At 44.6% G+C, this 72,089-nt stretch overlaps 1 protein-coding gene across 1 annotated transcript; it reads left to right on the top strand.

Moving 5' to 3' along the window:
• Window positions 1-55,146: 55,146 nt before the first annotated feature.
• On the top strand, window positions 55,147-69,372 carry UBL7 (ubiquitin like 7). The gene is made up of 11 exons (XM_021693762.1): window positions 55,147-55,210; window positions 56,725-56,937; window positions 57,665-57,784; window positions 61,441-61,523; window positions 62,320-62,404; window positions 62,927-62,984; window positions 63,681-63,814; window positions 64,075-64,124; window positions 64,352-64,519; window positions 65,084-65,206; window positions 67,739-69,372. The coding sequence occupies exons 2-11, from the start codon at window positions 56,754-56,756 to the stop codon at window positions 67,874-67,876; spliced, it is 1,143 nt and encodes a 380-aa protein (XP_021549437.1). The 5' UTR covers window positions 55,147-55,210; window positions 56,725-56,753; the 3' UTR covers window positions 67,877-69,372.
• Window positions 69,373-72,089: the final 2,717 nt, after the last annotated feature.

The raw sequence follows: 72,089 nt of genomic DNA, 5'->3' as shown, positions 1-72,089 counted from the left end.
TTGATCTCAGCTCAGGTCTTGATCTCAGGGTCATGAGTTCAGGTCCAGCACTGGGCTCCAGTCTGGGCATGGAACCTACTTAAATTAAAAAAAAAAAATGTCCATCTCTTTATTTTCCTTTAAATGAATAATCTACAGTCTTTTTGTTTTATGACTTTGACATTTTTTTTTTTAAAGATTTTATTTATTTATTTGACAGAGACAGAGACAGCGAGAGCAGGAACACAAGCAGCGGGAGAGGGAGAGGGAGAAGCAGGCTTCCCGCTGAGCCGGGAGCCCGATGTGGGGCTCGATCCCAGGACCCTGGGATCATGACCTGAGCCGAAGGCAGTCGCTTAACCAACTGAGCCACCCAGGCGCCCCGACTTTGACATTTTTAAAAAAGATTTTTATTTATTTGAGAGAGAGCGCGCGTGCATAATGAGTGTGACGGCAGGGGGCAGAGGGAGAGAGAATTCCAAGTGGACTCTGCCTTGAGCACGGAGCCTGACATGGGGGCTCGATCTCATGACCCTGAGATCATGACTTGAGCTGAAATCAAGAGTCAGGTCGCTCAACTGACTGAGCCACCCAGGCACCCCTGGCTTTGACTTTTTGAAGAGTACAGGCCCTTTATTTTGTACAGTGTCCTCAGTTCGTCGGGTTTGCCTGATTAGATTTGAAGATATGCATTTCTGGAAGGAACACTGCAGAAGTGGTATCGTTTATTTTCAGTGCATCATATCAGGAGGCATATGGTATAGTGATGTTAACTTTGATCACTTGGTTAAGGTGGTTTTCTGCCAGTTCTCTGCACTGTGAAGTTATTCTTTTTCCCCTCTATGATTAGTGAGTATTTTATATGGACCCAGGTTCCTTCTGCCTATCATCCTTGATGTCCTTGTCACCAACTGTATCCAGTTAGTGGAAGAGGAAAGAGAAGAGTTTCATGGTGGAGGCGGGCAGTGGGGAGCAGTTGTTACTAGGCCAGTCCTGGAAGTGGCACCCATCACATTAACCCTAACCCGGCTCACATTCCATTGGAGAGAACTGAGTCTAAAGATTCTATCTAATTGCAAGGGACACTGGGAAATATTGCCTGGCTTTGTGCCTGAAGGAGGGAATGTGCATGAGTAGGGAGCTAGCGGTCTCCATTGCAGGGTGCAACTCTTCCACTGGCCCTTTAATTTATTCTCTGGGGCTCTAGTTTTCCCTTGTCCCCTTAGATGAAATCTTGGCCAGGTCCCTCAACTTTGCTGATCACTCTTATGTGTCGTAAGTCCTCCTGTCACGCTAGTCTCCCAAACAGCATCAGTTAAGCAACAAAAATGCCCAGCCCCCTGTAATAGTCATCACTCTGAAACTGATTGAAAACTGAGACTTCTCCCTTCTAGCTTGGGCCTCTGTGAGGTGGGTCGCCTCCCATGGAAAAGGACCGTGTGATCAGTTTCACTCCTTCCTCATTCAATACTTCTGTTCCTTTCTTCCTCTTGCTAGCTATTGCTGAGCCCTCCGTGCTGGGTGGCTGCTAGTCTATGCACATGCCTCGGTGTAGGTCAGAAAGAGGTTCCCCTTGTGGATGGATGCCACCCCATGGGGAGAGAACTGTGCCTCTGTGTGAAGTAGAAAAAGGCAGTTCTTCCTCCGAGAAGACACAACCCCCTGCCAGGGCATATGGTTTGGAGCACAGAAAGCAGGCTGGATTGCAGCCCCCATTTACACCTACAGCCAGGAACGCTTTTCAGTGAACGACTTGCACAACCATAAGGCCTGTTAAAGTTGAAGTGCATGGAGGAAGTAATAGGCCAGACGGTCAAGTTTGTCCTTAACCAGTGCTGTCCTGAGTGGCATCTGCATTCTCTGGGGTTTGCAGAGATTTAAGGCTACTCTTTTTGGGGAAGGGACTGGATTCCTTAGTTCTATAAAGCTCCCTCATTCTATCGATGGGGATCACATCTTTGTGGTTTCTTTCTTGTAGATGAATGCATTGCTTTTACAGTTGTTTGTTCATAATTCGTTCTCAAGACTCTGGGAATCTGGGGATGCACCTCCACCCTCCTCCCACTGAAATGCAGTCCCTCTGGCAGCTTTCTGGAACAGGATCCGAGACCGAGCTTCTCCAGAGCCCCTGCAAGTATGTACCACAGCAAAACATGTTCAGTTGAGCCACCATTGGGAGTGCTGCCACATCCCAAATCATAGACTCATCTCTACCCCATGGGATGCCTAAGTCAGCCCTTCACCTTTGACATATTCCAGCCATAACTCAGAAATTGGCCACTGTGTCTCCCAAAATGGAAGGAACACATATTATGTACTGCTGGGTGATCCCAGTAAAACTCCTTCCATCAGTGTGAGGTGCTGGGCACATACTCCTCACCATGAGGTTAGGGGTGTGGCAATGACTCAGGACACCAGTAGCTTTCTCTAAAAACCTTGAATCTCCTCTCTTTTTCAACCTCTCCAACATCTTTTATAGTCTGGAGGTGGGTGGTGAACTGAGAATGAAAAACTGGTTTTCTACAATCTTCCACTGTAAATCCTGTGGTGGTGGACTTGCATCTAACTTTGAATGTGACTTCATTGTTTTGGGATCTGAGACAAACCTGAGACTAAGTGAGGTTCACTTCAACATCCATATCTCTGGAAGTATACATACAGAACAGGAAATATTGGTTACCTTTGGTGGGAAATGTGTTCACTCAGGGAAGCCATGGGAGGGAGAATTTTTCACACATACTCTTTGAAATGTTTTTAAATTATATGTATGTAGTACCTATTTAAGAAATTTAAATGAAAGAAAGGTACCTTCCAAATACACTAAAGTACATTCGCATAATAGAGCTCTGAAGAAGAAGGAGCCATATATTCTGATGGAGAACAATCTCAAAGATGTTGTTAGGTAAGAAAAGGAAGATCAGACTATCTCATAATATATTTACATACAGTAAAATTATGCATAAGTACATATTTTTAATACATGAGGGACATTTTCAGGACATTTTTATTAGGATAAACTAAATCATGTTGTAGTGACAATATTAAACTTGAAATATCAGTTACTCACCACAGCAAAGGCTTATATTTCTTGAGCATCCAATGCGAATTGGGCAATTCTGGATGGCAGCTCTTCTCCACGTGGTGACTCAGGGATCCAGGCTGTTTCCATCTGGTAACTCCATCATCTAAATCCATGGCTTCCACAGCTGCTGCACCAAGGGAAGGGACAGCTGGGGAATCGTACACTGGAACTAAAGGTTCTGGCCCAGAAGTGCACATATCAATTCTCTGCATTGTCCTTGAGCTAGAACTGGCCTCCTGGGCAAGGCTCGCTGCAAGGCAGGGTAGAAAGTGTTGTCCTCTTGCAGGCCTAGAAAGAAGAAAATGAGATGGGTTTCAGTATCCTGTAACATTGTTTCTGCCACACGGACACAGAAAAAACAAATAGCAGGAGGAGGGAGTCAGGATCTGATATCAGAAGACTTACTTTTCACTGTACTCTTTACTATATTCATTACGCTGTTTGGATTTTTTGAACCATTAAGTCGTGTACCTTTTCAGTTAAAAGAGTTAGTGACTTGGGACACCTGGCTGGCTCAGTGGGTGGAGCATGTGACTCTTAGTCTTGGGGTTGTGGGTTTGAGTCCCACGTTGTGTGTGGAGATTACTTAAAGATAAAACCTAAAAAAAAAAAAAAGATTTAGTAACTTTAGCCTCAATGGATACTAAAATTAGTGGGTGAAAGTTTTACGAGGAATAGGATATGGTATACAAATACCTCCCGCCACGGCACTTATTAATTAGAAACGGACAAAGAAAAACCTGACCAACCCCACCTTAACCTAGGAATCAAAGTCAATTAACATCACCAGTAGTGAGACAAATAGACATCATATGGCTCCTGATTTAATGAACCGAGATGAACACAGCATCATTTTTTGTGATATTCCTGCCCAAAATGCATAGCCTGAACTTAATCATGAGGAAAATACCCATATAAACCTAAATGGAATGATTTTGTACACAACATTGGGCCTGTACCCTTCAAGTGACAAGGTAATGGCAGGCCAAGAGAGACTGAGGAATTATTCTAGATTGAGGGAAAATAGAAAAACTTCTTGATGAAATACAACATGTGATCCTGCATTGCATCCTGACCAGAAAAATACTTTTTTCCTCTATGCTATAAAGGACGTTATTGAGACAATTGATGATATTTGAATAAGGTTTGTAGGTTATAGAATATTAGTGTATCAATGTTATTTTTCAAATTTTATAATTTTGCTATTATTATGTAAAGAATGCCCCTATTTCAGGAAATCAAGTATTTAGGGGTAAAAAGTCATCATATCTGCAATTTACTCTCAAATGGTTGAGGAAATGTATATATAATAAAAATAATACATTTTTATATATAAATATATAATATATAACTTTGTATATTATATATTTAAATATATAAGTATATATGATTATTTCCTGAGCCAGTTGACCATTTGAGAATAAATTACCGATATGCCTTTTTGCCTCTAAATGAACATATATGTGTGTATATATGTGTATATATGCGTGTGTGTATTTATATATATATATGGGGTGAAGGATGATAAAGCAAATGTGATAAAATGTTAACATTTTAGGAATCTGAATAAAGGTATATGGTAGGTCTTTGTATTCTTCATACAACCATTCTATAAATCCGAAATTCTCTCAAAATAAAAAGTTGTTAAAAGTGACGAGTAACGGGCACCTGGGTGGCTCAGTTGGTTAAGCGACTGCCTTCGGCTCAGGTCATGATCCTGGAGTCCCTGGATTGAGTCCCGCATCGGGCTCCCTGCTCGGCGGGGAGTCTGCTTCTCCCTCTGACCCTCCCGACCCTCCCCCCTCTCATGCTCTCTCTCTCTCAGTCTCTCTCTCAAATAAATAAATAAAATCTTTAAAAAAAAAAAAGTGACGAGTAACTATACTTATTAAGTTTGTGGACTTTTGTACTACACATAATGCTGATCAGCCAATTCTATTTGTAACAGAATAAAGGTACAGGGTACTTTAAAAAATTATATCTCACAGAATTATTATTATATTTTTTAAGATTTTATTTATTTATTTGACAGAGAACAGCAAGAGAGGGAATACAAGCAGGGGGAGTGGGGGAGGGAGAAGCAGGCTTCCCGCGGAGCGGGGAGCCCGATGCGGGACTCAATCCCAGGACCATGGGATCATGACCTGAGCTGAAGGCAGACGCTTAACGACTGAGCCACCCAGGCGCCTCTATCTCACAGAATTATTGCAAGGATTTGTTGTAATATGTGTTAGTCTGTAAACCACTATTCACATGCATTGTTTTCACTGTTACTATTGTTTTCATTTTTTTTTAAGTTTTATTTATTTTTTAGTAATCTCTATACCTAACGTGGGGCTCGAGATTAAGAGTCACATGCTATTCTGACTGAGCCCGCCAGGAGCCTCTGTTGTTTTCATTTTGACTGAAGGAGGTGATTCCCATTGGAAAGCAGTGGAGGTTGGGTTAAAGGAGTGACATGAACAACTTATTGAATAACAAGATGAGTACTAGGCCAGGGGGCTTGGATTTTGCCTGTAGGGGTCCCTTTTGGGTAGTGAAAAGTTGTTACTTACCAAAATGGGTTAGGGGAAAGCTGAATTCTTAACAGTCCTGGAAAGTATCCAGAAAGATGAGCTCAGCCTCCTCATTTTACAGTTAAGCTGGTGGGTTTTACAGATGAAGCATCTGGACTAGGTCTTAAAGATGAAGCTATGAAGATTCAAAGCTTGAGAAGGCAGATGAAGAAAAACAAGGAGATAAGAAATGTCATGCCGCTAAGACCAGCTACGCAATTTGGGGGGGGCCAGTGCAAAATGAAAATGCAGGGCCCCTTGATCATAAGTTATTAAGAATTTTGAGGGGCGTTTGTGTGGTTCAGTCGGTTAAGCATCTGCCTTTGGCTTAGGTCATGATCCCAGGGTCCTGGGATCAAGCTCTTGTCCTGGGATCAAGCAGGGAGCCTGCTTCTCCCTCTCCTCCCTGCTCCTGCTCTCTTTTGCTATCTCTGTCGCTATCTCTGTCTCTCTCTCTCAAATAAATAAATAAAATCTTTAAAAAAAAAAGAATTTTGAAACAGTAACAACATAACAGTAAACCAAGCTGGGGGCAGTGGGGCCTCACGTGACAGCAAGGTCACACACCAGTGAAGCTGGCCCTGCACATCACAATCCACCAAGGATGTCCACATCCAGTCATTCGCCCAAGGTCACTAGGTGCTTTCAGATGAAAGGGACTGAAACTGATGCAAAATGGGCTTAAATCAGAAGGAAATGCAGACTGGCAGAAGGTTGCTCTTCAGACACAGGACGATCGCTGGTGCCTGACATCATCAAAGGCCCAGGTTCTTTCAAGCAAATCTCTGTGCTCAGTGTATAGAATTTGCTCCGAGACCCTATAACTTCCAAAGTAAGAAATGGGGCCCCTCTTCCTGTTCTCTTGGGCAGGAGCAAAGATGACTTTCCCAGGAGCTGCACACATTTCCTTAGCCAGAACTGGGTCCCATCACAGGAAGACTGTGGAGCCATGATTGGATTAGGCAATTAGGATGCCCCTCCTGTAGCTCAGAGTGGGGCCATCTTCCCCTGATGCACAGAGCCATGTGGAGGAGGGTGGATGCCTGAACAAAATCAGGGCCTTGGGGGAGCCTGGCTGGCTCAGTCAGTGGAGCATGCGACTCTTGATCTTGGGGCTGTGAGGTCGAGCCCCACATTGGGTGTAGAGATTACTTTAAAAAATGATAAATAAATAAAAAATCAGGGCCCTGGTGGGAAAGAGGAGAAGTGTTTGCTATAGGTTCCTGACACAGTTTCCAGAATTGCTGATATGAGCGCGGGGTGGTTGGTTAAGCAAATAGCTGAAGGGGGAAGTGCAGAGAGGGGAGCAGTGAGAGGAGCCTGGGGAGCTTGGTGGGGGTGTGATCATGTGATTCATGTTAGCCAGTCTGCGTTTCATCCAGTGGGCCATTGAGGACCACACAACGTAACCTTAGGCAGGCCACAAAAGAATATTATTTCCATAGATACGTGTTTATTCTTATGCATATTTTAAAAGTAATTAGTAAGCAGAAAAAAAAAGTGCTGACCATAAAAAGAAGATTGATAATTTGAACTTATTAAGATGAAGAACATGCATACAACATACAACATGCATCCATACATCCAACAAGAGACACTTATCAAGAATACACATGCACAAAGTCGGGGGGATGGGAGAAGATGGTGTGCATAATTTGTGACAAGCCCCAGAGAGATCCCTGGGTTCTGGAGCAAGACCATGCCATCCGCAGTGGAGAATTAAACACTCTTTGGAAAATACATACGAATACTACAAAACTAAAAATCATTAAGAAAAAAGATAACCCAAATAAGAAAAGGGTAAAAGACATAAACAGGCACTTCACAAAAGAGGATATGCAATTGACTGATAAACATAAAAAGTTTTTCAACCTCATTAGTCATCAGGGAAAGACAAATTAAAACCACAATGAGATAGCCTTTATACTAGTGAGAATGGCTAAAATTACAATGACTGATGATATGAAGTGCTGCTGAGGGTATGAAACAACTAGAACTCTCATTCAGTGCTCCTTCGAGGAGAAATTGGTACAGCTCATTGAACAACTGTGAGGCAGAATGTAGTAACACTGAACATATATAACCTATGATGCAGCAATTTAACTCCTAGGTATATACCCTCAGAAATGTGTACCTGCGTATACTAGAAGACATGAACAAGAATATTCATAGCAGTACTATTCATAAATAAATGTTAAAACCTGGGAACAACCTAAATGTCCATCAGTGGTAGAATGGATGAGCAACTTAGGGTGTGATCACACAATGGACTACTTACTATATATCAATGAGAAAGAATAAACTATTGTTATATGCAATAAGATGGATAAATTTCACACACATGGTGTTGAAGGAAAGAAACTAACCACAAAAGAATACACATGGTATAATTCATTCCGTTTGTATAAAGTTCAAAAGCAGGTAAAGGAGTACACTCATTTATAGCAGCCTTATACACAATAGCCAAAAGGTGGAAGCAACCTAAGTGTCTGTTCACAGATGAATGGATAAACAAAGTAAGGTATACCCATACAATGGAATATCAGTCAGCCCTAAAAAGGATGGAAATTTTGACACATGCTACAACATGGAACCTTGAGGACATTATGCTAAGTAAAATAAGCCAGCCACAAAAAGACAAATACTGTACGATCGCAATTATATGAGGTACCTAGAGTAGTCAAAATCACAGAGACAGAAGGTAGAATGGTGGTTGCGAGCGGGTGAGGAAAGGGGAGATTGGGAAGTTATTTAATGGGTATATATGCATATAGAGAGAGGGTCAGTTTTGCAAGAAGAAAAGAGTTCTGGAGATGAGTTGCACACCAATGTGAATGTATTTAACACTACTGAACTGTACCCTTAAAATAGTTAAGATGATAAATTTTAGGGGCGCCTGGGTGGCTCAGTCGGTTAAGCATCTGCCTTTGGCTCAGGTCATGATCCCAGGGTCCTGGGATTGAGCCCTGCATTTGGCTCCCTGCTCAGCCAGGAGCCTGCTTCTCCCTCTGCCTGCTGCTCCCCCTGCTTGTGTGCATGCTCTCTCTCTCTGACAAATAAATAATAAAATCTTTTTTTTAAAGAAAGATAAATTTTATGTGATGTGTATTTGATCACAGTTAAAGAAAAAAAAGCAGGTAAATAAGTCTACAGTGATAGAAGAAGGATAGTTACCTTGAAGGAGAAACACTAAGAGGGATATATGGGGCTTTTGTGATTTCTTGAGCTGGGTGATGGTTACCTGGGTGAGTTCACCAAGCTGTACGCTCAGGATTTACGCACTTTCATGTTACTGTGGGACACATGGCAATGTGTTGTCCAGGTCCCCTTTCAAGGAAGGACCTGCTGCCCAGCTGCAGGGGGAGTAATCAGCAGGCAGTCTCCAGTGTCAGTTCCTTCAGAGCCTGCAAGGGCTGCCCTGCCTGAGGTCATGCCGTTCCTGGGGCAGGCTGCATCAGGAGACTTAACAAAGTAGGGGTGTAAAGGTTTAGCCATCTAGACTTGATGCTTGACAACCTGATGGGACCTCTCCCTCCAAGGTGAACTGCTGATTGGCTGAGACTTTGGTGACCCGGCAGCACAGACTTCCTTCAGCCCAGTCCTGCTTTTGCTCCCTTCCTTTCATAGGTATGGATCTCTAACAAGCATTTTACATCCCAAACTCCATCTCAGCATCAACTCTTGAGAACGTGACCTTCTGACAGTTGGTACGAGAGGTGGATGAGAAAGCTGGTGATAAGATGGGGTTTTGGAACTGGATCACCACCCATCTTACCACGAGGACCCCATCACTGGAGGTAGGTGGAACACACCCAGTGGTGAATTGGGAGAGTGAACCAATAGAATGGAATGCTCTAGAGGGCACAATGTACCAGATGCTTGAGATGTACATAGGAAATAGTAGCTATAAGGATGATGGAACTAGAGCTATTGCTAAGCTCCGTGGATGTGCTACAGGGTAATGCTGGGTATAAAAACCAGAGGGCCTCTTTGGTTCATAGAGAGAAGCCCACATCTCCTGCAGTGGAAGGCCAGAGAAGCTGAGGACTCAGCTCAGGATTTAGTGGTCTGAGTGACTGACTTCAAAGACAGTTAAGGGGGCGCCTGGGTGGCTCAGTCGTTAAGCGTCTGCCTTCGGCTCAGGTCATGATCCCAGAGTCCTGGGATCGAGCCCCGCATCGGGTTCCCTGCTCGGCGGGAAGCCTGCTTCTCCCTCTTCCATTCCCCCCTGCTTGTGTTCCCTCTCCCGCTGTCTCTCTCTCTGTGTCAAAATAAATAAATAAAATCTTTAAAAAAAAAAAAAAAAAGACAGTTAAGTTCCCAAATAAGGCAGATCTCTTAGGCTAAAGTCAGGGTCCTGGCTGGAAAAACCCGAGATTCTGACACTTGGAATGGTGATATCTGGGTGGATGCTCCTGAAGATTTTAGCTCCACAAATTCCTCTGAATCTTCTGAGCCTCCAGAAGTAGCCCACTCCTTGCTAGTGAGAGCAAGTGTTCCTTCTCTGCTGGAAGACAGGGCAGATGGCTCGCCCTCACAAAGCAACAGGTGTCCCTTCAGGATCTGCCCCTACTTCTCCTCCTAGCCACTAGGCCTATACTAGGTTAGTTGCAGCATAACCCAGCATGGAAGTGCTGGGCCTGATAAGGGAGGAAAGGGACTCTGCCCCATAGAAGCGGCAAGGCCTAGCCACTACGAATTTGAGAAGCCAGAGGGAATACATGTGCAACAGGATTCAGAGGGTGCTTGTTGGAGGGGGAAGGAACATAAAATCAGGAAAAGAAGGGCTTATTGATCCCCTCCACTTTCTTTTACATGTACCTAATTTTGGATTAACTACTTACTTTTTTTAAAAAAATTATTATTTAAGGAGATGGGGTAGGGGGAGGGAGAGGGACAGGGAATCCCAAACAGACTCCACGCTGAGAACCCCATGTGGGGCTGCATCTCACGACCCTGAGATCATGACCTGAGCTGAAACCAAGAGTTGGATGCTTAACCAACCCCAGGCGCCCCCTTAAAGTTTTTATTTAAATTCCAGTTAGTTAACATACAGTGTAATTTTAGTTTCAGGTGTACAATATAGCGATCCAACACTTCGATACATCACCTGGTGCTCATCACAGCACACGCGCTCCTTAATCCCCATCACCTATTTAAGTCATTCTCCACCCACCTCCTCGCTGGTGACCTTCAGTTTGTTCTCAGTTTGTTAAGAATCTGTTTCTTGGTTTCTCTCTCTCTCATTCCCTTTGCTCATTTGTTTCTCAAATTTGTTTCTGTTTCTTAAATTCCACATATGAGTGAAATCATACGGTCTTTCTCTGACTTATTTTGCTTAGCATAATACTCTCTAGTTCTATCCACATCATTGCGAATGACAAGATTTCCTTCCTTTTTATGGTTGAGTAATATCTTATTGTATATATATATACCACATCTTCTTTATCCATTCATCTGTTGATGGACACTTGGGCTGTTTTCATAATTTGGCTGTCATAGATAATGCTGCTATAAACATTGGAGTGCATGTATCCCTTCAAATTAGTATTTTTGTATTCATTGGGTTAATACCTAATAGTGTGATCGCTGGATAGTAGAGAAGTTCTATTTTTAACTTTCTGAGGAAACTCCATACTGTTTTCAGAGTGGCTGCACCAGTTTGCATTCCCACCAACAGTGCGAGAGGGAGGGTTCCTTTTTCTCTACATTCTTGCCAACATCTGTTGTTTCTTGTGTTGTTGATTTTAGCCATTCTGAAGGGTGTGAGGAGATATGTTATTGTAGTTTTGATTTGCATTTCCCTGATGATAAGTGATGTTGAGCATCTTTTCATGTGTCTGTTGGTCATCTGTATGTCTTCTTTGGAAAATGTCTATTCATGTCTTCTGCCCATTTTTAAATTGGATTATTCATTTTTTGGGTGTTGAGTTTCATAAGTTCTTTATATGTTTCAGATACTAACCCTTTATCAGATACGTCATTTGCAAATCTCTTCTCCCACTCTGTAGGTTGCCTTTTAATTTTGTTGATTGTTTCCTTCACTGTGCAGAAGCTTTTTATTTTGATGATCCCAAAAGTTTATTTTTGCTTTTGTTTCCCTTGTCTCTGGAGATAAATCTAGAAAGAAGTTGCTATAGCTGATGTCAAATTACTGCGTGTGTTCTCTTAGGATTTTTATGGTTTCAGGTCTCACATTTAGGTCTTTAATCCATTTTGAGTTTATTTTTGTGCTTGGTGTAAGAAAGTGGTCTAATTTCATTTTTTTGCATGTAGCTGTCCAGTTTTCCCAACACCATTTCTTGAAGAGACTGTCTCTTTCCCATTGGATATTGTTGCCTCTTTTGTTGAAGATTAATTGAACATATAGTTGTGGGCTCATTTCTGGGTTTTCTTTTTTTTTTATTTTTTTAAAGATTTTATTTATTTATTTCAGAGAGAGAGAATGAGAGAGAGCACATGAGAGGGGGGAGGGGCAGAGGGAGAAGCAGACTCCCTGCCGAGCAGGGAGCCTGATGTGGGACTCGATCCTGGGACTCCAGGATCATGACCTGAGCCGAAGGCAGTCGCTTAACCAACTGAGCCACCCAGGCGCCCTCATTTCTGGGTTTTCTATTCTGATTGCTCTATGTGTCTGTTTTTGCGCCAGTACCATATTGTCTTTTTTTTAGAGGGGGGAGGGGCAGAGGGAGAGAAAGAATCTTACGCAGACTCTACGCCCAGCATGGAACCTGAGGCAGGGCTTGAGATCACAACCCTGAGATCATGACCTGAGCCAAAATCAAGAGTTGGACACTTAACTGACTGAGCCACCCAGGCGCCTCCATACTGTTTTGATCACTACAGCTTTGTAATATAACCTAAAGTCCAGAATTGTGATGCCTCCAGTTTTGCTTTTCTTTTTCAAGATTGCTTTGGCTATTCAGGGTCTTTTGTGGTTCCATACAAATATTAGGATTGTTTGTTCTAGCTGTGAAAATTGCTGTTGGTATTTTGATAGGGATTACATTAATCTGTAGAATGTTTTGGGTAGTATATACATTTTAACAACATTTGTCCTTCCAGTCCATGAGCACGGAATGTCTTTCCATTTCTTTGTGTCATCTTCAATTTCTCTCATCAGTGTTTTATAGTTTTCAGAGTACAAGTCTTTCACCTCTTTGGTTAGGTTTATTCCTAGATATCTTATAGTTTTTGGTGCAATTGTAAATGAGATTGATTCCTTAATTTCTCTTTCTACTGCTTCATTATTGGTGTAGAGAAATGCAACAGATTTTTCCGTATGTTGATTTTGTATCCTGCAACTTTACTAAGAATTCATTTATCAGTTCTAGCAGGTTTTTTGGGTGGAGTTTTTCAGATTTTCTATATACAATGTCATGTCATCTGCAAATAGTAAAAGTTTTACTTCTTCCTTGCCAATTTGAATGTCTTTTATTTCTTTTCATTGTCTGATTGCTGATACTAGGACTTCCAGTACTATGCTGAATAAAATTGGTAGGAGTGGACATCTCTGTTTTATTCCTGACCATAGAGGAAAGACTGTCAGATTTTCCCCATTGAGGATGATGTTAGCTGTGGGTTTTTCATATATGCCTTTATTATGTTGAGGTATGTTCCCTCTAAACCTACTTTGTTGAGGGTTTTTTTTTTTTTTATCATGAATGGATGTTGTACTTTGTTGAATTTTTTTTTTTTTTGCATCTACTGAAATGATCATCTGGTTTTTCTCCTTTCTTTTATTAATGCGATGTACCACGTTGATTGATTTGTAAATGCTGAACCACCCTTGCAACCAAGGAATAAATTTGGGACCCCTCTCTTGAGTTACAGGATTCAGTATCCTGGCAAGGACCAGGAGATATTGCAAAGTCACCACTAGGATGGATCCTGCAAGCATGGAAAAAGTGATGATGACCCATGCTAAAGAAAGCTTAAGTTAGAATTTCTAAGGAAGATGATGCAGGTGGGGTTACAAGACTCAGGTATGCCAGAATGGACCATAGATAACCAGAAGATCTGCCGGATAATTATGTTCCATGGAAAGAACTAAAAGACACACTATTTACCAAGGCCATGAGAATCTGCTGGTGAGAGGCCCACCAGAATCTCTAAAAATGTTAAGTGGTGGCTCTCCTCCATAGACCAGGGCTGACGATGGAAGATACCGTTACAGAACTTGGCTCACTGATAGCAATGGGGACAATTGGACCCTAAAACAACAAAGGCCAAGTGGCGGTGTTTAACTTCCAGAAGTGAGGGAATGGCAATTCTCATAATGGCTGGTAAGGCTGGAGTGGCAGCCAGGAGGACCTGGCCCATAGGGAGTTATGGAGATGGTTAATCCAGCAAAGCATCCTTAGAGGCAAAATAGATGGACAACTGTCGAGAGTACTACTTAGCTTGTACCAGCAGAAAAAAAAAAATTTTTTTTAAGATTTTATTTATTTATTTGACAGAGAGAGAGAGATAGCAAGAGCAGGAACACAAGCAGGGGGAGTGGGAGAGGGAGAAGCAGGCTTCCTGCCGAGCAGGGAGCCCAATGAGGGGCTCGATCCCAGGACCCTGGGATCATGACCTGAGCCGAAGGCAGACGCTTAACGACTGAGCCACCCAGGTGCCCACCAGCAGAAAATATTAAGGATAGGTGACTGGAAGGCTGGAGAGACACTAGCTCCCCGAAAAGGTCTCAATCCCTTCCCAGAGTCCAGACTTGAGGCAATTTTCAGACCATGACTGAAGAACTGGCCAGGTCCGTAGGAGGAAGGATCCTCAACACTACAGCAAGAATATATGCTAATGATTCCCCCAGTCCTTTCCCAAAGAGATCTATGGCCATTTACTTGGGTAACTTCACTGGGAAAGGGAGAATACCCAGACATATCAAGGTCTGTGGGATACAGGGTCTGTGTTGACACTGATACTAGATGCCTGAAGTATCATCTGCATGCTCCCAGTTAGAGCGGGGGAGGCACATGGGGCCAGGTACTAAGCAGAATCCTGTCTTAGGTTTGGCTTACAATGTGTCCACTGGGTTCTAGGACCCACTCAATGGTCTTTTCTCAGTCCCTGAGTATATAATAGGGCTTGGTTTGTTCCTGGGGGTCCACAAAGAAAAGTGCTGAGAGTAAAGATAACAGAGATTATTAGTTCCATCCTTAAGGATATAAAGGATGCAGGGAAGCTGGTTTCCATCACCTATCTGTTTAATTCAAGATTCTCACCCCTGCAGAACCCATTATCCTGGGAGGTGACTATAGACTACCAGGAGCTCAACCAGGTCCCTTAGCCCTGACTACAGCTGCTGTGCCTATTTGCTAGAGCAGGTTTCTCCGGCCTCAGGTGCACGCTGTGCAACCACTGATTTGGCAAATGTGTTCTTTTCTATCCCAATCAGATAGACAGGGACAGAAAAAAATTAGCATTTACGTTGAATGGACAGCAATATACACTTAGAGTTTCCCCCCAGGGTTATGTTTCCTATGCTATGTCATAATACAGTCTGAAGAGATCTGGATATCTGGACATACTGCAGAGTATCATATTGATCCACCACTTTGGTGGCATTATGTTAATGGGCCAGATGAACAAGAGTAAACAGAAAACTGGTGGCTTTGGTAAGGCACACACACTCCAGAGGGAGCTCCGTGAAGATTCAGGACCTTCTACATGCAAAAAATTTGGAGGAGTCCAGGCATTGGGGCAGGACGACTCCCCTCCAAAGTAAAAGATAAACTATCGCCGTCTTACATCTACCACAAAGAAAGAAGCCCACCACCGTGGGGGATTCCGCAGGTTCTGAGCCTATCATACACCTGGGGATACCACTGCAGTCTACAGCAGGAGAGGCTGACAGCTCTGAGTGTGGCCTGAAGCAGGCCCAGAGCACACGGGATCCGTTCCATCCCAGAAGTGCCAATGGTTCATTCTCAAAGGAACAGACGTATTCCAGGTGTGGATTTGCCTTTCCTCCCCATGAGGTCTTGGTCAGCACCGCTCACCGAGGGCTTATGGAATATTTGATCCACTATCATAGAATTCCACAGAAATATATCAGGTCAGGGGCCAACCTAAAAGCGAAAGTGTCATGGGAATAGGCCCAGGGCCATGGTATTAAGGGTCATGTCCCGTGCTGTACCTGATACATGAAATGCTTGCCCCATAGAGTGTTGGGGCAGTCTGCTGAAGGCACAGCTGAAGCTGAGGTGATGCTCTGCAAAGATAGGGTGCCATTCTCCAGGACATAGAACATTCATTGAATCAATATAACGGCAGTGGGGCACCACGGGTATTTGGAATTATGCTAGGATGGATAATATAGATTACTAGTATGGGTGACTATCTTGAAATAATTTCAAACTTAAGAGGAATTGCAAGACTAGTGCAAAGAACTTTTTTGCCCTGAGCTATTTAAGAGTATGTTGCCCTGGCACCCATGAGAATACCTTACTGTGTGTATTTCCTACAATCAACAACATCCTCTTACATAAGTACGACACAACCATCAAAACCAGGATGCTGACAATGATGCGTTACTACAGTTGAACCCCCAGAGACCATCCAAGTTTCACCAATGATCCCAAAAATGTCCTTGCAAAAGAAGCCAACCCAGGACCACCCTGTTTTCGGTTTTCATCCCTCTTTGGTTTTCTTTAGTCTGGAACATTCCCTCAGTCTTTCCTTGACCGGTACAACCACTTTTGATGGTGATAGGCCAGGTGTTTTGTAGACTGTCCCTTGATCTGAGTTTGTCTGATGTATTGTTGTGTCTAGATTCAAGTTATGCACTCTGGCAGGGATATCTTCCTGTTGCATCTTATCAGGTGATGCACAATTTCAATTTGGTGCATTACTTGTGATGTTAACTTTGATTACTTGGTTTACTTGATGAAGATGGTCTCTTCCAGGCTTCTCAGCACTCAGAATCTAAGATCTCAGTGCCAAGTAGACTTCTTGCTTCTGCATTGTTGTTCCCAGTCTTTCTTCTTTCTCAGTGGACAGATCAAGGGAATATATGTTTTAGATATACATACATATACATACATTATTACCTATTTATTATATTAAATGAAAACCATTCCAATTCCAATCCAACACCACAGGGTTTTTCTGGTTTCTCCATTACTTACTTGTCCTTTCGTTTTTGATAGTGAGAAAATTGGTTCCTATTATTCCATCATCCTTGACATATTTACTTATTTGATCAATCCCTTTGTATCTTCTTCTTCTTCTTTTTTTTTTTTTTTTTTAAGATTTTATTTATTTGTCAGAGAGAGAGAGCACAACAGGGGGAGCAGCAGAGGCAGAGGGAGAAGCAGACTCCTTGCTGAGCAAGGAGCCCGATGTGGGACTCAATCCCAGGACACTGGGGTCATGACCTGAGCCGAAGGCAGACGCTTAACTGACTGAGCCACCCAGGCGTCCCCACTTTGTATCTTCTGTGTCACCACTGTCCTGCCCCTCCCTGAACTCTCTCCTTACCTGGCTTAGACTCTGATATCCCAGCTGGGTGGCGACTGCCACGTCCCCATCCCACTATAGAAACCTTCCTTGTTCTTGGGCTCAACACCTCACTCTTGACCATCACCAATCCACCTCTCCTCACCAGACTTCCTCCTCATTCTGCTTGGGCTTCAATACTCTGAGCTGAGTCATGGAATGGGATTTTTAAAGCCAAGGGATTAAGAATGTGCACTATAAGTTCTGACTGTGATGAAATCAGCCATATGTCTTTGTTTGGCATGAGGACAAAATTAACAATATTCTGTATTTATGTTAGAGTTCTTAAAGTACCAACTACATTTCAGCATTTAATCTACTTGGCGCTTGTTTTTGTAAATGGTATAAATTGGGGTCTAGTTTCTTCCCTGGTAGATAACATCAGCACCATTTATTATATATTCATCCTTTTATCACTGAATTTCACTTTTCATATGTTCTATCCTTTAAACACATTTCTATTCCTGGATTTTCTAGTCAGTTACACTGGCTCATTTGTCTATTCCTATGCCAATTTCATATGGGTTTTATCATGGTAGCTTTACAGCATCTTCCAATATTTGGTAAGCTGAGTGTACCTTTAATGTACTTCTTCCTACATTATTGGCTATTCACAGGTACTTTATTCTTTCCAAATGAATTTTAAGATAATCTAATCCAATTAAAAAGAAACAGGGTGGAGAATTAATTGAAATTAATTTTATATAAATTTATGGAGTTGACCTTTTTATGACATTAAGTCTTCATATTCTAGGATAAAACAATGAGCCCATACAATGCTTATTCATTGTTCAGATCTTGTTTCATTTATTTTTTAAAAGATTTTATTTATTTATTTGACAGAGAGAGAGAGAGAGAACAAGTAGGCAGAGAGGCAGGCAGAGGGAGAGGGAGAAGCAGACTCCCTGCTGAGCAGGGAGCCCGATGCGGGGCTCGATCCCAGGATCCCAGGATCATGACCTGAGCCGAAGGCAGCCGCTTAACCAACTGAGCCACCCAGGCGCCCCTTGTTTCATTTATTTATCCAACAAATATTTTTGAGCACCTACTACTGGCTAAGCCCTATTCTAAATGTTGGGGATACAACAGTGAACAAAACAGACAAGTTTCCTGCCTTTTTTAAGTATACATTCCAGCAGGGCAGACAGGTAATAAACAAATACGTAATATACATAACAAGTAAATATGCAATGTGTCACACGGTGTTACATGCTACGGCAAAAAAAAAAAATCCAACTGAGGGGGCGATATAGAATGATGGATGTCTATTTTTTTAAATTTAGGGCAATAAAGTGATATGGTGACGTTTGTGCATAGCCATGAAAGAGTAACCCACGCGGTGCAGGTAGAAGAGGTAGCTCCTGCCAGGGCGCACGCATGCGTGGTGTGTTACACTGGCAGAGGAAGGGCAAGCAGCCCAGCATGGCTAGCATGGAGTAAGGGGTAGATGGGTAGGAGGGGAAATGAAGACATTGGCTTTAACTCTGACTGAGAAAGAAAGCTGCTCCTGAGTTTTGAGCAGAAGAGTAACACGATCTGATGAAGGTTTTAAAAGATCATTCTGGGGGCGGCTGGGTGGCTCAGTGGGTTGAGCCTCGGACTCATGATCTCAGGGTCTCCAGATGGAGGCCCCGGTGAGGCTCCACACTCAGGAATCTGCTTCTCTCCTCCCTCTGCCCCTCCCCACGCTCGTGCGTGCAGGCATGCACGGTCTCTCTCAAATAAATAAATCTTTAAAAAAAAAAAAAAGATCATTCTGGTGGACAGGAGGGGAAGGAGGGAGACCCATCAGAAATCTCTTAGGATAATGCTTGCCTGAGGCGATGGCTTGGACACGGTGGAAGTGGGAAGAAGTGGGGGATTGAGTGGCCTGACTGAAGTGCCACCGTAGTCCACCAGGGGGCAGTACACACGTGTCTTGAAGGGACCAAGCCGCGACAGCCGGTCCTTCTCCCTCCCATAGTGATAGTTTGTGATGATCTTCCTATATAACAGCCAACCCTTCCCCTTTGCTGCTAGAACTTACATTTTATTTGGGACTGTGGTATGCCCAGCCTTAAGGGATGAATCATGACGGTATAAGCACCATTTCCATCTCCATGATGGCAGTCACCTAATGTCATAACCATCAACCCCACCTTCTATACGTGTACAAGCATCAGCTAGTGTATTCCTGTAGTCTGGGAAAGCAGGTTTGCTGAGTGTGACTAGGAGCTCCTTTCTTTGCCATTATTTCTTATGGGAACATTGTCTTTTTAAATCTGTAATGCTGAAAAGAAAAAAAACATTTTTAAAAAATTTAATTCACGGACACGTGAAGAAAATTTGAGATGTACAAGAGCTTACAGCAGCACTGTCCAATAAGACTATGTAGTTTTAGAGCCACATATAGAGCCACATAGGTAATTTGAAATTTTCATTTACACACATAACCAAATTTTTTAAAGTAAAAGGAAACAGGTTGAAATTAAGTTTAATAATGTATTGTATTTAATCACATATATAAAACCATTATCATTTCAAAATATAATCGATATAAAACATACTTAATGAGATATTTTACATTCCTTTTTTTCATACAAAGTCCGAAATCTAGTGGCTAATTTGCGACTATAGCACATCTCAACTTGGACTGGCCACATCTCAAGCGCTCAATATCCACCTGTGGCTAGTGTCTGCTGTACTGGACAATGCAGGTTTACAGAGTATACAGGAACATCTTATCGTCCCCCCAGCGCTCATTCTTCTCTCTCTCTTTTTAAAGATTTTATTTATTTGACAGAGAGAGAGACAGCGAGAGAGGGAACACAAGCAGGGGGAGTGGGAGAGGGAGAAGCAGGCTTCCCGCCGGGCAGGGAGCCCGAGGTGGGGCTCGATCCCAGGACCCTGGGATCATGACCTGAGCTGAAGGCAGACGCTTAACGACTGAGCCACCCAGGCGCCCCTATCCTTTGTACATTTATTGGCGGGTGTTCTTCTATATAAGAGAGCTTTGCCTCATCATCTGGAATTGAACAAGAGTTCCTTCTAACGAGGCAACATAAATGCTTAATGACCAGTTTTCAAAGAGAGGAGTGGGTGTAATAGTCACATCAAATAATTTAAATTAGAGCCCTCCTTTTGGCCCTCCTCGATTCATGGACTTCTGTTTATTCACTTTTTAAAAAAAAAAGATTTTATTTATTTATTTTGACAGAGAGCAAAAGCAGGGAGAGCAGGAGAGGGAGAAGCAGACTCCCTGCCGAGCAGGGAGCCCGATGTGGGGCTCCATCCCAGGACCCTGGGACCATGATCTGAGCCGAAGGCAGCCGCTTAACGACTGAGCCACGCAGGTGCCCCCCTCTCTTTGTTTTATTATAGATGCATCCCACCCTCAAGTTTAACAATGCATATGAATGCCCAGCTGGACACACCATCTCCCAGCCTCCCTAAAAGTTGCGTGTGGCCATGAGGCTTCATTTTCTATTACAGTGTAAAAAGCTACTACAAACTTAGCAGCTTATAATAACACCACTTATTGTCCCAGAGTAGGTCAGAATTCTGAGCTTGGTTGTTTTCTGTTCCGGGTCCCAGAAGGCCAAAATCAAGGTGTCAGCTGGGCAGGGCTCTTGTCTGGAGGCTCCCTTGTCTGCAGGCTCTGGGTAAGAACCTCCTTCTAAACTCATGCAGGCTGTTGGTAGAAGCCAGATCCTTGTGGCCATGGATCTGAGGTCCCGTTCCCTGCTCTCTGTTCCCTGAGGCTGCTTGGACCCCTCCTCTTGTGGCCCTCTCCATCTTTAAAACAGCATCAGTACAGCAAGTCCTCAGGCTTTGAACCCTTGACTTCCCCTTCTGCTCACCAGAAGGAAAAAGCAGTACATTTAAAGGGCCTGTGATTAAAGTAGGCCCACCTGGGTAGCCTTCTTTTTGCTATATAATACAACACGACCACAGGATGAGATTGATGTGGGAGATAAAAGCAGAAGAAAAATTATTAAATTTCCTTACTACCTACAGCCCATTGACAAGTCCTTGAAACAGGCAGAGTGACATTCCTCTAGGGACTCAACTGCCTCAATGTTAATACTTTGTTAAGGGCAAAAGGCAATCCTAGCCTGACCAGAACCGCAGGATCCTATGAGTCTACTTTAGTGAATAAGAATTCCTTTGGAAACTTCCTTTATCTCTAAACCCTCCAAGGTATGTGTTGGCAATCATGCCCCAAGCATATGGCCCACCGATATACGTCTGAAGGGTCTCACGACTAAGGTTTTAGTAGACAGTAATAAATGACCCTTTTCCAACAATAGCTAGCCCCCTCAAGGTCCTGGAAACCTTGCTTCCCAAATTCCTTAGAGACTTAAGCTGTCTCTAATCCCCTCCCAACTTGGAAGTATATAATGGGCCACTCCTCATGACCCTAGTGCGGCTCTTTCTGCCCATGGGTCCTGTCCCCGCGCTTTAATCAAATCACCTTTTTGCACCAAAGACGTCTCAAGAATTCTTTCTTGGCCATTGGCTTCAAACCCTAATAACGTCTTTCCCACATCAAGATCATACCCACACTCGAAGGGGAGGGATTTCACGGGACATTGAGGGCATTCTTAGAATCCGGCCTCTTATAGCATGTGACTAAATGCCAGGCAATAGGAAGTTAATGGCAATTCTACCCTTCCAGCTGCTCAGGGCAATGTTTTGGGTGTCATCCTTGTCCTCTTGCTTTTCCTTACACCTCACTGGTGTTAAAAAACAAAATTTAACCAAGTAATTTAAAGATCTTATTGGCTTTATTCAGCAATTCATAAATCAGGCAGCATCCCATCTAGCAGGGAGAAAGGAGCTCCAAGTTGCTATACAAAGTGAAAGACTTATAGGCAGAAGGGAGTGGGAACAAGGAAGCTATACCAGCAAAAGGGGGATTGTGGTGGTGAGGTCACTTTCCTTTAAGGGATGGCCGGGGTCTATCAGGCAGATTACCTCACTAGTGCAGACTGGGTGATTCCTGATCAATTGATTTAAGATTCTACTTCTGGAAGAGGCCAAAACTATAATTCAGTTAAGTCTCGGTTTGGTGACGTGAGGCTTAGCATAAGTGACTCCATGTGGGGTCTGTTGCCTTGTTTTTAACACTGGTCAGTCATCAAATTCTGTCAGCTCAACTTTCAAAATACACTTAGAATACAACCACTTCTCATCACCTTCCCGGTGCCCTAGTTCGGGCCAGCCATCATTACCTTTCATGTGGATTACTGCAGTAACCTCCTAACTGGCCCGGCCTCAGCCATCTGTTCTCAGTAACCCATGTGGTCCTGGTACGACCTATGCCAGACCATGTAGTTCCTCTGTTCAGCACCCTTCATTGGGGGCCCATCTTGGAATAAAAGCCAAAATCCCTAATATGGACTAGTCCAGGCTGTAGTCCTTGTGAGGCTCTACTTTGGTCTCCTCATTAGCTCCCGTGACCTCAAATCCTACCATTCTTCCCTCTGTCTCTTCACTGCAGCTTCACCGGCCTTCTTGTCAAAAAGTCCTCTAAGGCTTTTGCATCTGATACTCTCTGTGGCTAGAACGTTCTTCCCCAAGATACCTGCATAGCTAGCTACACACACACACACATACACACACACAAGCACACACACACACACACACACACACGGGAGACTTCATATTCCCCTGCCTTGCTTAATTTTTGCTCTGTAGTACTTTTCATTATGTAACATATTACATATTTTAAATTTGTATCTTGTTCGTCTCTCCCACTAAAATGCAAATCCTTTAGAACAGGGATTCTACCCTCCCCCCACTTTTGTTCATTATTGTATCAAGCTGGCACATGGTAAGCACTCCAAATTGTTTGGTAAGAATAGCAACATCAGAGGGAGATGACAGGAGTCAAAGCATCCTAAGGTCCTTAGGTCCTTTGGAAGGAAGGCAGTGATGTTAACTTTAGACTTTGCTAAGCTAAATCTGCGTGCTACACTGTTCGCGGTTACCACTCAAGAGAACAGAAATAGAACTGTGACTTCAACGTTCAGCAAAAGGAATGGGCAAAAGAGAATATTTGAGTAAACCAAAGGAAGGCAGGACTGAAAAAGAAACAGCAAAGTGGATATGATAAAAGGAAAGCACAGAGCTCCCTGATTCCTGTAGAATAATGGCAGATGCCTAAATCCCTTCACAATCCTCCCGAAACCACACAGATCAACAATGACAGCAAATGAAATCACCCCAGCCCTCACCTACAGCATCCTAGGAGACAGAGAATACCTCACACTTCAATTTACATGTAAATGGACAGATAAATATCTGGAAGTCAGCTCCAGAGCTCACAGCAGAACTGGGGTGTGGCGGGGGTGGGGGGGTTGGGGGGGGGGGGGTTTAGGGATGGTGTGTGGAAGAGAGAAGTACAGCTGGTCCTAGAGGAGGCCTATACCAACACCATCAGCTCCAACTAGCCTCAGAAGGAGAGGGTTCGATCCCATGAGGGGAGATACCAAGGACAGTCTGAGACCTGGTGGATCAGAACACTGGCTACTGGGTAATCGAAAGGAACATTCATGAAAATGGATGATTCATTAGGTCACAAAAGAAAATCTCAGTAACTTTATTTTTTAAAAAAAGATTTTATTTATTTATTTGAAAGATAGAGAGCGAATGAGAGAGAGAGAGCACAAATGGGGGAAGAGGCAGAGGGAGAGGGACAAGCAGACTCCCCACCGAACAGCAAGCCTGATGTGGGCTCAATCCCAGGATTCTGGGATCATGACCTGAGCCAAAGGCAGCCGCTTAACCAACTGAGTCACCCAGGCACCCCATCAGTAACTTTAAGAATAACAATAATGTAAGCAACATTCTCAGATCATAAGTCAAAAAAATTATAATAACAAAATTAAGAGCAAAAAGATCCCTCCATGGGCACCTGGGTGGCTCAGTCGGTTAAGCCTCTGCCTTCAGCTCAGGTCATGATCTCAGGGTCCTGGAATCGAGTCCCGCATCGGGTTCCCTGCTCAGCCAGGAGCCTGCTTCTCCCTCTACCCCTCCCCCTTGCTCATGATCTCTGTCTCTCTCTCTCAAATAAATAAATAAAATCTTAAAAAAAAATAACCAATAAAAAAAGATCCCTCCATCAATTAAAAAAACTGTATTAAGCACATAGGCCAATAAGGCAATACAAACCAAAATCACAGAATTTTATGAAATAGCAGTTATGAAAACAGCTTATCTGAAGCTATAACATACTGCAAAAGCAGTTGTTAGAAGAAAATATATTACATGAGTTACCTGTATCGGTAAAATTAAACATCAGTTAAAAAGCTTAAAGAGGGATGCCTGGGTGGCTCAGTTGGTTAAGCGTCTGCCTTCGGCTCAGGTCATGATCTCAGGGTCCTGGGATCGAGTCCTGCGTCGGGCTCCTTGCTCAGTGGGGAGCCTGCTTCTCCTGCTCTCCCTGCTTGTACTCTCTCGCTGTCAAATAAATAAATAAAATCTTAAAAAAAAAAAAAAGCTTAAAAAAATAAGTAAACCAAAAGAAAGCAGAATGAAAGGACTATTAAAGATAAAAGCAGAGGGGCACCTGGGTGGCTCAGTCATTAAGCGTCTGCCTTCAGCTCAGGTCATGATCCCAGGATCCTGGGATCAAGTTCCGCATCGGGCTCCTTGCTCAGTGGGGAGCCTACTTCTCCCTCTGCCTGCCACTCCCCCTGCTTGTGTTCCCTTTCTGGCTATGTCTCTCCCTGTCAAATAAATAAATAAAATCTTTAAAAAAAAGATAAAAGCAGAAATTAATGAGTTAGCAGAAAAAAAATCTAAAGAGAATAAATCCATCCAATTGCTGGTTCTTAAAAAAATCAAATCAATCCAGTTCAATCCAATCCAATCAATCAAACAAACCATCAGCTAATCTAATTAGGAACAAAAAAGAAAAGGCATAAATATGGAAGATAAGAAATGACAGGGAGGAAATAGCCATTGAAACAGAAGAAAAAATAAAAACCTTAAGATACTACTTTTCCCAAGTCTAGACCAACACATTAAAAAACCAATGATGATTTCCTAGGAGGATATCATTCGCTGAAATTGACCCCAGTAAACATAAAAAATTTAAACACACGTAAGAGTTACTCCTCAAAAAGACACGGGACCCAGATGGATTCATAACAGAATCTCCTAAACCTTCCAAGCTACTTAAAATATTCCAGAGCATAGAAAAGGGAAACTCCCACATTATTTTTAACTAGTCACATGCATGTACTAAAACCAAGAAGAATAAGTAGTCTTTGACATTTATCCACATATTTACCACTTCCAATGCTCCTCATTCCTTCCTGAAGATTCAAATTTCCATCTGGTTCCAGGCAAGAAAAGAAGAAGCAAAAAGGAGAGAAGGAATGATACCTACAGCCAGAAAGCAAAGCTTTTCCAGATACCCTTGGCAGAATTTTGCTGTCTCATTGGCCAGAAAACCTTGGTGTAGTTTTTAGCTGGGCATATTGCTTTTCCAAACAAATTCAAGGTTCCACTAATAAAGAATACAAGGAGAATCGTTCTTGGGTAGGAAAAAGCAGTGACTGCCACAGTCCACCCTTTTAGCTATCCGTCATGCACCCTCCCTCATGGAGATAGGGCTGAGTTCTCGGCCAGACAGTGCATCCATCTCAAAAGCCCGGATCCCTAGCCAGTAAGCAGTTTTCTCCACGTAACCCCGATGGGAAACCTTGGAGTCCAATAACCTGCAAACTAAGAGGCAAGTTATTTCCCCCCAACATATTCCATGTATAAGAGGAGAAGGAAATACAACTCCCACATAGAAGGGGAAGAATGGGAAATACATCCCCAGCAAACACCAGATGCTGCTAGACGGGAGTGACCAGGACTCCCTCCCTGATAGTAATTTCCTTACTCAGCCAATCTACTCTCTGGGAGGACATCCCTCTTAGATGGAGGCCTGCGGTCCAAGTTCCATCTTCTTTGGAGAGGACTTCTTGTCCATTGTTCTCTTCAGTCATATTGGGAGTGAACTCTGGGGAGGAGGCCCATTCTGCTGTGTGTGTTCAGGGGTCTGGGGTGAAAAATGATAAGGTGTTGCTAGCCAGATTCTTAAATTCTCATTTTTGGTGATATGATTCCCTCAAAAATGTAGGCTTTCAGTCTATTTGCCTCTCATTCAGTCCTATGTGTGAGTAGCCACAGCCAAAGCTCCTATATGGCCATGATCTTTTTTTTTTTTTAAGAGAGAGAGAGAGAGAGAGCACAAGTGGGGAGGGGCAGAGGGAGAGGGAGAGAGAGAATCTCAAGCAGGCTCCATGCCCCAGCATGAAGCCAGACATGGGGCTCAATCTCATGATCCTGAGATCATGACCTGAGCCAAAATCAAGAGTTGGACACTTAATCAACGGAGCCACCCAGGCGCCCTATAGCCCTGGTCTTTGAACCTGAAAGTCCTCCTCTATAATCTTCTGGCCTCTCTGTTCTGCCTATGCCTCAAGCCTTCAACTTAATGTTTACTGACTTGAGACAACTGGAAACAAAAAACTAAAAAAAGAGTGGGAAGAGAATGCTTTGCAGACCTCACTTCCTCTGTTGAGTGGTGGCTCTTAAAGGAAGGTGCTTAGGAAAGTTCCAGGACACCAGTCTTACCCTCTTCTAAGCTACTGCTTGGCAGCTACCACTCCTATTTAGAAAAGAGAAAGAACAATCCTTTTTCAGCTCTGTAAATCTCTAAATTATGAGAGGCTCCTTCAAAGATTTGCAGGCCCTAGGCAGAGTGTTTTTCCTTGGTGAAGGACCTCAGTAAACAGGTACTTCCTTCCCTTTTTCCTTCAGCTTGGATAACTCTAGTACACTGGTCTCTCTCAGGACTTTGTGGAAAGTGGAGCAAAGTGATCTGCACGTGCTAATATTCTGAATTATTCCAGCTATTTCCCCAATACAACAGACTTGGTTGGCATGTAGGGTATCTCGCATCGAAGAGCAAATAGACCCAATGTTTCACCACTGCATAAGGAGGTTGTGGGCATTCCCGTCTGCAATGTCCGCACCCTCACAGCCCAAGGCCCCATCTCTACCAGTCAGTAGAGTCCATGTTTCATGGGGTGAATTCTCTAAGTGATTGCATTTGGCTGCATTTCACAAAAACCTAACAGAGTGGCTAACCCAATAATGGGTTTACTTTTTTTCATGTTACGATGAGTCTGGCATATGCAGTCGGGGCTGGAGCAGCTGTTCATGGAATTAGGCTCCTTCTATCTTCTTTGGCCATCCGTAGTGTGTTTTGGCTTTATAATCACAAGTTCACTGTCACTCTTCTGGATGTTGTATCTGCTTTGCAGGCTGGAAGAAGGGGGTAGAGGAAGGCAGAATGCATGCACCAGTGAATCTGCCCTCTTTTTTTTTTTTTTTAGTCAGGAAGTCAATCACTTTTACAAAATCAATTTTCCTAGTGAGTTTCACTTGGATCTTATTGGCCGCATTGCCACCCTTAGCTCCAGGGGAGCTGAATTTTTTTTTTTTTTAAGATTTTATTTATTTGTCAGAGAGAGAGCATACATGCAGAGGGAGGCAGGCAGAGGGAGAAGCAGGCTCCACCCTGAGTAGGGAGTCTGATGCAGGACTCCATCCCAGGACTCTAGCATCATGCCCTAAGCCAAAGGCAGTAGCTTAACTGACTGAGCCACCCAGGCGTCCCAGGAGCTGAATATTTTTATTCATAGGAGGTTCTGGAGGTTCTGTAAATAAGGAAGAAGAGGAGAATAGATATTGGGTAGTCAACTGGGTCTGCCAGACCAATGCAAACTATTTACGCAAGAAAAGGAATATCTTGGCTCAAGTAACTGAAAAGTCCAGTTTCTCTTCAGCTCTCCACTCTACCTTCTTCTGTGTCAGAATAATCTGAGGCTGACTCCCCTTTTGGTGCTCAGATGGCTCCCAGGGCTACAAGCTTTGTCATTCATGCCCAATAGCAAATAGAGGGTTATCAAGCTCCCAGCATTTGCAGCTGACATGCTCCACCCAAGACGGGGCTCAGAGGATGGGATGTGCTCATTGCTCAGCCTAGGTAGCAAGCTCCAAATCTAGATTTGTGGTGGAATCATCCCAGGAATTACATGGATCAGATCCCCAAATGGAAACTATAGTCTGCTAAAAAGGGGTCAGGGACCTCTGGAGAGTAAGGTAGGGAAATGGTTGATAGGAACACGATCAACAATTGTCCTCCAGGACAGCTAAAGAAAGAAGGAATCAATCGAAAGTGGATTAGTTAGCACTGGAAACAGCAAGAAAAAGGAGAGTCTCTAAAGTAACATTGACAGCATTCATCAATCCAAGCACTGGTGGGGAAGAGGAAGGCCTGGCCCAAGGTCATATCTTGTCCAGTTCCAATGGCAGATCCATTTTTACTGTGAAGGTCTTAGAAGCACACTCCTGTTACTCCCAGCCCCCATCTCTCATTCTGTGCTCTGATTCCAGCTCATCATGCAGGCTTCTGATTGTATTTGACCTCCCAAGTTATTTTCTTATAGGGAGAGAGTACTCTAATCAGAGAACAAAATGCTTGGCAATACTGGTTCACAGTATAAACCAATACATCAGCCTCCTGGTTTTTTTTTTTTTTTTTTTAAAGATTTATTTATTTATTTGAGAGAGCGAGAATGAGAGAGAGTACATGAGAGGGGGGAGGGTCAGAGGGAGAAGCAGGCTCCCCGCTGAGCAGGGAGCCCGATGTGGGACTCGATCCCGGGACTCCAGGATCATGACCTGAGCCGAAGGCAGTTGCTTAACCAACTGAGCCACCCAGGCGCCCAGCCTTCTCGTTTTTATATTAATTTCTGACTCACTGTGTCTACAAAAGTTCCTTTCTGAGCCTGTGTGGCTATGAATCAGACCCTGAAGTCCTGGTGTTCCCAAGATATCTGAAAACTTGTGAGTCTATCAGCAACCAGTCAGTGGGTTTCCTCTGAAGACTCCCACATCATCATGTGTCCAACCCATCACCCCCTTCTCGGGTACTGATTTGAGGTTCCATAGCATTCAGTGTCTTACACTGGAATCCCACTGTTTTATTCCTAATGTAGATAAGGCTGGGTTTGAGCTGATGCCAAGTTCTTTTTTATCTTCAGGATCTCTTGCTGGAAGCCTCATGACCTGCCTAGCTGTCCTTCTGATCCTGTAGCAGAAGTCTACGAGGCACTAAGTTGAATCTTACGTGAACAGACCCTTCAGAAAAGAGGATACTCAAATGCTCATAGGAAAATGTATTCATGTTCACTAGTCATAAGGCATATGTGGATTAAAGCCAAAATGAGAAACTACTACATACCCACTGGAATGATTAAAATTAAAAGAGCTGACAATACCAAGCGTTTACAAGAAAGTAGAGAAAGTGGGACTCATATATTTCTGCTGGGAGTGTAAATTGGTACAACTACTTGGGACTTCTGTTTGGCAACATATATGAAGCTGAACACTTATCCTGTATCTCGGCAATTCTACTCCTAATATGTAAGAGAAATGCATGCATATGCTCACCAAAAGACATGCATAAGAATATCCACTGCAGCACCATTCCTAATAGCTCTGACTGGGAAACACCCCAAAGAGTAGAGTTAATAAACACATTGTATTACAGCCAAACCATCTATACTACAAAGCAATGCAGATGACGGACTTACCACTGTTTACAACAACCGGGGAAAATCTCATTAACATAATGTTGAATGAAAGAAGCCAGACACAAAAGACTATTTTCAGTATGATTCCACTTAGAAGAAGTTCAAGACAGGCAAAACCTAATTTTTGGTGTTAGAAGTCAAGATAATGGTTATTTTGGGAGAAAGAGGTGGGCAATGACTGGAAAGGAACATGTGAGGTGCTCCCAAGTGTGGTGAATGTTCAGGTTTTTGATCTGGGTGGTGATTATACAGATATGTGCAACTTAGTGAAAATTCATCAAGTTGTACAATTATAATTTGTATACTTTTCTTGGCTAGGCTCACCGACATGTCTAGAGGTTCATCTGACACTGAGCCACCTGGGCTGGCCTCTGCTAGGGCAATTCAGGAGAATCATCAGCTCTGCAATGTGTGCCTGTCGTCCACCATGGGCCAGCCAGGCATGGTCTCATGGTGATGGCAGAGAGGCACAAAGGGTAGTTCCCGATGTTCAAGTCCTCATCAAGCCATCATAGCTGCTAATATTCCACTGGCCAAAGCAAGTCAAATGGTGGAAACTAGAATCAAGGGGCCGGCAGGTTACTCTTCTCATGGTAGGCAGGCACTGATTGCACAGTTATGTGGTAAAGGGCATGACTACAGAGAGGGTGATGACCACAATCTCCTGCAGTGTGGGAATAAGAAACCTGAAGCTAATGACAAAACAGTGAAATGCATACATAATTCAGAAGTGCAGGGTGCTTTAAGGGCACAGAAAAGGGAACATTTCATGTTTTATCTCGTACTCAAATTATTCATGAAAAAATTTATGCATGGACATATCCCTTCCAGACTATGAACTTTTTGTATGTGCTTCATATTCACATTTTCCCCCAGCTGCTGGCATAATGTCTTGCATAAAATAGGCACTTGAACATTTGAGAAATTAATGTTCAGCCATAAAGGTAGTCCTATTTATTTCAGGCTCCAGAGGAAGGAAGAGACCCACATACATAGCAATACCTATCTTTATATTTTATAGTCATTTCAGTGAGCTCATAATCTCTATTCATAGAATAGTTTCCTGTCAAGTGAAGGGTTGGAGGAGTTCCAGCCCAGTGATTGATGGGTGGGATCATTCAAATTTTGATGTGTTCCCTTTTTTGGATGGGTGTGTGGTGATGGGGATCTTCACCATTTTTAAAAATTGTGATAAAATAGGGGCACCTGGGTAGCACAGTTGGTTAAGTGTCTGACTCTTGGTTTTGGCTCAGGTCGTGATCTCAGGGTTGTGGGATCAGCCCCACTTTGGACTCTGCACTCAGCAAAGAGTCTGCTTGGGATTCTCTCTCCCTTTCCCTCTGCCCCTCCCCACCAAGCATGCACACCCTCCCCCTCTCTCCCTCTCAAATAAATAAATAAATCTTTTTAAAAATTGTGGTAAAATATATATAACATGAAATTTACCATCTTAACTTTTTTAAAAGATTTTATTTATTCATTTTAGAGAGAGAGTATGTGTGCACGTGGAGGGGGAAGAAGGGGCAGAGGGAGACAGAGAAAGAGTCTCAAGCAGACTCCATGCTGAGTGTGGAACCTGGAACCCGAGATTATAACCTGAGCCAGAATCAAGAGTTGGACACCTAACCGACTGCACCACCCAGGAGCCCCATCTTAACTTTTTTTAAGGGTACAGTTCAGTGGCATTAAGTACATTCATATTATTGTGCAACCACCACCACCATCCATCTCTAGACTGTTACCTTCCCAAACTGAAACTCTATACCCATTAAATAATAACTCTCCATTCTCCCTGCCCCCCAGCCCCTGGCAACCACCATTTTACTTTTTCTCTATATGAATGTGACTGTTTTAGGTACCTCATGTAAGTGGAATCATACAGTCTTTTTGTGACTGGATTATTTCACTGGCATAACGTCCTCAAGATTCATCCATGTTATGGTATATGTCAGAATTTCCTTCCTTTTATTTGAGAAACAAGGCAGAGGATCATAGGGGAAGGGAGGGGAAAATGAAGCAAGACGAAACCAGAGAGGGAGATAAACCATAAGAGACTCTTAATCTCAGGAAACAAACTGAGGGTTGCTGGAGTGGAGGGGGGTGGGAGGGATAGGGTGGCTGGGTGATGGACATTGGGGAGGGTATGTGCTATGGTGAGTGCTGTGAACTGTGTAAGACTGATGAATCACAGACCTGTACAAATAATACATTATTGTTAATAAAAAAAAAAAAGAAAATACAAAAAAAAAAAAGAATTTTCTTCCTTTTTAAGGCTGAATAGTATTCCACTGTATGTATATACCACATTTTGTTTAGCTATTCATCTATTGATGGACCCTTGGGTTGCTTTCCCTTTAGCTATTGTGAAGTGATGTGCTCCTTTTACATGCAAAACAAATTCCACCTAGGTATGGGAACTAGGAAGTATGAATACCCTCCACCTAGCTTGCTAACAGCATGCCCTGCTCCCATGTTCTCCTGTGGACCTGCCCCATCCAACATGCCCTGGGCAAGAATTTTCCAAAGCAGCTACAGGTCCCTTCCCACAGCAAACCAGTGCAGACCTCATTAACACCAGGTGCCCCACACCCACATTCTCTTGCAGACCTACCTGATCCAACATGTCCTCAGCAGGAGTCCATCCAAAGCAGAACCACAAGCTGGGCACTATGCAAGCAGCCTCAGTGGGTCAGCACCACACCAGAGGGACTCCTGCCCAGGGGAAGGGGGAAGATAACCATACACCAGTTCAGCTGTAGCCCTAGCAGTGGGCTGGGGGCAGACATCTGGTCTGACTGCAGGCCCCACCCACCAGTGAAAGATTTTCAGGGGGACAACATAGGGAAAGTGCCCTGAAGTTTGGTGCTACTGCATCTCTGGCCAACACTTGGTCTGACTCACATTTTCTTTCTTTTTTTTTTTTTTTAAGATTTTATTTATTTGACAGAGAGAGAGACAGTGAGAGAGGGAATACAAGCAGGGGGAGTGGGAGAGGGAGAAGCAGGCTTCCCGCCGAGCAGGGGCCCGATGTGGGACTCGATCCCAGGACCCCGGGATCATGACCTGAGCTGAAGGTGGACGCTTAATGACTGAGCCACCCAGGCGCCCCTGACTCACATTTTCAAGCCCAAGGTGTCCCCAGACTGGCCCACTAACAACACGGGGACCAAACCCTGCCCACAGCAGGCAAAGAGAACCATTGCAGACACCTGGACTGAAGACAAAGGTGGCTCAACCACAAGAGTAGGGCACACACAACACATGTAGGAGACACCCCAGAAGGGCCAGGTTCTGGTAAACAGGGGATATTGCACTATGGGGTACCACAGAACCTCTTCTTCATAAGGCCACTACTTGCAAGAGGAGACATAGCTGACTTTCCTAACGCTTAGAAACAGACACAGAGAGTTAGAGAGAATGAGGAGACAGAGGAATATGTCTCAAATGAAAGAACAGGATAAAAATCGCAGTAAGAGAGCAAAACAGAGATAAGTAATATGCCTTACAGGGAATTTAAAGTAATGGTCATAAAGATACTCAGTGGACTTGAGAAAAGATTGGAGGACCTCAGTGAGACCCTCAATAAAGAGACAGAAAAAATGAAAAGAACCAGTCAGAGATGGAGAACTCAATAACTGAAATTTAAAATACACGAGAGGGAATAGCTAGTAGACTAGAGGAAGCAGAACAGATCAGCAACCTGGAGGTAATGGAAAGCAATCAAGCCGAATGGGAGAGAGAAAAAAGAATAATAAAAAATTAAAACAGATTAAGGGAATTCAGCGACACAATCACGCATAATAACATTTGCTTTATAGGGATCCCAGAAGGAGAAGAGAGAGAAAAGCAGGCAGAAAATGTATCTGAAGAAATTATAGCTGAAAACTTCCTGAATCAGGGCAAGGAAACAGACATCTAGATCCATCTAGAGGCACAGAGAGCCCCCAACAAATTAACCCAAGGAGGTCCGCACCAAGACACATAGTAATTAAAATGGTAAAAAGTAGTGATAAATAGAGAATTTTATTTTATTTTATTTTATTTTTTATTTATTTATTTTTTAAAGATTTTATTTATTTATTTGAGAGAGAGAGAATGAGAGAGAGAGAACACATGAGAGGGGATAAGGTCAGAGGACGAAGCAGACTCCCCACCGAGCAGGGAGCCCGATGCGGGACTCGATCCCGGGACTCCGGGATCATGACCTGAGCCGAAGGCAGTCGCTTAACCAACTGAGCCACCCAGGCGCCCGTAAATAGAGAATTTTAAAAAACAGCAAGAAAACAGTTATGTAGAAGGGAAACCTCTGATAACCCAGGTTATCAGCTGATTTTTCAACAGAAACTTTGCAGGCCAGAAGGGAGTGGAATGTTATATTCAGAGTGCTGAAAGACAAAAACCTGCAACCAAGAATCTCTATACAGCAAGGCTATCATTCAGAATAGAAGGAGATAAAGAGCTTCCCAGACAAACAAAAGTTAAAGGAATTCATTAACACTAAACCAACCTTACAAGAAATGTTAAAGGGGATTCTTTGAGTGGAAAAGAGAGATGATAAGCAGGGGGAAGAAAAGCAGTAAAATTAAGTATATCTATAAAAATCAGTCAAGAAATTAATAAAATAAAAGAACGTAAATTATGGCACCATATACCCAAAAAGTGGTGGGGACAGGAGTAAAAGTTTAGTGCTTTTAGAATGGGTTGAAACTTAAGCAACCATCAACTTAATATAGACTGCTATATGCATAAGATGCTATACTTAAATCTAATGGTAACCACAAATTAAAAACTGGCAAGAGATATGCAAAAAATAAAGAGAAAGGAATCCAAGTATATCACTAAAGAAATTCAGCAAACTGAGAGAAGAGAGTAAGAGAAGAAAGGAACAGAGAAGAACTACAAAAACAACCACAAAACAAGTACTAAAATAGCAGCAGTAAGTACATACCTACCAATAATTACTTAGAATGTAAATGGACTCAATGCTCACTGAAAGATATAGGGTGGGGCACCTGGGTGGCTCAGTCAGTTAAGCGTCTGCCTTCCGCTCAGGTCATGATCCCAGGGTCCTGGGATAGAGCCCCACATCAGGCTCCCTACTCAATGGGGAGCCTGCTTCTCCCTCTCCCTCTGCCCCTCCCCCCACTGGTGCACACGCTCTCTCTCTCTCTCACTCTCTTGCTCCGCTCTCTCTCTCAAATAAATAAAAAAAATTTTTTTTAGAAAAAGAAAGGTATAGGGTGATGGAATGGATAAAAAAGCAAGACCCATCTATATGCTGCCTACAAGAGACTCATTTCAGACCTAAAGACACCTGCAGATTGAAAGTGAAGGGATGGAAAAGCACTTAACATGCAAACAAAAGTGAAAAGAAAGCAAGGTAGCAATACTTACATCAGACAAAATAGACTTTAAAAGGACTGTAATGAGACAAAGAAGGACACTATGTAATCATAAAGGGAACAATCCAACAAGAGGACAACCATTTTTTTTTTAAAGATTTTTTTATTTATTTGACAGAGAGAGAGAGACAGTGAGAGAGGGAACACAAGCAGGGGGAGTGGGAGAGGGAGAAGCAGGCTCTCCGCTGAGCAGGGAGCCCGATGTGGGGACCCTGGGATCATGACCTGAGCTGAAGGCAGCCGCTTAACGACTGAGCCACCCAGGTGCCCCAAGAAGACAACCATTAAAAGGGGAGGAGTTAAGATGGCGGAGGAGTAGGGGACCCAAATTTTGTCTGGTCCCTGGAATTCAGCTAGAGAGTTAGTTATCAAATCATTCTGAACACCTGTGAAATTAACAAGGTATCTGCGAAAAGAATTGTTGCAATTCTACAAATAGAAAAGCAACCCATTTTTGCAAGGTAGGAGGTGCACAGAAGTGAATCTGAAACAATATATCAGAAGATAAACTATGGGGGGAGGAAGCCTCCATGACCTGGGTACCAGAAAGTGTTTTAAGCAACAGAGCCCAAGATCCTAACTTTTAGAAGTCTGCCTGAAAGCTGCTCAGGGGGAGAAGTGGGGTGGAATCCCAGGTGGGACAGCGTGGTCTCAGGATCCCTGGGATCACAAAAAGAATGGGGGTGCCTGAGTGTAGCAGAGTTCCCAAGCATCAGAGTGGGGAAGCCAGCTGCAAACAGCAAGTCCAGGCACCAACTTTCTGCTTGGTGTTGCCATAAACCAAGAACTGCTGCAGGGTGGGGCTACTGCTCTCTGAGCAGGGGCCCAGCAAGAGGCAGAACTGCAGAGAAACACCCCCTCCCTCCTTTGGGAGGAACAGCACAGGTGGGCACTGCAGGGGTCTGCAGGGTTTGGAGACTCCAAGCTGGGTCGTGTGACTAAGATAGGTCACAGGCTGGGTAAGCAGAGAGTGCTGATGGAGACCAGGGAGGCAAGAGCAATTGATTGCTTTTCAGTGAGGGCTCACTGAAGAGTGGGGGGGGGGGGCAGGCACAAACTTTTAGCTCTGGGGCTAGAGGTCAGGGAGCCACCATTTTCATCCTCCCCCCCACCCCCTTGGTGCTGAAAGCCTTCAGAGAGCAAAACAGTCACATAGTGCAATCTGGAGGGAGCCGCTTACACTGAGCCTGGCCCCCGGCAAAGAGGGTGCAATTCCACCTGGGGAAAGACACCTGAGAATCAGCATAACAGGCCTTCCCCCCAGAAGACTAGCAGAAACATCTGGCTAATACCAAGTTTACTGATCATAGAGAGCTGCAAAACTCCAGCTCTTGGGGAATACGGTATTCCTGGGTTTTTTCCTTATTATTCTTTACTCTTTCAAGTTTTATATTTTTTCTTTTACAGCTATTTTCTTATTTTATCAATTCTTTTTTTAAGTCTTTTTTAATTTTCATTTTTACATTTACATTTTATATATATATTTTTCATTTTTGGCTTCCTTTCATTGTATTCAGTTTTATTTTTGTGTAAGTTTTTCTTGCTCTCCTATTTTGAGATCTAGTTTCTTCTAACAAACAGACCAAAATACACCCAGAATCTAGTTTATTGTTCTGTTCTGTTCTACTTCTTGTTTGATTTCTCTCTCTCTCCTTTTTTTTTGGTTTCTGTTCTCTTCTGATTTGTTTAGTGTATATTTTTCTGGTGTCTTGTTGCTATTTTTTGTATTTTCTCTCTCTTTCATCTATTATTTTCCGGACATAATGATGAGATGGAAAAACTCACCCCAAAAGAGAGAACAGGAGGCAGTACTCACTGCCAGGGATTTAATCAATATGGATACAAGTAAGATGTGGAAATTTGAATTCAAAACAACGATTATAAAGATACTGGCTGGGCTTGAAAAAAGATTAGAAGATACTACAGAATCCCTTACTGGAGATATAAGAGAACTAAAATCTAATCAGGTTAAAATAAAAAAGGCTTGGGGCGCCTGGGTGGCTCAGTCGTTAAGCGTCTGCCTTCAGCTCAGGTCATGATCCCAGGGTCCGGGGATCGAGCCCCGCATCGGGCTCTCTGCTCCGTGGGAAGCCTGCTTCTCCCTCTCCCACTCCCCTTGCTTGTGTTCCCTATCTTGCTGTGTCTCTCTCTGTCAAATAAATAAATAAAAATCTTTAAAAAAAATAAAATAAAATAAAAAAGGCTATTACTGAGATGCAATCAAAAATGGAGGCTCTAACTGCTAGGATAAATGAGGCAGAAAAGAGAATCAGTGATATAGAAGACAAAATGATGGAGAACAAGGAAGTGGAGAAAAAGAGAGATAAACAACTACTAGATCACAAAGGGAGGATTCGAGAGATCAGCGACACCATAATGTCAAACAATATTAGAATAATTTGGGTGCCAGAGGAAAAGGAAAGAGAGAGAAGGTTTATTTGAACAAATTATAGCTGAGAACTTCCCTAATCCAGGGAAGGAAACAGGCATTCAAGTCCAGGAGTCACAGGGAACCCTCCTCAAAATCAATAAAAATAGGTTAACACCTTGACATATAATAGTGAAGCTTGCAAATTTCAGAGATAAAGAGAAAATCCTGAAGGCAGCTCGGGAAAAGAGGTCCTTAACCTATAAGGGTAGAAACATAAGGCTGGCAGCAGACCTGTCCACAGAGACCTGGCAGGCCAGAAATGACTGGCATGATATATGCAAGGTGCTAAATGAGAAAAATATGCAGCCAGAATACTTTATCCAGCAAGGCTGCCATTTAGAAGGGAAGGAGAGATAAAGAGCTTCCAGGACAAACAGAAACCAAAAGAATTTGTGATCACTAAACCAGCCATGCAAGAAATATTAAAGTGGGGGGGGGGCGTCTGAGTGGCTCAGTCTGGCCAAGTGTCTGCCTTTGGCTCAGGTCATGATCCCAGCGTCCTGGGATCAAGCCCACATGGGGCTCCCTACTCAGTGGGGAGCCTGCTTCTCCCTCTCCTTTCGCCCCTCCCCCCACTCATGCTTTCTCTCGTGTGCTCTCTCTCTCAAATAAATAAATAAAATCTTTACAAAAAAAAAAAAAAAGAAATATTAAAGGGGACTCTTTGAGGGAAGAGAGAGCCCCCAAGTAACAAAGACCAGAAAGGAACAGAGATAATACACAGACACAGTAACTTTTCAGGTAATACAATGGCACTAAATTCATATCTTTCAGTAATTACTCTGAATGTAAATGGACTAAGCACTCCAACCAAAAGACACAGGGTATCAGATTGGATAAAAAAACAAGACCCATTGATATGCTGTCTACAAGAGACTAATTTTAGACCAAAAGACACCTCCAGATTGAAAGTGAGGGGGTGGAGAACCACTTATCATGCTAATGGACATCAAAAGAAAGCTGGGGTGGCAATCCTTACATCAGACAAATTAGATTTTAAACCAAAGACTGTAATAAGAGATGAAGAAGGACACTATATCATAATAAAAGGGTCTATCCAATAAGAAGATCTAACAATTGTAAATATTTATGCCCCTAATTTGGGAGCAGCCAATTATATAAACCAATTAATAACAAAATTAAGGAAACACATTGATAATAATACAATAATAGCAGGGGACTTTAACACCCCACTCACAGCAATGGACAGATCACCTAAGCAGAAGATCAACAAGGAAACAAGGGCTTTGAATGACACACTGGACCAGATCGACTTCACAGATATATTCAGAGCATTTCATCCTGAAGCAATAGAATGCACATTCTTCTCTAGTGTACATGGAACATTCTCCAGAATAGATCACATACTGGGTCACAAATCAGGTCTCAACTGGTACCAAAAGATTGGGATTATTTCTGCATATTTTCAGACCACAATGCTTTAAAACTGGAACTCAATCACAAGAGAAAATTTGGAAGGAATATAAATACATGGAGGCTAAAGAGCATCCTACTAAAGAATGAATGTGTCAACCAGGAAATTAAAGAAGAATTTTAAAAATTCATGGAAACAAATGAAAATAAAACACAACTCCTCAGAACCTTTGGGATGCAGCAAAGGCAGTCCTAAGAGGGAAGTATATAGCAATAAAAACCTTACTCAAGAAACAAGAAAAGTCTCAAATACACAACCTAACCTTACACCGAAAGGAGCTGGAGAAAGAACAGCAAATGAAGCCCAAATCCAGCAGGAGAAGAGAAATAATAAAGATTAGAGCAGAAATCAATGAACGAGAAACCAAAAGAACAGTAGAACAGATCAATGAAACTAAGAGCTGGTTCTTTGAAAGAATTAATAAGATCAATAAACCCCCGGCCAGACTTATCAAAAAGAAAAGAGAAAGGACCCAAATAAACAAAATCATAAATGAAAGAGGAGCGATCGCAACCAACACTGAAGAAATACAAACAATTGTAAGAACATATTATGAGCAACTATATTGCCAACAAATTAGGCAATATGGAGGAAATGGATGCATTCCTAGGAACATATAAACTACCAAAACTGAAATAGGAAGAAATAGAAAACCTGAACAGACCCATAACCAGCAAAGAACTTGAAGCAGTAATTAAAAATCTCCCAACAAACAAGCATCCAGGACCAGATGGCCTCCCAGGGGAATTCTACCAACTATATAAAGAAGAATTAATAACTATTCTTCTGAAGCTGTTCCAAAAAATAGAAATGGAAGGAAAACTTCCAAACTCATTTTATGAGGCTAGCATTACCTTGATCCCCAAACCAAAGACCCCACCAAGAAGGAGAATTACAGACCAACATCCATGCTGAACATGGATACAAAAATTCTCACCAAGATACTAGAGGGAACATACCTCAATATCATAAAACATGATATATCACATCAGCAAGAGAAAGGATAAAAACCAGATGATCATTTCAATAGATGCAGAAAAAGCATTTAACAAAGTACAACATCCATTCATGATAAAAACCCTCAACAAAGCAGGTTTAGAGGGAACATACCTCAACATAATAAAGGCATATATGAAAAACCCACAGCTAATATCCCATCCTCAATGAGGGAAAATCTGACAGCTTTTCCTCTACGGTCAGGAGCAAGACAGGGATGTCCACTTTCATCACTTTTATTCTGCATAGTACTGGAAGTCCTAGCTTCAGCAGTCAGACAATGAAAAGAAATAAAACGCATCCAAATTGGCAAGGAAGAAGTAAAACTTCTACTATTTGCAGATGACATGGTACTATATATATAGAAAACCTGAAAGACTCCACCAAAAACTGCTAGAACTGATAAATGAGTTCGATAAAGTTGCAGGCTACAAAATCAATATACAGAGAAGTCCACTGTATTTCTATACAATAATAATGAAGTAGCAGAAAGAGAAATTAAGAAAACAACCCTATTTACAACTGCACCCAAAATAATAAAATATCTAGGAGTGAACTTAACCAAGGAGGTGAAAGACCTATACTCTGAAAACTATAAAACACTGATGAAAGAAATTGAAGATGACACAAACAAATGGAAAGATATGCCATACTCATGAGTTAGAAGAACAAATGTTGATAAAATGTCCATACTACCCAAAGCAATCTACAGATTGAATGCAATCCCTCTCAAAATACCAACAGCATTTTCCACCAAACTAGAACAAACAATCCTAAAATTTGTATGGAACCACAAAAGACCCTGAATGGACAAAGTGATCTTGAAAAAGAAGAACAAAACTGGAGGTATCACAATCCCAGATTTCAAGATCCACTACAAAACTACAGTAATCAAAACAGTATGGTACTGGCACAAAAATAGACACACATATCAATGGAACAGGATAGAGAGCCCAGAAACAAACCCATGATTTACTTATATGGTCAATTAATATTCTATAAAGGAGGCAAGAATATGCAATGGGAGAAAGATAGTCTCTTCAACAAATGGTGCTGGGAAAACTGGACAGCTACATGGAAAAGAATGAAACTGGACCACTTTCTTAGACCACACACAAAAATAAATTCAAAATGGATTAAAGACCTAACTGTGAGACCTCAAACCACGAAAATCCCAGAAGAGAGCATAGGCAGTAATGTCCCTAACATCGGCTGTCACATTTTTCTAGATATGTCTCCTGAGGCAAGAGAAACAAAAGCAAAAATAAACTACTGGAACTACACGAAAATAAAAAGCTTCTGCACAGCAAAGGAAACAATCAACAAAACTAAAAGACAATCTACTTAATGGAAGAAGATATTTGCAAATGACATATCCAGAAAGGGGCCAGTATCCAAAATATATAAAGAACAATTCAACACCAAAACTCACAAATAATTCAATTAAAAATGGGTAAAAGACATACGGATGGCCAAAAGACACAGGAAAAGATGCTCAACATCACTAATCACAGGGAAATGTAAATCAAAAGCACAAGGAGATATCCCCTCACACCTGTCAGAATGGCTAAAATCAACAACACAAGAAACAAAAGGTGTTGGCAAGAACGTGGAGAAAAAGGAACCCTCGTGCACTGTTGGTGGGAATGCAAACTGGTGCAGCCACTGTGGAAAACAGTATGGAGGTTCCTCAAAAGATTAAAAATAGAACTATCCTGTGATTCAGTAATTCCACTACCGGGTGTGTACCCAAAGAATACAGAAACACTAATTCGAAAAGATATATGCACCCCTATGTTTACAGTTGCATTATTTACAATAGTCAAATTATGGAAGTAGCCCAAGTGTCTAATAACGGATGAATGGATAAAGAAGATGTGGTATATATATACAATGGATATTACTCAGCCATAAAAAAGAATGAAATCTTGCCATGTGCAACAACATGGATGGAGCTAGAGACTATTACCCTGAGTGAAATACGTCAGTCAGAGAAAGGCAAATACTATATGATTTCACTCACATGTGGAACTGAAGAAACAAAACAAATGAACAACAAAAAAGAGACAAACCCAAAAACAAACTCTTAACTATAGAGAACAAGTGATGGTTACCAGAGGGGAGATGGGTGGGTGGGAGGGAGATGGATGAAACAGGTGATGGGGATTAGAGGACACTTACCATGATGAGCACTGAGTAATGTATAGAATTGTTGAATCGCTCTATTGTACACCTGAAAACTCTATTCCAGTATGTTAACCATACTGGAATTAAAATTTAAAAATTAATTAATTAACTTTTTAAAAATAACTACTTTTCTGAGGGGATAAATCTGCCCAGGAACTTAGGAACAGGATAAGACATTAAGTCAAACCTCATTATTAACCCCAGGAACAATACCCAGAGTGTGGCAAGCACCATGATTTCAAAACTAGGCTTGTGGGTGGAAGGTCACAGTAGACTGATATATTTCTAAGGTTGGTTCTTGCCTCCCTTCATGTTTATGTCCACTTTCATTGATTCTGGGAGCTTCACAGCACCGTTCCAATATATTCCTTTTCTGCTAAGGTTAACCAGAGTTAGTGTCTGTTGTTTGTAACCAAGAACACTGACTGACTGGTGTACTACAGTGACATCTTTTTGTTTGTCATTATATTAAGACAAATTAAAACTTTATTGTAGTTCATTTTTTAAGTCTATCCAATTGGCATGGACTAAAGAAAGATAATACTCATTGTTGAAAAGGATGTGAAGAGTAGGTTCTGATGGGTTTTAACCTAGAACACTGTTTAAAGATTGGAAGTTTGGAGAGAAGGATTCTGGAAGATGATGTTGGTGACATGGCCTTTCCCCCCCTGTTTTTTCTTAAAAAAAAATTTTTTTTTAAAGATTTTATTTTTTTTAAGTAATCTCTACACCCAATGTGGGGCTGGAATCACAACCCTGAGATCAAGAGTCGCATGCTCCACTGACTGAGCCAGCCAAGTGTCCCTCATTTATTAAATTGTTATAAAAAGCACATCAAATTCTAAGCATTTTAAGTTTGCAGTATTAAGTACAGTCACATTACGGTGCACCATCGTCCATCTCCAGAATTCTTTTCATCCTGCAAAACTGAACCTCTATGCCCACCAGACAATAACTCCCCATTCTCCCCTCCCCCAAACCCTAGCAGCCACCTTTATACTTTCTGTCTCTATGATATTAACTACTCTGGGTACTTAATATAAGTGAAATCATATATTTGTCTTTTTTTCTGACTGGTTTATTTCACCTAACATAATGGGGGACAGGCTTTTTAATCTCTCTGGATCCCCCATTAAAAACAGAGCAACTGGGGTCAAACCCCCCAAAAACACAAGGACAATATTTATAACAATACTAGGTGCTATGAACACCAAATTTATACGTTGAACCCTAAACTTCAATATGACATTATCTGGAGATAGAGCTTTTAGGAAGTGAATAAGGTTCAGTGAAGTCATGAGTCCCTAATACCATAGGATGGGTGGCTTTATAAGAGGGAGCGAGCTCTCTCTTTCTCTCTCCATGAACACACACCAATGAAAGGCTATCTACAAACCAGAAAACGAGTCCTCGCTAGAAACCAAATCCTGTTCAACTTTGATCTTGGACTTTCCAGACTCCAGAACTGTGAGAGATACCTTTCTATTGTCTGTGGTATTTTTTCATGGCAGCATTACCAGAATTATATACGAGGTGATGGTATTTCCATGAACTCCAAAACACAAGTTGGTGAGGACAAAATATAGGTAACCACAGACTTGCAGGGTATTAGCATCGTTGCAGAAAGAAGCAGAAAGAAGTAAGGAGGCATCTCACAGATTTGAGAAAAGGAATTCATATAAATAGTCAACAGATATTCACTGAAAAGCCTAACCATTTTGAACAGCAGCTGAAACAGGGAGGGTTTCTTGCCCATTCCAACAGTGGCTAAAGGCAAGGGGTCCCCTTTTGGTCTGAAGAGACTGGAGCAGTCTAGTCAGTACGGACCCTACAACTGACCTGTCAGGGCTTCCTTCCAAGTAGGCCCTCACACCTGGGAAAGAGAAGGCAGTGGGGATGACACGCAAATTCAGAGAGGCGGGCACACAAGGGTGAGGCGTGGAGGGCTTTTCAAAAACCACACAAACCAACTCCGCCTCATTTATAGGCCAGGTGGAGCCGGTGAAAGCCCCTGAGCTGGACAGCAGAGGGAAGGGGCATCTAGCTGCGGAAGATGAAGGAACGGAAAAGACAAGCTGTCCACGGGTCCTGCTCCTGTTCCCCTCACTGTCCACCAGGGCCACGTGGTTTAGAGAAAAACCACAGAAGCTTGAGCCCTGTCTTTCCCCCTGGATGGCTTCATGGCCCTGGACAAGTCCCAGAAATGACACTCGTCTCCCAGGCTCACTGTGAGGAGCAAAGCAAACAGTGCCGCAGACAGCTCGTGCACGGAGACGTGCAAGCAAACTCCCCTCGGCCGAGAGAGGGGCCCTCTCCCTCCCCTGCGCCCCGGCGCTGCGGTTCCCGGCTGGGGGCGGACTTGGAGCGACTTAGCCGGGGCTCCGGCCCCCGCCGCTCGCTCACCGCGGCGTTACAGCCCGCTCCGGCGTGCCAGCGCGCACACTCACACGCTCACCCAGAGCCACACGCTCCCCGCGGGGACAGCCCGGGACCCGCAGAGGCGCGCACGCACTCCCTCCGGGGCCCGCACACTCCGCACCAGCGCGGCGCGGCGTCCGATCCCGCGCCGCACCCGCCGCGCGGCGCCGCCTACCTTTCCAGACGGCGGAGATGCGGGGTCCGTTCTTGGGGTGGCCTTGGGTGGCGGCGGCCGTCCACAGCCGCAGCGGGAGCCGGGACCGAGCCAGCGGGCCGGGGGGCAAGGAGCAGAGTCTAGCGAGGCGCGTCTGAGCAGAGGTGGTGGCATCCCGAGGACCTGGAGCAACAGTAGCCAGCCGCCCAGCCGGACCTCACCCGGTCCCTCGCAGCCTTTCCCGCCAGGAGTAAGCGGTGCCAACCGCCCCGGGGAAGCTTCGCCGCCCGCTCTCCGGCGAGGTGACCAAGGGGAGAACCCAGGCCGCCGGGGACAAGACAGACTTGGGGACTTCTGTGATCGGTGGCAGGCCCTGTCCCCTCTCTGAGCCTCAGATCCACTCCCCTCCACCCCGTGAAAGGGCTGGCCTAGAAGTCGGCGAGTCTTAACAAGCTAGCAGACAAGTCTAGCACCAGGCAGTCTCACTAATGGCCAGCTAAGTGGTTTGGATCCTGAAAGTTGTGTTTCTCAGAGGACAGGCTGGCTTGAGTGGACATCACTTCCTCCGCACCTATAAGCAGGAGCAAGATGCCTTCCTTTCAGGAGGCGGGCAGAGGGCAGGGGTCAGCACCCCATCATTGCTCTGCTGTGAGAACACATAATTTTTTTTTAAAGATTTTATTTATTTGAGAGAGAGCGAGCGAGCACACAAACGGGGAAAAGCAGAGGGAGAGGGAGAAGCAGACTCTCCACTGATCAGAGAGTCCGATGTGATGCGGGGGTGGGGGGTGGGGTGGGGGGCTCAATCCCAGGCCCCAGGGATCATGACCTGAGCCCAAGGCAGATGCTTAACTGACTGAGCAACCCAGGCGCCCCAACACAGAATTTTCATCTTGGCCTGACTCCCTCCCCTCTCCCTTCTCCTCCGTCCCAGTCAGCAGCCTTCTGGGCTGCCTCCCCCAAGCCAGCTGGTGTTTGCTCAGAAAATCCAAACTCATTTCCATGTGAGTGGAGGGAGATATAATTAAGAAGGCCCCTTTTATTTTGTTGAGGTAGTTTCCTTCTATTGCTAGTTTGTTAAGTGTCTTTATCCTAGAAGAGTGTCAAATTTTGTCAGTGCTTTTTCTATATTGAAAATCTCATGTGGTTTTTCCCCAATTCCTTTTGTTGCTGTGGTATAAATTACATTAATAAATTTTTGTATGTTGAACTATCTTTGCATTGCAGGAATAAATCCCCAGTTGGTCATGGTGTATAATCCTTTTATTTTTTTTTTAAGATTTTATTTATTTGACAGAGAGAGACACAGTGAGAGAGGGAACACAAGCAGGGGGAGTGGGAGAGGGAGAAGCAGACTTCCCCAGGGAGCAGGGAGCCTGATGCGGGGCTCCATCCCAGGACCCCGGGACCATGACCTGAGCCAAAGGCAGAGGCTTAATGACTGAGCCACCCAGGCACCCTGATGTATAATCCTTTTAATATGCTACTGAATTATTTGCTAGTATCTTGTTGAGGATTTTTGCATCAATGCTCAAAGGGCATATTGGTCTGTAGTTTTCTTGTAGTGTCTTTGTCTGGTTTTGATAACAGTATAATGTTGCCCTTGTGAACTGAGTTAGGAAGTGTTCCCTCCTCTTCAGTTTTTCGGAAAAGTTTGAGAAGGATTGGTATTAGTTCTTTAAATGTTTGGTAGAATCACCAATGAAGCCATTAAGTTCAGGGCTTTTCTTTGTTGGTTTGTTTTTTAAGCAAAGTGCGTTACTCAAAACTTCTCAGCACCATCTAGTTGTCAGATGTTGGGAGATTTGTGATTACTGATTCAGTCTCCATACTAGTTATAGTTCTATTCAGATCTATTTCTTCATGATTGAGTCTTGGTAGGTTTTGTGTTTCTAGGAATTTGTCCTTTTCATCAATGTTATTCAATTTGTTAGCATACAATGTTCACCGTACTCTCTTACAGTCTTTATTTCTGTAGAATCAGTGGTAATGTACCCATTTTCATTTCTGATTTGAATAATGTGTCTTCTCTTTTTTTTTTCTTCAGTCCATCTAGCTAAAGGCTTGCCAATTTTGTTGATTTTTTCAAAGAACCAACTTCTGGTTCCATTGATATTTCTCTTCTGTATTTCATTTCTCTTTGCTCTAATCTTTATTTCCTCCCTTCTGCTAGCTTTGGGTTTAGTTTGTTCTTCTTTTTCTAGTTCCCTAAGTTGTAAAGTAGGTTGCTGATTTGAGACCTTTCTTGTTTTTTAACATAAGCATTCATAGCTATACATAATAAACAACAGAAAAGAAAGTAAAATCTCATACAAGATTATTATAAGAAAAACAGAATAAGGAGCAGAATTATATCCCTATAGACAGTGAAAGCATACCAATAGGATATGAGCAAGACACAGATATAAATGACAATCACCTACTTCAAAATGAACTAAAAGATTTTTTTTTTTTTTTAGGTAGGCTCCATGCCAACATGGGGCTTGAACTCACAACCCTGAGATCAAGACCTGAACTGAAATCAAGAGTTGGTCACCCAACTGACTGAGCCACCCTGGCACCCCAAAATGAACTAAAAGATCTTTTTTTTTTTAATTTTTAAAATTTATTTTATTTTATTTTTAATTTTTTAAATTTTCTTTAATTTTTTTTTAAAGATTTTATTTATTTATTTGAGAGAGAATGAGAGAGAGCACATGAGAGGGGGGAGGGTCAGAGGGAGAAGCAGACTCCCTGCCAAGCAGGGAGCCTGATGCGGGACTCGATCCAGGGACTCCAGGATCATGACCTGAGCCGAAGGCAGTTGCTTAACCAACTGAGCCACCCAGGTGCCCTGAACTAAAAGATCTTAAGAAAATGGTATATGAGGGGCGCCTGGGTGGCTCAGTCAGTTAAGCGGCTGCCTTCGGCTCAGGTCATGATCCCAGGGTCCTGGGATTGAGCCCCACATCAGGCTCCCTGCTCCGCGGGAAGCCTGCTTCTCCCTCTGCCACTCCCCCTGCTTGTGTTCCCTCTCTCGCTGTGTCTCTCTCTGTCAAATAAATAAAATCTTTAAAAAAAAAAAAGAAAATGGTATATGATATGAAAGCACAACATCAGAACTAGGAAAGCTCAGAAATGAGGTGACAGAACTTAGGAAAGAACATTACAAGTAAAAGAAAAAAACCAATACAAAATAAAATCTAAAAAGGAACGCAAGAAGGAATAAATACAGGGCGCCTGGGTGGCTCAGTTGGTTAAGCGACTGCCTTCGGCTCAGGTCATGATCCTGGAGTCCTGGGCTCAAGTCCCGCATCGGGCTCCCTGCTCGGCGGGGAGTCTGCTTCTCCCTCTCCCACTCCCCGTTTGTGTTCCCTCTCGCTGTGTCTTTCTCTGTCAAATAAATAAATAAAATCTTTAAAAAAAAAAAAAAAAGAAGGAATAAATACAACAGATAATGCTATATGAGAAATATAAGGAGGAAAGGAGGAACATATAAAAAGATTGGAGAAAAAGCAATATTATACTGAAGAGAGAACAAAGATCCAACATACAAATAACAAGAGTCTCCTTAAGAAGCCAATCAGAGCAAGAGAACAGAACTATTCTAAAACTTGTAATTCAAAAAAGCTGTCTTGAAATAAAAAAAAATGATACTACATTTTGAAAGATCTTACCACATGCCTGAGATGACTAACCTCGAACAAGTGACACCAAGACATAGTCTGGTAAAATTATAGGACCTTATAGAAAAAGAAAATTATTTTAAAAAAATTTTTATCTTATTTTTATGAGAGAGAGAGAGCCTGCATGCGCGTACATGAGTTGGGGAAGGAGGGGCAGAGGGAGAGGGAGAGAGAGAGAATCTTAAGCAGCTCCACACTCAGTGCAGAGCTGAACGTGGGGCTCCATCTCACGACCCTGAGATCATGACCTGACCCAAAATCAAGTGTCGGGCTTAACTTACTGAGCCCCCCAGGTGTCCTGAAAAAGAAAAATATTTGACTAAACTAGGAGCAAGTAAAAAGAGCAAACAAGTTGTAAGGGAAAGAAAATTAGGTTTTCTTCATGAGAAAATGAAATATCTCAAGGAAAGAAAATGTGAGCCAAGAATTTTATGTTTAGAAAGCTGACTTTCACATGTAAAGGCTATTAATATGAAAAAGCTCAGGGAATATAGTGCCCCTTCCTGGGAAATCTAGGAGAGAATGAGTTGCAATTGTAAAAAACTAGTGGTGAGCATTAAACACAGAATTCTTTGGAAAATAAAAGTGTTAAAAGGAAGAAGGCAAAGTATTTAATGGTATAGATTCAGATAATATAAAATATGTCTGTTGAAGTAGAGAGAAGTGGAACGGGTAGAGTGAAAAGTAGATGCAAAAAAATTTTAAACTTTTCTCTTTAATTTAAAAAGTTATTTATTTATTTAACTTTTATTTTTATTTTATTTATTTGAGAGAGAGAGTGAGCAAGTGAGAGAGAGAGAGAGCATGAGCAGGGGGAAAGGGAGAAGCAGACTCCCCACTGAGCAGGGAGCCCGATGCAGGGATGGATCCCGATGCAGGGATGGATCCCAGGGCCCCGGGATCATGACCGGAGCAGAAGGCAGATGCTCAACTGATTAAGCCACCCAGGTGCCCCCAATTTTTTTTTTTTTTTTAAGATTTTATTTATTTGACAGAGAGAGAGAGGGAGAGCTCAAGCAGGGGGAGTGACAGACAGAGGGAGAGGGAGAAGTCTCGCCGCTGATCAGGGAGACCAATGTGGGGCTCAATCCCAGGACTCTGGGATCATGACCTGAAGCGTTAACAGATGCTTAACTGACTGAGCCACCCAGGCGCCCCTAAAAGTTGTGTTTAAGCAATCTCTACACCCAATGTGGGGATCGAACTCATGAGTCAAGAGTCACAAGCTCTTCCGACTGAGCCAGCCAGGCACCCCTTAAACGTTCTTAATAATTACATTGGTGATGATTGTATTGTTATTTTGAAGAGTGTTGTTTATGTATTGTGGGCTAAAGTAAATGAGCAATTATGGATTACCCCCTATGCTCTTGAGAACTAGGATTCTCAGGGTGGAAGATAGGAAATAAACATGCAGTATAGAAAAGGTTACAAAAAACCCCTGCAGTCTTGAATTTTAAGTAGCAGTATAAACTTTTTATCTCTATGAATATAGATCTAGACATAAATTAGGTATAGATCTAGATCTCTCTCTAGCTCTGACCACCAAAGTGGCTTAGAAATAATGACCAGTCTGGTAGCAATGAGCATCTCTAGTGCCGATTGTGGTCTTGAAATACAATTTCCCACTAAAAACCATTTGAGCTTCTTTTGAAGGAATGGTTCTTTCTTGTGTCTGGGGCAGGAAATGTTCAAGATGAGCCTGGAACTCCTGTCATGCCAGATAGTATGGAAACCAGCAAAAATTTCCAGGATTGTATGTTAAAAGGACTCAGCCTCAATTTCAACATGAGCAAATACAGGTAAATATACTGTGGAAAATGGGAGCCATTTTGAAAAGCAGTAAAATTATAGCGGAGGAGAAGACTAGAACAAAGTGTGGTGTTGGATTAGAATTTCCAATTTAGTATTGGTGTTAAAACATACATAATTTATATTTACATATTTCCTATATGTATGAAATAGAAATATAGATGAATGGGTTTGTGTGTGTAAACATTCATACGTTTCCTAAGTCTATCCACTTTGAGAGACTGGAAATAATGCCATCCCAGTGGCAATAAACACACCTAGCATCCAGACTTGGATTCCAAATACCGTTCTCTACTAAAATAAACTAAGGCTGTTTGGATTAATGACTAATAGGACAGCCCTTGTCAAAATTTCCCACATCACTTATGAAAACAGCAGTGAGGGGGCGCCTGGGTAGTTTAGTTGGTTGAGTGTCCAACTCTTGATTTCGGCTCAGGTTATGATCTCAGGGTCCCGGTATGGAGCCCCACTTTGGCTCCGTACTCAGTTGCTTGAGATTCTTTCCCTCTGCCCTTCCTCCCCACTCCCCGCCTTGTGCCCGCATCACTCTCTCTCTCTCTCTAATAAATAAACAAATCTTAAAAAAAGAAAGAAAATAGCAGTGAGGTGATCAGTCTCCATCTACCTGGGGCAGTTGAAATTTGAATTACATCTGTGGATTAACTATAGATGGTAGTACTGTATTAATATTAATTTCTTGATTCTGATAGGTTGTACTGTGGCTATGTAGGATAGCATGTCTTTGTTTTTAGGAAACACGCACTGAAATATTTAAGAGTAATGGGGCATCATATCTGCAATTTGCTTTCAAATGGCTTGGGGATGGGGGTGGGAGAAGAATAATATATCTAGAGAGGGTGAGAAAGAATGAAAAGGTAAATGTAAAATGTTAACAACTGGGGCTTTAGGTGAAGGTTAAGAGGGAGTTATTTTCTATTATTTTTGTAACTTTACTGTAAACTTCGAATTATTTTAAAATAAAAATAAAATAAAATAAAAATAAAAATGGGGGCGCCTGGGTATTTTTTTTAAATTTAAAATTTAAAATAAAATTATTTTAAAATAAAACTGAGCCTGGATGGCTCAGTTGGTTGAGTGTCAGACTAGATTTTGGCTCAGGTCATGATCTCAGGGTCCTGGGATCCAGCCCTGCATCGCCCTCCAAACTAACGGGGGAATCTGCTTCTCTCTGTCTCCTTCTGCCACTCCTTCTGCTCGCATTCTCTCCCTCTACAAAGTAAATAAATCTTTAAAAAAAAAATGGAAAAGTCATGTTCTCAAACTTGAGCATATGGGGAAATATTTAGCTTACTAAACATGTGCAGTATAATCTAAATCTTGTTGAATACATGCATTTATCTAATTCAATATAGTTATATTTTCAGAAGTATAAAAAAAGTTATCATCATCTATTAGTGATAGATCCATCTTAAAACAAAACAAATTTGGAGGATGTATACTACCAGATATCAAGACCTATTCTGAAGCTACAGAAATCAAGTTGTATGGTATTGGCACAGGGATAGAAAAATACATCACTGAGATAGAATAATCAGAAATTGACACATACAAAACAGTCACCTTATTTATGACAAATTCAATGGGGACAGGATAAAAAAACAGGAGCGCTGGATCAATTGATACTCATACGGAAAATAATAACCTTGATTCCTTATCTCACTTTGCACATAAAAACTAACTTGAAATTGGGTGCCTGGGTGGCTCAGTTGGTTAAGCGACTGCCTTCGGCTCAGGTCATGATCCTGGAGTCCCGGGATCGAGTCCCGCATCGGGCTCCCTGCTTGGCAGGGAGTCTGCTTCTCCCTCTGACCCTCCCCCCTCTCATGCTCTCTCTCTCTCATTCTCTCTCAAATAAATAAATAAATAAATCTTTAAAAAAAAAAAAACTAATTTGAAATTAATCATGACCTGAATATGAAAGATAAAACTTAGAGAGGATAACACAAGAAAATATCTTCAAAATGAGGGCAAAGGTTTCTTAAATGGGACATAAAAAGCACTATCCAACAAAATAAAATTTCATAAATTGGACTTCTAAGAAATTCTTTAAAAACACCATTAAGAGTGTAAAAAAGCAAGCCACCAATTCGGAGGATATTCACAATATACCAATATACATTCTTGACAAGAACCCACGTTTGTGCAATTCCTAATTTCAGTGACCATACTTCTTTCTTTTTTTTTTTTTTAAAGATTTTATTTATTTATTTGAGAGAGAGAATGAGAAAGAGAGAGCACGAGAGGGGGGAGGGTCAGAGGGAGAAACAGACTCCCCGCTGAGCAGGGAGCCTGATGCGGGACTCGATCCCGGGACTCCAGGATCATGACCTGAGCCGAAGGCAGTCGCTTAACCAACTAAGCCACCCAGGCGCCCACCATACTTATTTCTAAAAGTTCTTTTTGGTTCTTCTCGAATATGCCTGTTCTTTTTTCATCATGTCTTACTCTTAAAGGCTTGATATCTTCTTTAATGTCTTTAATAATTTAAATTTGCTTTACCAAGAGCCCCAGGATCATTTTTTAAAATGTACATTTTATTGTGTATAAATTCTTTCTAAATAAAGTGGACTTAACAAAATTTGAGGTGATACTTAAGATAACACTTTGAGCATCCTACCTGATTTTATTCTCATGTCTTTAGTTTTATATGTTTTGTTCATATAGATCTGGGTTTTGTTGCTCTCTGTAAAAGAATAAATTAGATTAAAAATTTTTAATTGTAGACACTCAAATGACATGTTATTTGCCTTCCCCCCCCTTAAGTAGCAGACCTCAGCCAAATCAACTTAACTCATACAAAAGCCACCCAGCTACACATTTTCTCCTGCCACCGAATCTTTAATCTTTTTTTAATTATGTTATGTTAATCACCATTCATTACATCATTAGTTTTTGATGTAGTGTTCCATGATTCATTGTTTGCATATAACACGCAGTGCTCTATGCAGTACGTGCCCTCCTTAATACCCATCACCTGGCTAACCCATCCCCCCACCCCCCTCCCCTCTAGAACCCTCAGTTTGTTTCTCAGAGTCCATAGTCTCTCATGGTTCATCTCCCCCTCCGATTTCCCCCTTCATTTTTCCCTTCCTACTATCTTCTTCTTTTTTTTAACATATAATTATTTGTTTCAGAGGTACAGGTCTGTGATTCAACAGTCTTACACAATTCACAGTGCTCACCACAGCACATACCCTCCCCAATGTCTATCACCCAGCCACCCCATCCCTCCCACCCCCCACCACTTCAGCAACCCTGTTTGTTTCCTGAGATTAAGAATTCCTCATATCAGTGAGGTCATATGATACATGTCTTTCTCTGATTGACTTATTTCGCTCAGCATAATACCCTCCAGTTCCATCCATGTCGTTGCAAATGGCAAGATTTCATTCCTTTTGATGGCTGCATAATATCCCATTGTATATATATACCACATCTTCTTTATCCATTCATCTTCAGTGGACATCTTGGCTCTTTCCACAGTTTGGCTATTGTGGACATTGCTGCTATAAACATCGGGGTGCACGTAACGTACCCCTTCTGATCCCTATATTTGTATCTTTGGGGTAAACACCCAGTAATGCAATTTAATAGTGCTTCAGCTTCTGCATCTATTCGTTGGACATTATATACTACTGTTACTGTATGTTAAAATGCAGCCCCTAGGATCAATTTTGGATGTTTCTGGGAAAGTCTGACCACAAACTTGCACCAAGTATAGAACTGGGGTTTCAAATTCTCAGGTAAGACTATTCTTTCACACATCAACTCCCCTTTTATGGTCCCGCCAACCAAGCAGAGAAAATTTTTTCGTCTTCTTAGTGCTGATGCATCGTTTTTTGTTTTGTTTTTCAGGTTGCCCTTTGACATAGGGTGCAAATTTTTTAAAGGTTTCAATTTCATGCAATGGCGTCAGTTTCAGTCTCTGAGGGGCTTAATGCTTTCGCCCTCCCAGACGATGCAGTCTGTTTGCTCTAGTATCCTGCTCAGTGGCTGCCCCAATCCCTGGCCTACGTTGGGATGTTCTGGAATTAACACTTTTACGTTTGTGCACACCAGATCAGCCTTCAGCTGCTATGATCAACCTCATTAACTTTTTATATTCACTTTTTTCCCCCTTAGTCCTTAATTCTCGAAGAGAGTCCAATTAGAAGTAGCTCCTCTTCAACATTCTAGCGCTAACTCTAACTTCCGTGCAAACAATCCAATTCGAACCGTGCATCTAAAATATGCAGTTTCTCTGTAACAGTTCAGTGGAAATTCCTCTCCCTAAGTTCTATGGATGACTGTTACATAAACCTCGCCACTGAGTGTTGAGGTATCACGATCTCGACTTAGTAACACCCCTCCATGGTTTAGAGGGAGTCATCCTTCCCTTCCCCCTTTGCCTCCACAGGTAGGTTGGCGACGAGAGGCACAAGTAAGAGACTCACTTCACCCGGGGGCACGCCGTTTTCTAGGGGGAGGACAGCGACGTACCGCTGCGCGTGTCTGAAGAGGCTGCTCGGGAAAGCGCCCTCGAGGGTGAGGGGGGCCAGGGTCGCAGCGGGAGGGGATGCGGGCGGGCCTTCCCTCCGGCGGCGCCGTCACAGCCCGCGGTAGACGACGGACTCTGCACGCTTCCCGGGACGGCGCCAGGCCCACCTCCTGCGACTCGCGCCCTGGAAGGCAGACACATAACCAGGCCCCTCGCCAGCGAAAACTGCATAGATACCCTGGCGCGGGAAATTTCAAGTGGCCTAGAAGCCACGCCCTCCCCGTCGACCGGAAGCTTTGCCCCTAGCGCCGCTAGCCTACAGGCGCCTCAGAAGGGGCGGGGCTGCAGTAGAAACTGCAACTCCCAGAGTGCAGCGCAGGGCTTCCGGCTTCCGGCGAGTGGACCGGAGTGTGTTTACACCGGCGGCTTTGCGGCCGGATTCCTTCCGCGGGACGGGTGAGGGCGCCGGGCCCTGGGCCGCGCGGGCTAGACGTGTGTCTATTAGTTAGCTGGTCCCGTGGGAGCGGTGGGGTCGTCACCTAAAAGATAGTGTCTCTGCCCCACTACTAGCTGTCTGTAACCTTGGGCCAGTGACTTCACCTTTCTGAGTTTCGGTTCCCTCGTCTGTAATATGTGGATGATAATGCCTGCTTCAAGGAACAATTGTGAGGATTAAATGAGATAATGGTATATAAAAAGACCTATTTATTCTCATAATCTTGAACAGTATTAAAGTAGATGTGTACCTTGAGGATGCCTTGGGGTCTGCTGTGCAGCCTCAAAGCTACACGGCCTTTTCTTTTTACTCTTGCCTACTAGAGGCCTCTTTGGAAGCAGTAATGATTATAACGAGGGCTTGCCTGGTCCTATGAGATTCTTCCACCCTCGGAGTTCCTGATTCATTTTCTGGGTACATTTGCCAAGCATTGGGACAATAAAGGCAAAAATTCTAGTTTTTGCTTTCCAGGGCCTCCTAGAATGGGTTGGGGGTGGAGGGTTGAGAATTAAATAGGTATTTGTAAACCTTTGCCCTGAGGGAATGTGAGAGGAAAGGGAGAGGGGATGGAGGAGGTTGTATTTGAGTTGATCTTGGCAGGAGTTTGCTAAGAGACCAAAGGGAGGAGGAATTACATGCAGTGTTCGTGAAGGCTTTCTGGGGGTGGGACTTAGTGCTGGAGAGGTTAGAGTAGGACAGGGCTCTGTTGGGGGGGAAGGAAGGCTGGCAGAGGAAACAGAAAGAATGTTGTCATAAGCCAGGCTGTGGAGTTTAGACTTATTCATAGAAGTGGTTTGGAGTCATTGGAGGAGTTCTAAGCAGAGGAATGACTTGATAAGGTCTGTGTTTTAAAGCGATGATTAACTGTGGAGAACAAACAGATGGTTACCAGAAGGGAGCTCGGTGGGGGGATGGGTGAAATAGGTGATGGGGCTTAATAGTACACTTAATCAGGATGAGCAGTGAGTAATGTATAGAATTGTCGAATCGCTAAATTGTACACCTGAAAGGAATACTCACTGTATGTTAACTATACTGAGTTGAAAAAAATAAAGTGATGAGTTGGCTTCTAGCATGGTTGTTTGATAGAGAGGCAAGAGTCAGGGAGCTTGTTATAAAGCTATTGCAGTTCAGGAGGAGTTGATGAAGAAAATTGGAAATAAGGAGCATACATAAGGGAGAGGGTTGGATGATCTCGTTTGAACCTCACAACGTTCCTATTAAGTGAGATGGTGTTTTTATGTCCACTTTAAAGATGAAGGAACTGAGGCCTAGAGAGCTGAAGTTTTGTGCTGTTTATCATAGGATGAGTAAAGAGAGGATCCCACATTCTAGTTCTGGCCTCCTGATGTTGCATCCTGTGTTTTTCCAACATTATCACACTGAATTAGCTTTCATTCAACCCCTTGGTGGGGTGGGGGTGGTGTAGGGTGGTGGTCTGTCCTTTAACCACTAAGGCTTTGTTCCTTTACAGGGAGAAAGAGAGAGCGCGAAAGAGAGAGGATGTCTCTCTCAGATTGGCACCTGGCGGTGAAGCTGGCTGACCAGCCACTTGCCCCAAAGTCTATTCTCCAGTTGCCAGAGTCAGAGCTGGGTGAATACTCACTGGGGGGCTATAGTATTTCATTTCTGAAGCAGCTCATTGCTGGCAAACTCCAGGAGTCTGTTCCAGACCCTGAGCTGATTGGTGAGTCTCTGTGGGCTGGGAATGGGCTGCTGCTCTGATCTCTTTCTGGGGAGATACTTCTGGAATTATAAGGGTAAATTAAGAGTTTGGGATTTGTTGCCTCATCATGTTAACAGTCTGGGAAGTGAGTGTTGTTGGGTGACTAGGAACACAAACCATGTAATAAAACTATTGGTTGCCATTTCAGTTGTGCGTTATACTGAGCTACTTTATCACAGAGTTCCTTAACTATGACATGGAAGAGCAAGAATTTGGGGTAGGCTAGAGAAGGAGGAGCGCATTGTTGGGGGAGGCCTCCAGTATATGGTATTGAAGATGGGTTTTGAGGGATGATTAGAAGGATTTTTGTTTGCTTGGTTGGTTAGATGGAAAGTAATATAAAAGGAAAGGAGGATGGCAAGGGTATTCTAGGTGGAGGAAGAAGGAATTAAATTACAGACATAATTTATAATAGCTGAGAGATCCAATTGATTCATCCTTTTTTTGTTGTTGTATTTTCCCATTCATTTAAATTGAGCAGTCTCCAGGATGTTAAGCTCTAGAGCTTTCCTATGCAGAGATTCTATATTTTATGACTTTGTACTTGCTAGTGCTTTTTATTAAAATATATGTATTAAATAAAGCAAGTATCATTCTCTATCTGTCCAATCAAGATAAGTTTCTTAGGGGCAGAAACCATCTACATTGTTTTGAGGAGCAAAATATAAATGGACCGTTCTCTTTTTAGATCTGATATACTGTGGCCGGAAGCTTAAAGATGACCAGACCCTTGACTTCTATGGCATTCAACCTGGGTCCACAGTACATGTTCTGCGGAAGTCCTGGCCTGAGCCTGATCAGAAACCAGGTGAGTAAGGGCCCTTAGATAGGGAGAGCCTCTGTAATCTCTACAAGGAAAGGGTCTGTGTGTTCTTGAGGCATGGCCTGGGTGGAATAAAGAGGGGATTTACTGAGATGGTGATGGAGGATATCTGTTTTACTTATTGGATTAGTCTCCCATTGATAATAGCGTGGGATTTTGATCTACTTGCTGTCAACACCACTAACAGAAGGGGGTTTGTTGCTCTACTTTTTAAGTTCATTACCCACTGTTTCCTAGTGGGGTAGGGAGTGTGTGTCTATTTAAATTCCTTTAGATTAACAGTTGATTTCTCAGTGAATTTTGTATCTTTTTGTTGTTGTTGTTCACATTAGAAAAAAGCTGGAAACTCCTTATGCTCCTGTAATGATGTAGTTTGTCCTCTTGCTAGCAAATCTTCCCACAAGTGACCCTAGGTGGTGATTTATTCAATAAGGTCACTCCTGCTATCCTGGTAATGTATTTTCCTGAAGCTTGAAAATAATAGTATTAAAGTAGCTCTTGGAGTAAACTTACAAGGCCTTTAATGCCTTTTTGATTTATTAATAAAAGGTGCTGCTTAGAACTCATAATTTAAATTTTCTGTGTTTTAAAAGCTTTCCCAAGGATTAAGCTAAGCTGTATAAAAAGATTAGCTTTGTGAAACTGGCAATTTGACATACTTTTGTACGTTCATGATTGCTGTGATTGGTTATCAGCTTGAAATTTCCCCTCTTTTCAATTCTAAACATAAAGGACAAAAAGATCTTCTTTTGTCCAGTCATGGGAAGTGAGAAAGAGAAAGGCAGTCTCTGACATTCAGGGGTTGGCCTGGCCCTCAGCTAGGCCTTGAAACATGAACAATTTCACAGATCACCAACATCTATAAGGCCACTCACTCTGAGAAAGTAATGGATCAAGACAACAATAAGATCCCTCTCATTTTTGAACAGAGACAAAACCCTGAACATTGTCCACATCACAAAAATGATCACATATCCCTGTCTCCAGCTATCATGAGTGACTGCTCCATCTTTATCAGTTACAGCTTGGGCCTTGCTCTAGTTTTCCTTCCTTCTAGGTAAGAATTGTTAAGATATCCAATCATAAAATCACCCCCAATTCCTGACAGCATTCAACCCAGAGCAAAACCCTGCTTCTTTAAACGTCCCCCCACATCACAACCAAAGCCCAAATCCTATAAGTCTTCTCTCACGTCATCTGATTGAGATGCCCACATTCCTATGGTGTGCATCCTCCTCTCTCTACAGAGCAGTAAACTAAGCGTGGTCCACTGCAGGTGTGCCCCTCTGGTGTTTGGCTGGAGGGCACTGCCAAAGGAAAAGTAACATTTATTGCTCCTTTGAGCCAGATTGTTTCTCTTTGCTATCCCATTTAATCATTAGACCTGTAGGCCAGATGACAGAGTTAGCATTTTATAGATGAAGAAAAGGAGCATTAGAAAAGATATTTATTGGGGCGCCTGCGTGGCTTAGTCAGTTAAGTGTCTGCCTTTGGCTCAGGTCATGATCTCAGGGTCCTGGGATCAAGCCCAGCATCAGGTTCCCGGCTCAGCGGAAGCCTGCTTCTCCCTCTTCCTCTGCCCCTCCCCCCTTCGTTTGTGCGCTTACGCACGCGCTCTCTCTCTTTCAAATAAATAAATAAAATCCTTAAAAGAAAAAAAAAAAAAGAAAAGGTATTTATTCAAGGTCACCTACTTAGAAAGTGAGTGCAAAAGCTGGGATGTGAATCAGGTTTTCCTGGCTCCAGAGCCCACATTCTTTCCACTGGGCTGGCTGCCTCCCACTTCCAAAAGAGTGAGACTGAGATTAGCTCCGAGATGTTGTAGAGACAACCATAACTCTTAGCTGATTGCTGGTTTAAGCTATTAAGCGTCCTTTTCCTCCTCCCTTTGGCCCGGAGATTTATTTTTGAAACAAAGTTACGTTTTATTGTGAGTGAAAATAAACTCAGATCTGAAAAGAAACTATCATGTTGGCATTTTGGATATTTTGTCCTTGAGCACGATTATAAAAGGAAGCACATTTCTTGATCTCCCACTAGATTAGCGCCTGGAGGAGGAGAACCTGTCAGTTTCCTTCCTTCCCACCTGGATCCCTTTGATGGTTCTCTGTGGCAGGTTGCAAATCCCTTCAGGATCTCACTGAGCCTGCTATTCCAGCATCGATGTGTACCGTGAGCTCCAGCCACAAAAACCAACTTGCTGTTCTGTCAAAGCACTTCGTTGTTTTATGCTTCCACGACTTTGCACATGTTCTCACTTAAGCTTAGGACTTTCTCCCCCTAGTGAACATGTGCTTGGCCTTAAAACACCCTCTCAGATGGTCTTCCCTGGGAGACGGCTTTGTGTCCTAGCCCGCCCTCTCCACGATGGCTGTCTGCCTCCTGCCCCTCGTGCCCTAACTGGGGTCCACATCTCTGCGGAGCGCCTCAGCATGCTCTTTTGTCATTGTGTTTGTGGGTTTGATCTAGTCTCTGCTTCTGTCCCAAGAGTTCCTTGTTGTGGCAGGGAGTCTTATTTTTTTGCCTTCCTGTGCCTTTCCCCCAAACCAGGCCTGGAGTAAATTGCTTAGTACATGTTTGTTAAATGAATAAATTGGGTAATTCACTTAAGATGAATATTTTTTTTGAAAGATACCACTGTCCTGATTAGAAGTATAGGTAAGGACATGGTTGCTATCCCAGACCCCAGGCTGCCATTCCTCTTGCTTTGGGATGGTGGCCCCTGGAGTTGGGCAGTACACAGTGTGTATAATCACAGGTAGCTGTCCTAGGCGAGAACCACACTTAAAAGTGTGACCCAGTGTGGACTTCGTACCTCCTCCCCCTCCTTTTACCCAGATCTCTTCACCTGTGAAATGGGCTGATGTCCTAAACAGTAAAGTAACCCAAGTAAAACGAAAACAGCTCCTAAACTTTCCCATGTTGGGAATGAATCATAGTGTCCAAAGATCAGAAGGGAGCTTTGAGTCTCAGTGAAGCACTTGTTATGCGGTATGTGATACAAGGTTGTTACAAGAACCCTAGGAGCACAGTGTGTTTTCTCGGTCCTTCTTAAATATTTGTTTAAAAATTCAGAATAATATTACAGAAGCCTGAAAGAAGATATCAAAGAGGAAACAATCAGCCTTGATCCTGCCACCCTACCCAGGTTCTCTTCTTCCCTCTGTCCCTTTCCAGCCTGGGACCACGTGCACACGGACACATTTTACGTAGCTTTACTAGAGAACATATGTACAACTTTGTGTTCTATTTCTCTCCCTTAACATATTGTGTCAGCATCGCTCCATATTGTTCAGATGGCTTTTGGTTCTTATTTTAAATCACTGTATAAAAGTCTACTGAGCTGATTATACCTTCCCCCTTGCAAATGTGAGAAGTCTAGAATTCCTGCAGTGGGACATCGATCAGAGCCGTCTCTTTCATGTGGCAAGGTTCAGCTCTGCCGGAGCTGGAATCTCTTTGTTTTATGTACTGGAGAAGCTTAAAAGAGAGCACGGTTTTCACATCTGCGGCATCGGCGGGTGTTTCTGCCCGGGCACTCGTCCTCTCAGCCGGGTGCTGGGGGAGCGGGCTGAAATGCTGCGCTGCATCTGCTGCAGGGACAGGGCTGGGTTGTAGGTAACTGAGTGTCTTGTCCCCAGAACCTGTGGACAGAGCGGCTGCCCTGAGGGAGTTCCGGGTGCTGCACACTGCCCTGCACAGCAGCTCCTCCTACAGGGAGGCGGTGAGTGCGCGCCCAGGCCCCTTGCCCGAGCCTCCTGTCAGGACGGCAGGAGGGGGTGCGAACGCTGGTGAGTGGTGTGGAGTGGGAGCTGGTGGCCCGTCGCCATGGCTACTGAGAGTTCCTCGGGGAGTTTTTGTCATGCCTGTGGGTCTCAGGAGAGCCCTGTCATCCCCCAAAGAGGCTCTCTCAGCTAGGTATTGTTGATTCCATCTAAGGATAATGATACCACCCCTCCTGATAGTGGCCTCATGGAATGAATGTAGTTACGGCCTGTGGATCCACATACTGTTTCTGCTGGGCCTCGTTCTTTGACTCTCTGCTGAATTGCCTGCCCACTGCTCCTTACCTGGATTTCCTCACTGGGAAAATGCACTGATGTGTCTCTGTAGGAGAATTGATAAGCCAAATTAATAGAGCTGCAAACTTCCCAATATGTATGCATACAAAAATGGTAATTTTATAGAGATTGAAAAGGGCTTTTGGGACCTAGAGGAACATTTGCTACTGGGCTTATAAAGAGAGCTTTTATTTTGGAAGCATTAGAACTGTAGATGAGGGAAAGGAATAGAAATTGAAGGTTTACTGTGATCTTGTTTTTTTTTTTTTTTTAATGTTTACCCTCCAGTAAGCCACAATCTTAGAGCAAAAAGAGGTTCATCTGTTTCCTGGGGCTAGTGTTCCACTGTGGTGGCGTGTGTGAGAGCTTGTAGGGGGAGGAAGCCCTTCAGCAGCGTGTGGGTGTTTGCTGAGTGGATTGGGCTTAGTGGAGTGCTCAGCGCCCCCATTTCTCCTGCAGGTCTTTAAGATGCTCAGCAATAAGGAATCTCTGGATCAGATCATTGTGGCTACCCCAGGCCTCAGCAGTGACCCTATTGCTCTTGGTAAGTGCCAGAGGAAATAGGAGTTGTTGGAGAAGGAGAAACCAGGGGAAGGCAATTACCATCTTGTCCAAAATCACTGGTCTTGTTGAGGGAGAGGGGAGACCAAGACACGTGCCCTACACCCAGCCCTCCAAGGGCTGTCAGTGCCACGGAGAAATCATGGCCTACCTAACATCAGAAATGAGACGTGAGGATGCCAAATGGGGGCAGCAGTTAGCCCCCAGCAGGGAAGACTTCCTGAACACATTAGTGGCTTAGGGAAGAACCCAGACGTATGGGGAAGAGAGGCTGGCGTGTTAGTCCAAGGCGTGTGGCCTAAGTACAGAGGGAGGCGGTGAGAGGGGCACAAGATGGAGAATGCTTGGCTTGTGCTTCTTGGTGCTTCGTTTCCCCCCTTCTCGTGGGAGCTGCTTTGTGATCCTATGTCCCTGTAGAGCCGGTTGATCTGAGGCCTACAGCCTCTTCACCCACCTGGATCTGGCTAGATTCCCAGTCTCTCAGGTAAGCCCTGTTCTCCTTCAGGTGTTCTCCAGGACAAGGACCTCTTCTCTGTCTTCGCTGATCCCAGCATGCTTGATACGTAAGTACACCCATCTTAGTAAAGGGTCCCCTATCCCTCCCCAGATGGTTGGCCCAGAAACCTCATTGTCGCCCTGGATTCTGCTCTTAGAGCCCAACCCCGTCTATCCCTGAATCCACCTGTGAAGTATGTCAGGAGGTGAGGAAGAGCAGGGGCTACCAGTAGACCGACAAAGCCCAAGGGCAGGGACATGTGGAGATGTGGAGATGAAGCAGGGTTCTGAGGGTGGTGGCTTGGCAGGCCAGGCTCAGTTCAGCTCTCTTTCTGTAGACATTGGAGAGCCTTGGAAATATTTTAGGATGGGGAAAGAAAGCAGGTGCATTGATCCCTAAAATTTGAGAGCCGGAAGGGACAGAGTAAAGGTCATATCCCTTACTGTACAAGTGAAGAAAATAGCCCCACCCCGGGAAGAGAAGGGACCTCCCAGAGATTTCCCAGAGGAAAGTCGTGACGGAGTCGAGGCTGAAGGGCGCCCGAGCCTCCTAGGCTGTGTGTGTCCCATGACACCTTGCTGGAGGGGCGGGTGAAGCATGTGCAGTGGGCCCTCAGACCGCAGACCCAGCCGCTGTGGCTGGGGGCAGAGCCAGCCGGTGGGAGGCGCTGAGGAATTTAAAGGCGGGCACCCAGAACTTCTGTCGTGCCCAGGGAGCTCGGTCCTTCGCAGTTACCCTCTGTTTCTTCCCGCCTCTGCCCCAGGTTGGTGCCTGCTCACCCAGCCCTGGTCAATGCTATCGTCCTGGTTTTGCACTCGGTGGCTGGCAGCACCCCACTGCCGGGAGCCGACTCCTCTTCACGGAGCGCGCCCTCCAGCTCGTACCGGGACATGCCAGGTAGGCCCCAGGGCAGTGTAACGTAGGCCCCCTGGGGAGCCGGTGGTGGCCCAGGGATTTGCTTTACTCAGCAGCTATGTATAGCGCTGGCAGAGGGCGTTCCTTGGGAACTCTCGGTTTGAGTCAGGGAGTGCATCTGTCCTGTAATTTTCCAAGGGAAGAGATGAAAATGTGAATTTGGAGAGTATCTGAGCTGAGAGTCTGGAGCTGCGCCTGTGCCTTTCTGTTCTTCCTCCCCAGATCTGTTCTCCCTCCTCCAGGTGGCTTCCTGTTTGAAGGGCTCTCTGACGACGAGGACGACTTTCACCCAGTAAGTGGCCTGGCTGCTTGCCACTTGAGGAGATGGTGCCAGGGGTGCGCCTCTCCCTGGGACTTGGCACACCCAAGCTGGGAGGTGGTCTTAACCCCTTTGGTGGCCAATCTGTGGCCTACTCTTCCCTTCTGAACCTGGCAGCAGGTCAGGTAGTTCCTGTAGCGGGGGCGGGGTTCATGTGGGACCGTCACAGTGCCACTTCCCCGATTGCCTCCCTTCTCCAGAGCTCCAGGTCCACGCCCTCTAGCAGCACACCCAGCTCACGCCCAGCCTCCCTGGGGTACAGTGGAGCTGCCGGCCCCCGGCCCATCACCCAGAGCGAGCTGGCCACTGCCCTAGCCCTGGCCAGCACTCCGGAGAGCAGCTCTCACACACCGACTCCTGGCACCCAGGTACGGAGGGAGGGCCTAAAGAGGGAGGCCGGCCCCCAGGGGAGAAGCTCCCTAGCGGTACTGACCCTGGTACTCCATCTGGTTTGAGCTGAAGTCTGCCTGGAGCCCTGGTGGGGTTCTCACGGCAGCTCAGTTGACCTCCTCCACTCCGTTGTCCTTAGGGCCCAGCCTCTGGGGTGTGGTACAGTCCAGAATTCCTCCCATCATAGCTCAGAAGTACCTCCCCTCACATAACGTGCCCTTCTTCATCCGTGACAGGGCTCAGTCGTCCGGCTTAAGCGTTCCTGGTAATGGTCACTCTAGTTGCCAAGGCCATCTCTCCCGGTGCAGGGGGCCTAGGCTAGGTTAGGGGCTCGATTCCATTTTCCTGGAGCAGAAAAGGATGGAATCTTTCCTGGCCACAGTGAGCTTTTAGGTATCCCTCTGTGGTTGTCTCATGCAGGTCTCTGTTGGGAGGCAGTAGTTGGGTCTTCCAGCACATACCAGCTGCTGTGACAGCAGCTGGTATGTGCTGGAAGATTGAGGTGGCTCTGAGGGTGGCACTGACCGCTGATTCGTCTCTAGGGCCATTCCTCGGGGACCTCACCGATGTCTTCTGGGGTCCAGTCAGGGACGCCCATCACCAATGATCTCTTCAGCCAAGCTCTACAGCATGCCCTGCAGGCCTCGGGGCAGCCCAGCCTTCAGGTCAGTTGTCCCTCCTCCTGGTGTCCTAGTTACTGGCGACTTCTTAGCTACTTTGGATAGTCAGCTTCTTTCTGCTCTTCAGAGGGCCTTCTTCACTCCAGGAGCAGCTGGGGCATGGTGGTGTGACAGGAGAGGATGTTTCCAGCAAGGGCAGTTGTCCCTGTGGCTTTCACTCCTGTACCCTGTGACTCTGGCCTGTCCCCACTGACTGCGTGGCTTGGATACCTGGGGCAGTTTGAATCAGAGTCGTTCATTCATTCCATGAGCATTGACCGAGTGTTGAGCGCGTATGTACCAGACCTCGGTCCAGCTCCTGGGGCAGAGACAAGCCATCATCAGAGACATGCCATGGAGGGGTACCGGCAGAGCTGATTGTCAAAGAATTGGTTAGAGGTTAGCCAGGTGGGGAAGGAGGTATTTAGGTGGGAGGATGGTGTCCAGGCAGAGGCAGCCACCTGGGGAGGTACATGTGACATACCCAAGCCTACAGGCTAGAAGGCAGTGTCCTCGTGGAGAAGATCCTAGATGGAGCCAGTGAAAAGGGGAGCAGGAGCCTGGGCATGAAGGCCTGGAGTGCTCGGGTAAGGAGACCAGACTGGATTCTGCAATCACCAGGGAGCCATGGAAGGTTTTAAGCAGGGAGGGATACCATCAATGCTCTGCTTCCTGGGAGGGTCACCCTAGCAGCTAAGTGGAAGGCCCTAGGAACCAAGGTCTGCTTGCACGTCTCCGTGCACGAGCTGTCTGCAGCACTCTGTTTGCTTTGCTCCTCACAGTGAGCCTGGGAGACCAGTGCCATTTCTGGGACTTGTCCAGGGCCATGAAGCCATCCAGGGGGGAAGACCAGGGCCAAGCTCCTGTGGTTTTTCTCTAAACCACGTGGCCCTGGTGGACAGTGAGGGGAACAGGAGCAGGACCCGTGGACAGCTTGTCTTTTCCGTTCCTTCATCTTCTGCAGCTAGATGCCCCTTCCCTCTGCTGTCCAGCTCAGGAGCTTTCACTGGCTCCACCCGGCCTATAAATGAGGCGGAGTTGGTTTGTGTGGTTTTTGAAAAGCCCTCCACGCCTCACCCTTGCCTCTCTGAATTTGCATGTCATCCCCACTGCCTTCTCTTTCCCATAAGTGAGCACACTGTCTTCCCTAAGTTGTGCACTTCCTCCTTCATGAGGTAGAGATATTATTAAGCTTTGAAAGTTCTAAAAGAAAATGTGGGTTAATTTCTTTAAACCTTTATAGTAGAAGAGGCCTTTTGTAGCTGAGAGTCAAAGTCCAGGAGCCATTGCATGAAGAGTAATACATTTTGAGTTTGTAAAAGTGAAGATTTCTGCATAGCAAACCAAATCAACCAACCAACCAAACAAGCAAAGACCGAAGCCTGACAAACTGGGAAAAAATCTGTAACGTGTATCAGGCAAAGGGCAAAACTTCTCTGGTATGGAGAATTCTAGTAATTTGGGATTAAGAACTCCATAGAAGAATGGACAAAGGGCAGGAACAGACTCTTCATGGAAAGGAAGCGCTGAAGGCCTTAAAGCCGTGTGATTCCTTACAGCCCCGTTTCTTGGGATTTACCCTGGAGACGGAGGTACATGTATGTAGAAAGTGACAGCTGTACAGAGGTAGTCCCTGAAGCATCGTCGTGATGGCCAAAGGTTGGAAACAGCTCGGTTATGGTGCACTTCAGGACGTCCATGAGTTGGAATATCGTACAGTTATTAAAAAGGTCTTTACTTAGGGGCGCCTGGGTGACTCAGTCGCTTAAGCGTCTGCCTTCAGCTCAGGTCATGATCTCAGGGTCCTGGGATCGAGCCCCGCGTCGGGCTTCCCTGCTCAGCGGAGAGTCTGCTTCTCCCTCTCCCTCTGCCTCTCTTCCCGCTCGTGCTTTCTCTCTCTCTCTCTCTCTCAAATAAATAAATAAAATCTTTTAAAAAATTAAAAATAAATAAAAAGGTCCTTACTTAGTGGCATAGAGAGATCACCGGGATGCATTAATTATGTTCGAAAAAAGTGAGAGGGGTTGCTGAATGTAGAACAAGGGTCTCAGAAAAGGGTAGATAAAAGAGCACATATTTTTATTTTCTCAAAGAAAGTAAAATAGGTTCTCTGGGGTGGGAATGGGAGTGGATAGACTGAGACTTTTCACTCTGCGTCATGTTCAGAAACAAAACTAATTTAAAAATGTATGCCCTCCCCTCTTTTGTGTGTACGTGTCTGTCGGTCTGTACATAGAGCAGGAGAAAGTAAGTCGTTTAATTTTTCGAAATTTAGACTGTGAGTAATCTGCACCTTCTCTTTAGATCTTTATGGTGACGTTTTCCTTTTTTTAATTGGGAAAACTTTGTGTTTGTTCTCTAAACCCTCCAGCTCCTCTGGTAGGTAGTCTTCCCCGAAGCCCTGCGCGCTGTGGACCTTCACAGCGGCGACTTTGCTGTGGGAACCGACCTTCCCTCTCTCCCCCTGAGAGGGCAGACCTGAGGGAGTCTACGGAGGGTCCCAGCTAACCACTCCTGCCCGCTCCTGTCTTTCTACAGAGCCAGTGGCAGCCTCAGCTGCAGCAGCTGCGTGACATGGGCATCCAGGATGACGAGCTGAGCCTGCGGGCCCTGCAGGCCACGGGCGGCGACATCCAAGCGGCCCTGGAGCTCATCTTTGCTGGAGGAGCCCCATGAACTCCTGCTCCTTCTCACCCCCTGCCCCCCCCCCAGCAAACTGCTAAGGTGGCTGCCCACAGGAGGCACTCCTGAAGGTGCCCCATCTCTCCTCTCCCCAATACATCTGATGGTTGACCTTCTGCCTTGTCCATTGCGTGGCCCTTCTGGCTGACCTGAGCTGGTGGAGACGGGGGCAGGCATGGTGTGTGGGTCTTGGTGCGTGGCTCGCCCCTGCTTCTGAGCCCTGGGTGGAAAATTTTAGACCCATGTCATGGAATGTTGTGTGATGCCCATACTCTCTTTTGGGAGAAGTTTCCCTGTGATAGCCCCAGACCCTTTGGTACTTTAGGGTGTGGCATCCTCAGGACATGCCCAAGGCTGGAGCAAGGCTGCCACCCAGTGTCCAGGGTGGCTGCCATGTGGCCAGAAGAGGCGTGTGCTGCTGAGATGACCTCAGGCTGGGGAGTGGCCAGGGGTACTTTTACTGGGAGCAGGTAGGGCAGCTTGCCTTCCCACGGGCTTCCAGAAGATTCCATGTCCTCCCCTGGCCTCGTCTCCTCAGGCAGTCTTTGCCACGGATGCTGTAAGGACGCCAGACTCCAGGCCTCAGAGCGGTGCCAGGAGGCAGGGCCCTCTTCTCTGTCCTGAAGGCGTAAATACAAGAGCAGTTAAATAACAATGCTAAACAACAACACCAACACGAACTGGGCTCAGCTTTCATCTTGAAGAGAGGGCACCAACCCCCAAGCTGCTGCTCCATCTGCCTGAGCTCTCGTTCCCCTTGGCACAGTGTTCCCGACGTTGCAGACACGTCCAAATTGAGCGAGTGGGTTTCGTGTGCCTTGAATACTTTGTCACATCCTTCCCCTCAGATGGTGGGTTTCTGTAGAAAGGAGCTCAGAGGTCTGCTCCTGCCCTGTGTCTTCGGCAGACGTTCTGCCCTCAGCATCCCCAGGCATGGTCATTCAGCTTCTGCTTGTCACTCCTTGGGACAGGAGGTCTCTCCCCCTCCTAAGGACTGCCTGCTGTGTCCTTTGTTCCCCAGAGCGTTGGGCCTTTAGTCCCCACAGACAAGCCTGCTGCTCCCTCTGCTCTGTTAGCACGGCTCTAGTTAGGGAGAGGAATGGCAGTTCACTTGCCCCTTTGGCTTATGCTGGTGTTGGTGCCCAACACAGCCTGTTCTCTCTGCATGACTTCCAATTTATCAGTGACTCTTCTTAGAAGGAGGTGCTCGGTGGGGGGACCCACAGTTCCAGATATGGCCTGAACTCAGCACATTTTTCTTGCCCTCCTCCAGAAAACGTGAAGTCTTGCCGCATGCCCTCCTCAGTCCTAGAATTAATGTTGAGAGGTGTTCGCATTGGCTGAAAAGGCTCAGAACTCACCAGGTTTCTTGGTGCTAGGACTCTGTGCCTCAGTGGTCTGCTTGGAGCCCAGCTGCCTCCTTGTGCTTGAGAACAAAAACCAGGAAGCTCTGCCTTCACACTTGGTGTCCCTGGCTTGTTTGTGGTGGAAACAAAGGCCGCTGCCATCCTCGTGGGACCACTCGGTCAAATGGGGCTGACAGAGCCCTTCCTCTCGCGGCCTTCCTTAGAGCCAGGTCACTCTGTGGCAAGTCATAGTCCGCTCTGGGGACCCCCTTCAGAGGCGCTGGGGGACATTTGGGTAACTTCTGTCCCTGGACCTGGCCCCCAAATACCAGTTGTACTGCTTCCCAGAATTGAGCCGTTTCCACGATTTCCCTTTCCCTTCTTTGTCAGCTCTTTCCTCCAGGGTCTTGGCAGGTTGGCTTTGCTTCCTTTGGCCACATTTTAAATAATATATGTTGAGTCTGATAAGTGCCCCTACGGAGTCTGGGGCTTTCCATGGGCCAAGAACTCCTTCCTCACCATTGTTCCCTTCACCCTTTCAATAAACATTCATCCGGCTTCTGCTCTGTGCCAGGTAAACCTGATGGGGTCTTTGCTGTCACAGAGCCACGCACTGGGAAGACAGAAAAACAGATGTTCACACTAAAGCCTGAGGAGAGCTGGCGAGGCAGGCCCCCTGGGCTTGGAGCTTCTAGGAAGGGGAGCCCACTTGGGTTAGGGTGTGTGTGTGTGTGTGTGTGTGTGTGTGTGTGTGTGAGGGAGAGCTGCTTGGAAGAGGCATTGGGCAGGAAGGTGTACATGTTGAGTGGGAGTGGGAAGAACAGGGCTCCGGTAGCCCTATGTGGCAGGGTGGATCTTGAGGTAGGCAGAGGCTGGGTCATTTTAAGCCATGTCACAAGGAGTTTGGACTTCCCCTAAGGATGCTGGGGAGTCACAGGAGATTTCGGATCAAGGGAGAGTGGGATTTGCATTTTAGAGAGGTCACTGGCTGCTGTGTGTGAACAGGTGGGGAGTGAGGCAGGCTTGAGGGAGGGAGGCCAGCGAGGAAGCTGTGATCCACTTAGCACTGACCATGGGCTCACCAGGCAGCGTGGCCTTGTGGGGGGAGGGCGGGTGGACAGCGAATTAGCTTTGAGGAATCAGCATTCATATTGCATCTTGGGAAGGGGGAGCATACTTAATTACCTCCGGTTTGTATCAGGTGGGGACACCGGGGTTGAGAGGTGAGGTCATCTGCCCGCAGTCTCAGTTAGGATTTGGACAAGTCGGCCTTAGGAACTCAAGTCTGTCTTACTCCAAAGCTGGTGCACCTCCCATGGCTGCCCCTGGCTGGTGAGTGTGGGAGGGTGGGAGGTGCTGCAGGGTCTGACCAGGCTGAGGAGCTTGGGCTTTATCCTGACACCAGAGAGCACCTTGGATGGCTTTAGGCAGGGCAGTGGGGGAGCCAGATTCTTCTGAGGTAACCTGACAGCTGTGTGGAGGCTGGATTTGTGGGAAGTGAGATTGGCAGTAGGAGACCAGCTAGGAAGCTTTCTGCCTGCAGATGGGACACAAGTGGGGGCCTCGACGAGAGCTGCGGCAGGGGGGTTGGGTTGGAGGGGAGGGATGTGAGATGAGAAACACAGACTAGCCGTGGGGACGAGGGAGAGGGAGGGGGCGGCAGGGGAGGAGTGGGTAGATGGGGCGTGGGATTTGGAATGCAGAGCCAGCCAGTTTGGGACATGTTGGGCTCACAGTGCCATGGGGCAGCCAGGTGGGGATGTCTTGTAGAACAGTTGGATGGTTCTGAGGCTGCAGATAATAATGATCAGGAAGTCTTAAATTGAAGACTGGGCATGTGTCATGTGAGAAGGGAACTGAACTCTTCAGGGGCAGGTAGCAGGAAAGGGACCCCCACTAAGGAGTTAGACTGTATAGGGGTGCTGACTAGTGACCATGGAACACGGAAGGGAGTATCAGCCGCTTCTGGGAATGCGAGACCAGGAGTCATCATAGCTGCCAGAGTGGAAGGAGTGGACAAACGGCATGGTCTGGTGCTGTGAGCTGTTATGGAGAGACCTGGTAACCAGGGCTTGTAACCTTGGACTTGCCGACTTGAGTCATGGCGACCTTGGGGAGATGTTATCAGGGACCCAGAGCCCAGTGATAGGGGTCGAGGCCTGAATAGGTGGGCACAGCAGAGGCAGGGAAGGTAGAGAGCTCTGGGGAACCTCGCCTGCGGGAGGGTAGCTGGAGGGAAGATGGTTGGCAGTTGGAGGGGAGATGAGACTGAGAGTGAGCTTTTGCAGTTCAGCAGAGGTGAAGTTGGAATTGATCACGAGAACTTTTCTAGGAAGCTAAGGGGAGAAAAAAAAGGAAGAGACCCCAAAATAGAATATGTAAATATGCAAAGATGGGTGAGTTTTCTGAACAGATCCCTTCTCCTGATATAACTCACATTTGGCTTGGCTGGCATGGGCTGGGATGGCACAGCTTGCCGGGCGCATGGGCCCCAATCTGGCCTGGGCCCCAGACCAAGCTCTCAGAACCCTACCCTGAGCTGGCCTCTTGTCACCTCTGCCACAGGCCGTGGCATTGCATGTTTGCTGAGAAAGTCGGGCGGGGGGGGGGGGGTGCTGCGGTGGTGGTAAATCACTTCCAACCTCCAGGCCTCCGTGTGCTTACCCAGCCTCTCCAATCCCCCTCTGGGCCTGGGGAGGTGGTTAGGTCGGCTTGGCTGTGCCCCTGGTTTCCCTGGGCCTTAGCCCTGTCTGGCTTCTTCACGTTCTGCAGTTGCTGGTAACAGAATTCAGCTTCTTGGATGCTTGAAATACCTTGTGCCGAGACCCAGGCACTGCCCTACTGTACCTTGGCAAAGCGGC

This window comes from Neomonachus schauinslandi, chromosome 9, assembly GCF_002201575.2.
Source record: "Neomonachus schauinslandi chromosome 9, ASM220157v2, whole genome shotgun sequence".
In the NCBI taxonomy this organism is placed as follows: domain Eukaryota; kingdom Metazoa; phylum Chordata; class Mammalia; order Carnivora; family Phocidae; genus Neomonachus; species Neomonachus schauinslandi.
The sequence above is the reverse complement of the archived record's forward strand: the minus strand, read 5'-3'. Positions and strand labels throughout refer to the sequence as shown.

Coding starts and splice junctions, on each gene's coding strand:
- UBL7 (XM_021693762.1), top strand. CDS start 56,754: ATGTCTCTCTCAGATTGGCACCTGGCGGTGAAGCTGGCTGACCAGCCA. Junction 62,985..63,680: donor GATCCCAGCATGCTTGATAC/GTAAGTACACCC, acceptor CCTCTGCCCCAG/GTTGGTGCCTGCTCACCCAG. Junction 64,520..65,083: donor CACCGACTCCTGGCACCCAG/GTACGGAGGGAG, acceptor ATTCGTCTCTAG/GGCCATTCCTCGGGGACCTC.